Consider the following 66,104-nt stretch of genomic DNA (forward strand, 5'->3'; position numbering starts at 1 on the left):
AATTGCTACGGGCAGTGAGATGGGGAATCTCTGAGATGCATTAAGAAGTTTGCCATTTTAACAAAGCACTTTCTTCACAGCCATCATACAAAGTGCCCTCCAAACAGGGTAGAAGTCCAGGTATTCTGGTCTGTGAGTCACAAAGGGCAGGATTTCTTATCTCTTTTCTCTTAGAAGGCCCTTCCCTTCCCTACCTATACCTTAATGCTCAGATCTGTTAGTGGCTCTTAAATGAAGCCTTTTTTTCTGCCTCTCCTCTCTCCTTCCTCCTCTCAGCCCACCATCCCCCATACACTTAAATGCATGGGAACTTTCTAAACCAGAAATAGAAGCCAGGTCTGACACAGGACATTTATTTTGCAAAGCCTGTTAAAACATCTACTTTCTTTTCTGGACAACAGGACTGTCCTGGTAAAGCCATTAAGTGTGCTCAGCTGAGAGTACTGTACCTCACTGGCTTCGTGTTAGCCGTAAGCTGCCTTGTGATCTGGCTTCGGAGGCCCTGGGTTTGAATTCTGGCTTTGCATCTCAGGAGCTGTGTGGAGTGACTTCATTTTTGAGCCCCAACTTCCTCATCTGCAAAATGAGAGGGCAGACTTCCAAAACAGGGTAGATGACCTCTCAAGTCTAGCCCTACCATCCTATGATTGATGATCTCTTGGCCTATTGCCACTGTTACCTAACCCTTTAATCTAAACTTTAAACTTAACCCTTTAACTTTTCCTCTGAGTCCCTCATCTCCTTAACCTGACCAAACTCTCTCACCAACCGGTGTCCCTGGAATTACCCAAGAAAGGGTCTGGCAGTAAAGCGCTCAGTAGGTGTCTAGTCATGAACGGACGTGAAAGACAAGGAAGGGGATGGTTGGACCTGATGTTCTCACGCATCTCTTATAACGAAGGCACAGAATTGGAAAATATTTACTGTTAGATGGAGGAGACCCAAGGGAAGAGTTAATTTTTTTTTTTTTTTTACAGAAAATGAACCTGAAGCTCAGAGGGGAAAAAACTAGTTCAAGGTCATGTGATGAATGCATGAATAAAGCATTTATTAAGCACTTGCTATATGCAAAGCTAAGTACTGGAGATACAAATAGAAAAGGAAGATAAGCCCTGCCCTCAAGGAGCTTACACTCTAATGGAGGAGACAACACATAACACAAGTCAGATGGAAAAGTCCTGTGCTCCTCAGGATGCAGCCCCAAAGCAGAGGTTAATGCCTCTTCCTTGATGTCATTTCCACTGGGCAGCACCAAGGACTTTGGTGACAAGAGTTTTCTTTTCTGGGTCTTGTAGCACCTGAAGGAACGCTTCGTTGCTAAGCTGCACTTTCCCGTGATGATCCACACGGATGCTGCCCTGGAAGTATTGTGATTCCCAAGGCTGAGTTCGAGGTCCTAGGCAGTCTTCCTCAAGGTCTGAGAGAGATGGGGCGGGGGGGGGGGGGGGGGGGGGTAGGGCATGGTATGGGTGGACTGCAGTGCTGCCACTCTCAGGGTTCTTTGTCTATATGTCTATCAGTGGCAGTGAGGAAGATGGGCCTTTTTTCCAGTTTCTTCCCTCAATGGTGGCTGGGGGGCTGGGCTGGAAGAAAGTCTGGTAGGTCAGGGCCAGGCATTTCCAAACGTTCATAGTCTTGGGCTGTTGTCTCCATAGGGGTATAGAAGATGACTGAATTAGAATCCTGCCTCAAACAGTTACGTAGTGAGTGACAGCATCAGGATTAGAACTCAAGTCTCAAAACATTTGGGGCCCAGCACTCTTCCCTTTCCCCACAGTTTAACCTAATCAACGAATCAGTGTGTGACCACCTTTGGAAGTTGTTTGATGTTTGGAAGACAACTGCCTCTATTGCTGTTACAAATGATTAAGTGAAAATTACAGTCAAACCCAGTTATGGCAAATTACTGTTATAAAATGTCGTACTAACAGGTTAAGCCATGCCCATTTTGTTCTGTGGTTCATAGGGCAGGTACCTTTGACTGTAGAAGGAAAAGCCTATAGCACAGGACTATTCCTGCCTTCCAACATTGTCGGGTCAGAAGACTCGGGTTCAAGTCCCGATTCTGCTACTTAATGGCAGTGTGGTCTGGACAGCCCCTCTCTGAGCCCATTTTCTCATCTGTAAAATGAGAGCCTGAGATTACAGCTCTGAGATTCTCTAGCTTCCAGTTCACTCCTATGTGTGGGAAGCACAAGGAACAGGGAGTAAGAATTTGCCCTTCTGAAAACTTTATCAAAGGCACTGTTGGTTTGAAGGTCAGTAGGTCAGTGAGAGTTCACAGATGGAGGCAGCAAATTCTCCAGATCACACACGCTTGCCACCTCTGAGCAGGTGGCATCCTCTTTAACAAGAAGAATCTGTTCCCTTGCAAAAGTACCATCCACACCGCATCAGGAGATGGGCCACTCTCTACCACAGTAGCCAACATCTGTCACTGACTGTTCATAGTTCATGGGTTCTCAGGCTGGACAGAACCTTTGCACCATTTAGTCCAGCCCCCTCATTCTAGAGAGGCATTAATGGAGACCCGGAGAGTGAATGTTAAGTGACTTTTCCAGGGTCACAAAGGAAATACTCTAACTTAGCCCCAGTTCCTTTGACTACAATTCCAACATTCCTTCCTCCCAGCTTGGCAAGGGCTCAGCTGGGGTTATCCTCCCAAACCTGCTCACATACACCCCACTCCTTCCAGTTACATTGAGAGGCCAGACCCACCTGAATCTTCGCTTCAAAGAACACTCCATCAGATGCTAGGCTGCCATTTGTAATATTTTTAATGAGTTGCTACGTCTTACACTCATAATTATAAAAGAATAAGAATCCACAAAAATATTTTCTTTTCATAATACGCACTTAAAATACTCGGGCAAAGTAGATGTGGTTCGTTTACTTTTCTTTAACGCCCCTGGCGGAACTCTTGGCTGGGAAGGAAGATGGGGAAGGGAAGGGATTACCCTGAGGTGGGATGGTTCTACTTCCCAACCCCGGACGCGTGATTCACGTGAGCTGGGTGAACAGAGATGCATTGCAGGAGAGATGGCAAGGGATAACAGTCACTGACCTGCAGAGAACTGAAGCACAGCAAATATTTCAGTGCATGCCTGAAAGCTCAGGGAACGGTGGGGAAGGGGGAGAGGGGGGAGGCTGATGGAGAAGAACCAGAGAGGAAACAGGACAAGAAACATAAATACTCATTTCATCTCATCTAGGAAAAAAATCCTGGATGACACTCCTGCAGCCCCTGGATGGATGACTCATCCAGAGGCCAAGATACCTGCTGGCCCTGTTCTGCCCATTCTGGGGAACAGGAGAAGATCGTGTGCTCTGAGCCATACCAACAGTCCCAAGCAGTTGGGCTGCCCCCCTCAAACAGCCCTAGATAAATCTCTCAGGCTGCCCAATCATATGTGAAAGCTCCAATCATAAAGAAAACAAAGTATGGAGGAGCGAAAGACCATGTGCCTAGGTCCCAGACATCTGCTCCTATGCTCATTTCTTTCAGGGAACCAGAAGCTGGTGGCCAGTCTGGAAGCCACAGCCTCCTGGCTTAAGGCAGCTTTCCTAATTCGCTCATCTCGGCTCTGGGTGCTCCTCCCCAATCCCCACCTAACCAGGACAAACTCTAGCCACTTCAGGGCCCTTTATCCCATTCTCCAACAGAGAGCCATAAAATAGGTAGGAGGAAGTTGCAGAAAGACAGCCTTGGTGGAGACTGGCCACTGTCTTTCAGTCCTGGGATCAAAGAAGTGGGAGTCGAAATAGAGGGACGTTAAAAAAAATGACAAGCATCAGCTGGCAATGGAGAGCAATTCCACAGGGGTGAGTCAAGGGAGGAGGCACCATTCCAAGCATCCTTGGCCCCTTCCCCATGCTCAGGCCAGGCGATGGGGAGCCAGGAGGTGGGCCGTTGGCCATTTGTGCTCTGGATAAGAAGGCTATTAGGGGTCAGAGGTGAGCTGTCAGTGTTCCATGGGTCTGGCCAAGACCGTGTGCTCAGAGGTATTCTTGTAGAAAGTGCAGCAGTGTGATTTCGTAGTGCTCTCCTGACTCGGGGCAGCGAATACTGTGTCTCTCATTGGGGTAGATCTGTGTGGGAGACAGAAGGAGCTCATTACTATACTCGCTTGTATCTGTCTCCTGGCACCAACCTGACATAGGGATGGATGGAAAGGGAACTCTTAGCACCAAGACAAAGAACAGAGCTCTCTGATTACATCAGCCTTGCCCTCTACCCCTGTGAAGCACAAAGTCCAGGACATACCATCCCAAGTTCTTCAGGACCCTCCTTCTTCCAGTGACATCCCCCTCCAGTCTCCTAGCCCCAAGGGCCCAGATTTCTCCAGTCCCCCACCCTCCCCACGAGTACAATCTGCTTTTGAGTATCACTGAGGGTGAGAAGGGAAGCTGATAAGTAAATCCACACTAAAGAGTAAATGACTGTTTTAAGGAAAAGTTTCCCTAAAACTCAGCTCCCAAGGAGAATGAACTGCCTCAGGAGGAAAGGGATTCTCCTAATGCAATCGATCCTCAAGCAAAACCTGGATGACTGTTCGTTGAGTGCTGTAGGAGAAAACTGTTCAGCTACGCATTTGGAGGTGAGTGGCCACTGAGGTTCTTCCCAACGCTGAGATTCTGTGACTAATAAATGCTTCCTGTGGCTATCTAGCTTAAGAAATGAACCTCAGAAATGGTCAAAGGATAGGAACAGGCAATTTTCAGAGGAAGAAATTAAAGATATCTACAGTCATATGAAAAAATGCTCTAAATCACCATTTATTAGAGAAATGCAAATCAAAACAATTCTTAGGTACCACATCTCTCCTGTCAGATTGGCCAACATGACAAAACAGGACAATCATAAATGCTGGAGAGGATGTGGGAAAATTGGAACATTGTTATTTTGTTGGTGGAGCTGTGAGCTGATCCAGCCATTCTGGAGAGCAATTTGGAACTGTGGCCAAAGGACTATAAAATTGTGCATACCCTTTGATCCAGCAATACCACTTATAGGGCTGTATCCCAAAGAGATCATACAAGTGGGAAATGGACCCATATGTACAAAAATATTTATAGCAGATCTTTTTGTGTTGGCAAAGAATTGGAAAACAAGGAGAGGACCATCAATTGGGGAATGGCTAAACAAACTGTGGTATATGAATGTAATGGAATACTATTGTGCTATAAGAAATGAGGAGCAGACGGACTTCCTTGTAACTTGGAAAGACTTATATGAACTGATGCTGAGTGAGGGGAGCAGAACCAGGACATCATTGTACACAATGACAGACACACAGTATCTGTAAGGACTAACTTTGATAGACTTGACTCCTCTCATCAACGCAAGGTTCAAAGACAGCTCCAAAAGACTCATGATGGAAAAAGCTATGCCCAGCCAGAGAAAGAATTATGAAGTCTGAATGCGGATTGAGGCAAATGATTTGCTCTCTTTTTTTTTCCTTCTTTTTTGGTTTTGTTTCTTCTTTCTCATGATTCATTCCGTTGGTTATAATTCTTCTTTACAACTGGACTACTATGTAAATAAGTTCAATGTGAAGGTATATGTAGGACCTACATTGGATTACATGCCATCTTGGGGGGGAAGGGGAGAGGAGAGGAGAGGAGAGGAAGGGAAAATTTGGAATCCAAAACTTGTGGAACTGAGTGTTGTAAACTAAAAATAAAAAATAAATTTATGAAAAAAAAGAAATGAATCTCAGATGGTAGAATTTCAGGCTACTGACATATACTTTGTAAGGAGTGAGGAGGAATTCTTGGGCAGGGCTGTCATCCTGGCACACCTCAAGTCACATTACGAGCAATAGTGAGGTGCAAGGGTCAGAGAACCTGCGCTCACTACTTACCGGCAGTGTGATCTTGGCCAAGTCCCCTGACCTATCTAAACTTCTGGAATAAGTGACTAGCTCCCTTGGGTTCTTGTGAGGATCAAATGAAAGAATGAGCAACGGAAGAGCTTCATAACTAAGAAAGCCCAACAGAGATGTGAATGATCAATCCCTCAACTCTGCCTGGGCTGCCTCCAGGGCATCCTCAGTCATGCTAATGGAGATGCCAGCAGGTGAGTGTAAAGTGACTGGTTATCCCCACTCAGCCCAAAGGACCCAGGAGGCATACTGTGCCTTCATTTACTAAAAAAAGCTTATTTTTTTTAATTAAAAAAATTAAATTTTAAAGATTTACTCTATAAACCTTAAAGCATCCTATCAATGAGAACTATTGTGATTCTTCACGCTGTGAGGTGGTGGGGGCTCTTCTTCAAGAATAGGGTGAGTAATGCCAACTGCCTGGGCACAACTCCTGTGAGGGAATGGCTCTAACATAAGAGGCCTGGTGGAGCCTGGAGGGGGACAGGATCTGGGAAGGAAAGGGAAGGTAACCAGGAGAAGAGGAAGGAAGTAGAAGAGAGGGACAGACTACTTCTTCTCCACAGACTTCTCTCTATGGGGCAGGTGACCCCCTAACCACAAAATATTATTAGAAACACCCTGCCCCATTCTGTCACCAAAGGCTTGCCCATCCTCAAGTCTCCATTTAAAGTGCAAATGCAGTAACCCCATGGCCATTTGCTGTGGGGAAGGAGCACAGCTCGGAGACAAAGTGAATCCTCCACTCAGTATGTGACCCTCCCCAGGATTTTTTTTAGTTAAGTCCCTTGAGCCCCTTTAACAGTTCCTACAAAACACTGGTTCCACCATTCCCTACCTCTCTGGCCACTTGACCTCTCTCAGCCTTAGCTTTCTCATAGGTAAAATGGGGGAAGTATTCCCTCCTCAGAATTAAGCTGAAAGCCCTACAGAAATGGCAGCAGTCTGCCCTGACGCAAACCCTCTCCTACCCACTCTGCTTGTCCTTGCCTAGTCCCAGGGTCAGAGGATTTAGAGTTGGAAGGCCCTTGAGAAATGACCTCATCTTGACTTACTGGGGGATGGCTCCCAACTGGATTCCCCCCCCCGCCCCCCGAGCCTCCTGGCAGTGGAAAGGGCACTGCATGTGAACTGAAGACCCAAGTCCCCATCTCAGCTCTGCCCTTGGGCACATCTCTATAGCTCTATAGGCCACACAGGGTTCTCACCTATGAAATATAAGGCCTGGCACAAGGCCCTTCCAATTCTAACATTCTATGATATACTGAGTGAGCTGTGGCCCTTAGGCTCCCCAGCCCTACCCAGGAGCCTCCCAGAATGAAGGTGGTAATGCTCATCAGCCCACACCCACCTGCAGCTGGTAGGGTTTTCCAGCTCGGATTAGCTGGGAAACGAGGAAGTTTGTGTGGAAAAAGTGCACATTTTCATCCAGGAAACCGTGGAGGATCAACAAGCGATTTGGCCTGGAAAAGAAGATGTGGATGAGAACCTCTGGACAGGGGGACAGAACAATGCCCTCACCTTGGAGCTAAAATCCAAGTACTTCTCCCAACTAGCACCCAAGGAATTTTTATTGATCAAAATAAAGAAACCTCAAACTTAATTAACTAAAGCTTGCTTTTAAAATACACACTTTAACAAAGAGACACAAAATATCAAACTTTTTTTTTTAAAGAAATTAGGGTACACACTCAGGCACCAACTGGCACAGCCTGTCCTGGACACATGTTCGTGCCCAGAAGCTAAGGGTTTCTCTCTCTAGTACCACCAGGAACGGAGCCCTTAGCATGCCCAGTCTTTGGGGGCACCAGTGTTGATGGTCAAGAAGTGTTTACCGTTCAAGCAAAGAGAGGAGGATGAGGAAGAAGTAGAGGATAAGTGACCATCACATAAGTGACCAAACACTTATTTGGGAGGAAGGAGGTTCTGATGGAAAGAAACACGTGAGAATATAACGGGAACCTAACACGCCGTCCCCTTAATCAGCAACAGCTGAGTCTGGCAGAGGAGCCAGGAGAGCCCCGAGATCCTATCCCAATTCTGACACTTACTGTGTGACTCAGTGAAGGGCAGATCACCTGGCCTTCCTGTGCCCGAGATTCCTCATCTGCAAAATGGAGGGTGAGGCAGGCAGAGTGTCAAAGCGAGAGCCGGGCTCTGACCTGCCTCTGACACAGACCACCTGGGTGGCCTCGAGCAATGCTCCAAGACCCTGTGTTACAGGCAAGCTGCCCATCCTCAACGACACAGGGAATTTCCATCCCAGGGGTTCTCCATGTCAATCTACAGGTCCAGCTCCCCTCAAAATGGAGGTGCTGCTACCTCTCTGACCACCACACAGGGCAGTTATGAGGAAGTCACCAAATAACTCCAGGACAACTTAAGAGTTCTAATTATTAACAAGTACTTACTGGGCATCTGCTTACTACGTACAATGCCCCACAATGGTCTAGTCTAATGGCCTCATTTTACAGATGAGGAAACTGAGGCCCAAAGGATGGGGGGGTTGGGAGGAGGGGAACAAAGGGGAGATGAGGAAATGCCACATGAGGGGTCAAGACATTGGGAACTCTGGGACAGTGGAAGACTGGGATAGCGAGAATCAGGAAAGGCTTCACAGAGAAACAGGCCATTCTGAACTGGGTTGTACAGCACATCTTGATAGGTGCTGCTTAGGTGGAAGGGGACAGGGAGAGCAAGGGTGACCATACTAGCCAAGGAGACCAGCATGATTAAAAGCCCATAGTTATTTTGAAAGGACAGCAACCCAACCAGAATGGCTGAAGCAGAGAGTCTGTGCGGACCTGGAGCTCTTCACCCAAGGCTTAGGAACCTGCTTTGCAAGCATTCTGCTAAGTGCGTTTCCATGTAACTGGTATTCTTTGTAATGCTATGCATTTTATTTTCTGCATTTAAAAACATGATTCTGAGAGGTACCCAGGCTTCACTAGACTGCCAGAGGGTCCATGACACCCCCCAAATTAAGGACTCTTCACTTAGAGGTACAGGGGAGGAAAGGCAGGGCAAGTTGTGGTGGTGTCCGATTGTTAAGCCTTCTAGAGGGGTGTTCTAACCCACTTACTCATTAGGCAGTTTCTCCACATGCAAGGCCACAGAGCCTGCCTCATAACCCTGCTGGTTGTTCTCTGGGACATCCATGTACCGCTCGGTATATCCAGTATCATAGGCCATCCACACCGTGACTGGGGCACCCGCAATGGCGACCTGGCAAACAAGAGATGGGCAAGGACACAAGAAGCTAAGGTCATCCAAACCCAACACACCAAACGATCTGCTGGCCCTCACTCTAAACTCAAGAGACCCAAAGGAACAGAGTTTTCATAAAGCTTGACTACTGGGTCCTTGGCGCACTTCAGTGGGCTGGTGGGGAGGAAGATGGGGGCCCTTAGACGGTTGGCTTTTGAGGCCCTCCCAGCAGCCAAATCCCCACTATTTGTTTGCCGTATTCTCATCCCCCAACCCCAGCCACCTCCACAGGCCTAATGACCCCTCACCCAACTCCTCTCCACACCATTCCCCACCTCTGCCCATCTGAGGCCGGAGTCCCGGGTTCAGCCTTAAACACAAAGTTGCTGATGGGTTTTGTGAAGCCGGATGCGGTTCGTGGATCAGCAGTGGAGGGCAATGAGGAAAGAGGGCTCCTTCCCCATAATACTGCTGCAGGGAGAAACAGCCAAGTAGCACGACCACCTCGCTGGCACGGGAGCTGCCCACGTTCCGTCCCCAGCACACTGAGTTCACGCACAGCAGCACGGAAGGGCAGGGCAGGGCCCAGAACCAGCCTGGGGGGCACTCACCTTGAACACATGGGGCTTGTGAATCAGCCCCATGAGGGACAGGAAACCCCCATAAGACCAGCCGTGGATGGCGACTCGATTAAGGTCGATGAACCCATACTTCTCAGCCACGAAATGTAAACCTTCCACCTGGTCCTCTATTTCTACCTGACCCTGGGGAGCAGAGAAAGAAGAGTGAGGAGACCTTATTCAGCCAGCCAGCCAAGGCCACTGGGTATGGACACGGACCCTTGGAACCATTTGGACAGACTGCCAAAGACCCAGGGGAACCTGGATTCCCTGATGCCAGGCCTGTGCAGGCGAGGTCCAACCCTTCTCCAGAAGCCTTCCTTCACAATTCAGTGCAGTAGGAATGATGCTGGACTCAGACTAGTGGACTCTTTGTTCAAGTGCTGACTCTGCGGCTTACTAGCCGTGTGGCCTTCTGCTTAATGTTGCCTGATCTCTAGAATGGGTAGATGGGACACTTGCAAGGCTGAACTCCCAGGATAGTTTTCAGGTTCAAAGAAGACATGCTCTGTAAACCAAGAAGTACTACCCAGCATTGTAGAGCCAAGAGGACATTAGAAAGCATCTAGCTCAACATCCCCATTGGACAGAGGAGGAGACTGAGACCAAGAAGGCAGAGCTTATGTGCCCAGGACCACTTAGCAGCTGTGAGGTGGTAAAGCCAAGATTCTCATGGAGGTCTTAACTCCCAACCCCGACCCTAGGAATGTTAACGGTTTTCATCTTTGCCTTTCTTCCTGACCACCTTGAGCTCTTAATGGCCACATTAGTCTTCTGGGTCCCGGTCTTAGCCTGTTAATGTTTTCATATTTTAATTGTCTCTCTTCAATTAGAATGTGAGCTCAGAGCAGGGACTGTAGGTTCACATTCTCCAACGGTATCTGGCACAGCACAGCTGTTCATTAAATGCTTATTGATTAAGTGATAGGTTTTGTTGTTCCACCTTCTGCTAGAAGCCTTTCCCAGGCTCCCTTAATATTAGTGCCTTCCCTCTGAGATTACTTTGATGTTAACATCCAGATGCATTCATCCAGCTACACACAGTTTGTACACTGGTCTGTCTGCATACTGTCTCCACCCTTAGAATGGGAACTCTTTAATGGCAGATTCTATTTTTGCCTTTCTTTGCATCCTCAGTGCCTGACACACAGTAAGCCCTTAATGAATACTTATTGACTTCTTAAATTAAGAAATGCCATAAGGAGTCCAGGCAGTCCTGTAGGCAGCTTCTCACAATGGGAAAGTGTGGTTAGAAAGACAAAGTTATCCTCCCAGGAGAGTGTTCCCAAAGAAACCCATCATGGGCCTATCACCCAGGAATAGATTTGGAAAAAACATTTACCATTTGGTTTTTAAGAGCCCCTTCAAATTGGAGTCCTCGCTGACAAGAGCCTCGGCCATCGATCACCACCACAGCGTAGCCAAGAGATGCTAATGTGTTGAGCCTCAAATATTTAATGCCTTTGAAAGAGTTGTTAACTAGTTGTACCTACAGTGGGGCAGAGAAAGAATACAATTAAATAGACCATTATGGCATGTTTTAGGATGTTGTTGGAGAACTTTGGGAAGTCACAAAAACCAGTGGAGATTCCTTTCCCTTCCTAATGGAGTCCTAGTACATTCTAAACCACGATGGTCGCATCTCTGACTGTGACCCATCTCCCACTACTCTCCAGCGTGTATCCCTCATTCCATCAAGGATCGCTCCATGTCCCACAAACACAGCCTGAGCACTCCTGTCACCTCTGGGTCTTGCCCTATGCCACTGCTCTCTGACCCCAACCCATCCCCCAATCTCCTTGAGTGTCATTTAGTCTCTGAATCCCTCATTCAGTTCAGAGAGGCCAAGTGTTCTGGCCAAGATGCCACAACCAGTAAATGGTAGAGCCAGGGCCCAAATCCAGGCCTCCTGACTGGAAACCCTCTGTGCTCCCCCGTATCATGAAACCTCCACCAAAGCCTAAGGAGATGGAGCTCTACCTCCCCTGTGAATATTTCTGGACCCAAGCCAGCCTTTAGCTATTACTCTACCCTTCTGTCCTGCCGTTTTGACTTTCATCATAGCCCTTCATCTGTTCATTATCTTTCTGTCTGTGTTCTTCCTGGCCAGGGAGCGTGCCTGACACACCTGGGCTCTGCTGGCAGATGCTACATCAACACAAAAGTCAGTGAGCCTAAACATTATCCAAGGGCGCTCCCGACCCCGATTCCAATACCCATGCCTTGCTCCCCAGGCCTTCAGCTTCATCAGTTACTGTGACCAAACAAACAAAACTCCCACCACCAATATTTTGTCCTCAGGAGCCTCTGCACTGAGCTCAGCCTGCCTCGGAGCACAAAGCCATCACCGGGTCTGTACTCAAGTTCTTCAGCTCATTAGAGCTTACGGATTACATTCATTTACTGAATGATTTACTAAAATTGTCATTCCTCGCACCTCATAGGGCCAGGACTCTGCTCCTCTAATACATTTAGGATCTATTATGGTTATTTGTGTACATGCCATATCCTACCAGCCCTGCCCCCTTGAGAAGGCAGACCATGAAGATGAGGACCATATGTTATTAACTGCTGCCTCCCCTTTCCCCAGAGTCAAATACTGGGCTCTGAATGAACATAGATGCCAATAAAAGCTGCATCAGCATTTGTAGAATTAAAATTCTCAGTGCCCACCTTACTCAGTCTTCCTGGGAGGCCAGTGCTGCCACATGGCTCAAGTCCCAAGTGCAAGGAGAGGAAAGTCAAGGAGAAAAGGGCCGGGGGTCTGGCTGTGCACTGACCTGAGGTCCTCCGTATACAAAGAGCACCGTCGGATGCTTTTTTCCGGGCTGGACATTGTGGGGTTTGTAGATCATGCCGTACAGCTCCACATCAGACTGCGTATGGAAGTGAAAGATTTCAGGAGGCACATAATCTGGGGGACAGCCTGGAAAGCACAGAGCCGGCAGCTCAGTGGTTACATTCGGCCTTTGGAAATCACTGCCCAGAGCTCCAAAGACCAAAGCTAGGTAGCCTGCCCGGCGTCACCCCTGGGTCATGCTAACTCCAAACCATTCACTTTCGTACACGCAGAACTGCGAGTGGCCTTAGGACACAGAGCATGGAATATCAGGGCAGGAAGGACTCTCAGAATATAGAATTTCAGAGCTAAATGGGACATTAGAGGACACAGAACCTAGAACATACAGAGTCAAAAGGACCCACTGAGATCAGCCAGTGTGACACTCTCATTCACAGAGGAAAAACACGAAGAGACCAGAGAGGGAAGAGAGAGATGTCAGTGGCAGGGCTGGGACTCAAACCCAGGTCACCCAACTTTCAGCCCAGTGCTCTTGTCTATACTCACAGTCTCCCTCTAGCAATCTAGATCCCAGGGGTTATGAGAACGTCAGAGTTGGGAGGGGCCTCAAAGGTCATCTGGGCTACTTCCCTTCCTTTGTGGTAGAAAGGACGAACATGAGGCCCCATTTGGTCAAGTTCACATGGTCAGGACAGAGAGGGACAAAAGCTAGGAAGCCTAGTGCTTAGCACAGTGCCTGGCACAGAGTAGGCTCTTACTGAATGTTTACTGATTGACTGCCTGAGAAGCCCAGATTTCTGGGCCAGGGTTCTTTCTACTGCTCTGGGGTGCCTCTGACAGAGGGCAGAGAACAACAACTCACTCACGCAGCTGTGGAAGGGGCACAACCCTCCCTCCCCACACCCTCAGGAGACTGGAAGGGAGCCGTAATCTGAAGTAGCAAAGGCGAAAAGGACCAGATGAACCCCTGATCCCTTACCCCTAGTTGTAGAGACCCTTGCTACTCTGTTTGACTTGCTGACCTGGGGGACTGGGTATCTGGGGGCCATTTCAGGGTGGGGGGGTGCAGCGGGTCTCCCCTGCATGAGGCCAGCCTCAGTGTTATCACAGCTGGAGTGGGAGCCTTCCGGTACTCACTGGCTGCCTCCATCATGCTGGCCCAGAACTTGGGCTGTCTGTGGAGTGGGTCGTCATCAGAACCGCTGAGCTTGTAGACATGCACGCAGGGCGGGGTGCTGACGTTGCTGTAGTGGCTGATGAACATGTCGAAGTTCTACAGATCAGAAAGAGAACAAAGACACGTTAAGGAGGCTGGCTTAGTACTTCTCCCTGGAGGGCTCAAAGGCCCCTTCTAGAGGTAATGAGGTCTGCGTGGTCCAGCTCTGGAGGAACTTGGATCCACTCTTTCCCCTCCCTCAGTAACTCAGTTTCCTCCTCTACAAAACGAGGAGCTTGGACTAATCTCAGGACATCCTCTAGCTCTCAATCTGATCTGCACCCACCACCTGTCTTCAAATGACAACTGCCACCTTATTATTATCAATCACAGTAATAACAAAGGCTGCTGTCCCTAGAGCACTTTAAAGTCCACACGGTGCAGTCCTCAAATTTACCCTGTGAGTACAGGGGGTATGACTACTGCTGTCTATATTCCAGAAACAGGAAGGCCAAAGCTCAGCTGATGACCTGCCCGAGGTCACATAGCTAGCAAGGATTCAGTCAATAAGCATTTATTAAACAGTTACTAAGTGCTTCAAAATGCAAAGGCAAAAACTTCTACACGATACACAGTGTAAATGGGAGGGCATCTCTGAGGGAATGTGCTGTAAGTGGAGGGCACAGGGAACGGACGCTAGGAGGGCCAGAGGGCAGAGGTGAGGAGGATGAACATACCAGGCCTGGAGCACAGCCAGGGCCCAGTGTCCCTAGATGGTAAACTAGGTGGTGAGAGTATTTGATATTTGGGCCCAGAGATAATGTAGACTTCATTTAGTAGAGTGCGGAATGTGGTGAGATCTGCACTTGGGCACCCAGTCAAGGATGCACTGGAACAGGAAGAGACTTGAGGAAGGAAGGCCAACCAGACAGACTGACTCAGAGGGCAGGTGGGAGGGGAGGAGGGCCTTGCCCACAGAGGCGGGGTAGCATCTTGTGATGCTATGAACAAGGCCTGGCAACACACTGGATACAGGGAGTGAGTGTCAGGAGGGAGGGAGGAGGACTCTGAGCCTGCAAACCTGAGGGACTGAGAGGCAGCAGCAGGAGAGTTTAGGAGAGAGGAGGATTTGGGGGGAAAAGATGAAGTCTGTTTTGCACATGTTGAGTTTGAGGTGGCTGTGGGAAGTCTGGATAAAAACACCCCAAAGGAAGCTGGTGATGGGAGACTGGAGCTCAGGAGAGATGCTAGGGCTGCATACACCAATCTGGGAACCATCTACACAGAGATAACAATTAAACCCACAGGATCAGATGAGATCAGGGAGAAGAGGAGGACAGAGACTTGGGGACACTGACAGTGGGAATGATTTGGATGAAGATCCAGCAAAGGAGACTGAGGAAAGTACAGAACCACAGGAGCAGAATGAGAGAGCAGGGTCAAGAAACCGCAGAGAGAAAAGGATATCAAGGAAAAGGTGGCAATCAAAAGCTGCAGGAAGTCAAGGATGAGGACTGAGAAAGGGCCATGCCCTGGAGTCAGGAGGATCTGAGTTCAAATTCAGCCTCAGACACTTGACACTCTTACTAGCTGTATGACCTTGGGCAAGTCACTTAACCCAATTGCCCTGCCTTCCACCACCACCCCCAACCGCCCCCCCCAAGAAAAAGAGTTTCTTGGTAGTTCTGAAGAGAACCGCTGAGGGAGGACCCAAGTCTCCTGACTCTTGGGTCTCACACTGCTTCCACCTCAGCCAGGTGATGGTTCCAATCACCCCAAGGGTTGAACACTCAGTCAAAGGCTATAGTAGAAACAGGCAAGTCTTGGAGGGATCCTGAGTTCCACTGAGAGCCTAATAATGCTGAACACAGCCTCCCAGGGTCTGGTAGGAGTGTGAGACTTGCTCCTCAAAACACCACGAACCTCTCTCCAGGAGGGCAATGGCACGTGGTTCAAAGAGCACAGTAGTTCGCAGGAGGAGCCCTGGGGTTTTATCCTGGCTCTGTCATTAATTTGCTGTAAGACCCCAGACAAATTATTTATTTCCTAGGGCCTCACTACCTTCTTCATCATAAAATGTGGATAATGATCCCTGCCTTTATTATCCCACAGGGTTACTGTCAAGAATAACAAAGATAACATGTAAAACACCACATTATATAATCTATAATTAAATATCCTAATGAACTTTTAAAAGGAACACCTCAAATAGAACTCCGTCCCCTAGGAACACCTAAAATAGAATTCAGTACCCCTTTATTCTTTCCAACTCCTCACAAAAAAATCCCAATAAAATCAATCTTTTCACAATTACCAATATGAGTCTTTCCAGTCTTTTCCTGCTTGTCAATGGATGGTGAGCTCTTGGGGTTAAAGGGCACTAAAGTCAAGGCCTTGGGTTCAGTTCTCCCTAAGACCCTCCCAAAGTTAAGAACTCAAAATATAACCATGCCAGAGAGTCAGCACAGGAGAGTGAAGACCGATCTGGAGTCAAAAGACCTGGGTTTGAATTCAGCTCTGCTGGGTATGGACTGTCTGTGGGACCTCAGAAAAATCCCTCTCCACTCTGGGCCTCACTTTCCTCCTGTGTAAAATGAGGTAAGGATTAGATCACCTTCAAGGCCCCTTCCAGCTCTAGGCCCTACAACCTCACACAGATATGTGCCATTGGTCCTAAAGGTGATGGTGAGAAAACCATGGATGGGACCTAACAGAAGTGCTCCTGCTGCTCCAAAAACAGGCCCAAACATTTACCTGACTCTTGTGTGTGGGTGCCAACAGACACCATGCTTCAGGTTATCTTACAAAATGCTAGCTAGCCCTGAGACAGTAGTGGCCACCTCATGTGTGCGTGCCCAGTGTATGCGCTGTGTGCTGGGGCTGGGGCGCTAAGTGACAGGGGTCAGACTGGTTGGCTTGAGCAGGCTGACCTGGCTCATGGAGCAGCTGTGTGAGAAGCCCGGCGTGGTAAGTCTCACAATCTCACCCGAAGACTCGTAACTGACCACGTAGAGATGGTGCTCCAGGGGGGTGTCCTTGGTGGCCTGGAAATACACCAGCTTTGTCTCCTCATTCACCCAGATCTGCAATTAGAAAATGAATACCATTACCTCAGGAAAAGAGCAGCCCAGTTCCTGGCCCATGAACTCGCTTTACCACCTGGTAAATTTCTCTCTCTTGCAAAGGCTACATTGGCAAGAGCTAGTACGTATTAGAACAGAATGGGCAATTCAACTCAGCAACCACTTATGAAGCTCCTATTGTGTGTGGAGCACCGTGCTGGGTGTTGAGGAGAGATTTAAAGTTTCAATAAAAAAAAAAAAAGAGTTCCTGCTCAGCACAAACAAAATGAATGCATCTAGGTTAAGAAAGAAAGTTGACAAATGGGAAAAATCTTTGTATCAAATTTCTCAGATGAGTTTTATATTTAAGATATGGACAACGAACAGATATAGATATGTAGATATCTATCTATCTATATCTATCTATGTGACCAAAAGCCATTCCTTAATAGATAAATGGACAAAGGATAAAAGGATATGAACAAATGTTTCCTTCTCAAAAGAAGAATTGCAAACTATTAACAACCATATGAAAGAATTCTCCAATCGCCAATAACAAAAGAAATACAAATCAAAACAACCTTGAAGTTTTAGCTCACACCCAGAAAACTGGCAAAGATGACAACTGATGGGAATGGTCAAGACAGACACGCTAGAGTATTGCTGGTGGAGGTATATATGAATTAGTACAACCATTTTGCAAAACAATTTGGAATTACATAAAAAAGTGACTGAAATAGACAGACTCTTAGAGGCGAAGATTTCACTGCTATGCATATGTGACCCAAGGAGAGGTCATTAATTTAAAAAAAAAGTCCCCAAGTATACCAAGACATATACTGCAGCATTTTTTGCTGTAGCAAAGAACTAGAAACTAAGGAGATGCCCATCCACTGGGGAATGGTTAAGCACATTGTGGCAAAGCAATGTAAACAAGATATGACCATGCTATAAAGTATGAGTTAGCAAGCGGACGCACACTCTTGTAACCTCGGGCTAGCAGGCAGGGAAGGGCATGAGTGGAGGGAAGCCAGAACACTGGCCTAGCATTTTTCAAAGGACGCCTACCACAGGAACTCTGAGATCCCTTCTAACTGAGAGTCTAGATGGACAGCAGGTCTGTTTACAGATACACTTCTGCCCATGGCCAAAGTCTAGCACCAAGGGTGATACCAAGAGAGATTCCTAGGCAGGAAAGACTATGGAAAAAGCCCCAGTCAGAGGACATGCTTATGTGAGTTCTGGGTCTGGTGCCTTGACATTTTCTAGTTGTGTGACCGTAGGGAAGTCACATAACCTTCTTGATTCTTAATTTCCCCATCTGTAAAAGAAGGATGATACTTTCACTGCCTACCCCAGAGAGCTGTTGAGAGGAAAGCATTTTGTAAACCTTAAAGCGCTATAGAAATGGGAGCTGTTGTTAAGGGTTGGGTCAATGACAAATGGCCGGTTTCTAACGAAGAAACTGTGATGGCTATTGAAGAAGCAGGACAGCAGATTCTCAGAAGGGAAATTCAAAGGGTCGGCCAAATGACAACAAAATAGAACTCAAGGTCCAAGATGGGATGTTCTCGAGAGAATTCACTCTGGAAGTGAGCTGTTAGCTGTCTCTGACTGAAAATCCCCCAGATGGATGAGCAACCTGGGATGGGTTACTATGGGAAAGTGAGATGTTTTAAAGCATATCTCTGATCTTTGAGGCTGGTGTGTAGGAACAGCAGTTATACACTCCTGTAAGAATCTGAGAGGCAAACACCCTCAACTGGAAGAAACAGTGATATGACCTTGGCAAACCAAGCTGGCTGTATTCAGAAAAACAGCATCACCTTGAGAAACCCTGAAGGATGTCCACAGCTTCCTTTCCATCTTGTGAAAAAAACAGACTCTATCAAGTTGGTTATAAAATGGAAAGGGCTGGTCCCATTATTTTAGAATGGAGAATGACAAGATGGGTGGTGGCCCTAGGAAAATAGCCAGGATGGGGATGGGATTGGAAATCAGGCCATGTGACTGATGGTTAAATAAAGCCTAGAAAAGAGTTGACTTAAGGAGTACATGGCAACCATATCTGAAGACCTGGCATGAAGAAGACTTGTTCTGCTTGACCGGAGAATGAAACTAGGAGCAACATGAGGGGACATTACAAAAAGGCAGATAGATACCCGCTCATGAAAAATCAAGCAAGCTTCCCAACAATTAAAGAAGTGTCTAAAAGTGAAATGGGCGGCTTCCTAATGCAGTGATTGGAATTTAAGTGCAAAGTGGATGTCTAGTCATAGCAAGAAGTGGCAGAAGGGATTTCTGCTGGGGGGAGGTGGGACCGAGATCCCTTCCCATTCTGACTTTCTGTGGCTTTAGGTCTGATTCAGTGTGTTGATGCAGATGCTCCAAATAAAGTGGATAAAGGCATAGGCTGCATGTTCATCAAATCTGCAGCTGTCAAAAAGCTGGGAGGGATGATGGCTAATACTAATACAGTGAGGATCCAAAGAACTCTGGGCCAAAACTAAGATGAAGGAACCATAGCTAGGCAGCAGCTGGAAAAAGAGTCTGGGAGGCTTTAGTGGAAAAATTAAGCTCTGTAAGAGTCAACAGTGTGACGCAGCAGCACAAAAGGCAAACATATTCTTGGGCTGCATTCAAAGAAGTAGGCCATCCAGGGAACATGGGGAAGCAACAGATGGCTCTTTCCTAGCTGGACCACATCTGGATGGGTGCACACAGTTCAGGGAGGATGTTGATAAGCTTTCAGGGGAAGGAAACTAGGATGATGATGGGCTCTGAGTCCATGCTATACGGCAACTGATTAAAGGAACCAATACCTGCAACCTACAAAACCTACAACACTCTTCTGACACTGCCACCACTCTGGTGTAGGCCTCATCCCTTCACAACCGAATTACTGCAACAGCTGGCAGGGGCGGGGGCGGGGGTGGTGTTTGGTCTGCCCAAGCCTCTCCCTACTCCACTCAGCTGTTAAACCAATTTTCCTCAAATACAGGTCTAACCGTATCATTTCTGCACTCAATAAACTTCAGTGCCTTCCTATCACCTACTTGACCAAATATAAAATGTTCTGGCATTTAAAGTCCTTCATAACCTTTCTAATCTTCTCACACTTTGCTTCCCCTCCCCCATATTCTGTGATCCAGTGGCACTGGCCTCCTCGATATTCCTCCATCATCCGACTCCATGCCTTCTTTCTTCCTGGCCATCCCCTCTGCCTGGAATCCTGCCGGTCCCCCTCCCCCCACTCTGCCATCTCAAGTCCCAACTAAAATCCCACTTTCACAGGAAGTCTTTCCCAAAGCCCCTTAATACTGGTGGCCTTTTCTCTGTCAATTATCTCTAATTTATCCTTAATCTGGCTTGTTTGTACATAGTTATTTGCATGCTGTCTCTCCCCCATTAGTTCCTGGAGAGCGGGGGACTAGCTTTTGCCTTTCTCTGTATCTCCAGTGTGTACAATGGTTCCTAGCCTATAGTAGGTGCTTAATAAATAATTGTTGACTGACTAAACCAGAGATGTTAAGCCTGAAGACGGGGGAGGGGCCAGGGAGGGGGGTAAACAACAGCCCTCTTTAAGTATTTGAATGGCTACCAAGTGGGAGAAGGATTAGCCTGGTTCTGCTGGGCCCCAGTGGCAGAAACAGGAGCAGTTAGGGGAAGATACCACGAGATCATAGGCTGGATGTATGACGAGCTTCCTAAAGAACTCCAATGGTCCCCAAGTAGAAGGGGCTGCCTCAGTAGCGGGGTCTGGAGGAACAGTTTGGTGTGGTGTAAGGGGCATTCTTTGGGGGCCTCTGTGGTCTCTTCTGCCTTTAAAAACTTCAGTGAAGCAATGGTCACAGATGATTCCGACTGATTTCCCACAAAGAAGACTACGTCACAGCAGCAGAGGACCCTTCCAAGGGCTGCGCCTCATCTACACTTCCAAACCAAGCCTGGATATGGCAGGTCTATCTTCTCACCTCAAGTAGGATGAATGGGATCAGTAGGGGCTGACTGTGGTGTCAAGTGGCATGGCTCATATAAGCAGACAATTCCTCCTCAGCCAGCAGGCTCTCCTTAGGCTGAGCACTAATGATGAAGAGGTATGCTTCTCCAGGTCACAGTACAAAGACCAAGGAGACAAGAGGTAGTCTGAGTTCCCAAAAGTGGTCTGTGGCAGAAAGGGAAGATGGAGGCCATACACAGAATGAACGGGGCAGGGAATCTACAGGAAAAAAAAGTGGTACCTTGGATCCGTGCCTTGCCAAAACCTCCCATTCACCACTGGTCAAGGCAATCTCTTCTTTGATGGGGCATTTAAAGTCATCTGGAAGACAGGAAAGAGACAAGTCAACGGGAGAACCCAGATCTATGGCAGCACTCTGAACACTGAATAAAATGTAAGAGTCATCAGCCGACGTTTGGGGATCTTTTTGGGGAAGCCAGCAAGGGTAGGAAGAGTAATGCAGAAGCAGGGAGCAGCTGTCTCTCCTGAGATACAACCAGCTTTTGTCTGTACCACTAATCCTCATCTGCCCCGAGAGGCAGTTTTCGTGTACAAGAAGCACTGCACTTGGACTAAGGAGACCTGGGTTGACCAGAGCAAGTTAGTTTACTTTGGTTTCGTCATCTATTGAACAAGGAGGACACTTGCCTCTTACCTACCTCTCAGGACTGTTGTGAGGAAAGTACTTCATAAACCTTAAAGCGCTTCAGAAACTACCCATCCTCTTCTTAACTAGAGTTCTGAAGGCTGGGATTTGGTCTTCTTTGGGTCTGTCCTTATAGCCCCCAGTGTCAAGTCAGGAAGGGTCATGGACATTATACGAATGCATAAAATATCTCTCACCTTCCCCAGAAATGAAAGGCTCGGTCCAGTCATAGCCATTTGGTTTTAGCACTGCTGTGACTTTGTACAGGTGGCAAAAGCCAGTTTTGCACTCATTGGCTCGAAGAAAACAGATCTCATCTCCCTCCGATTGGGGAAAAGGGTAGAAAATATCATGAACCTACCAAGGAAAAGAACAAAAAAAGAGCTTAGGAAAGACCAATGGCTCCAAGACCTGGGTGAAAGCCCTACTAAAGGGGGAACAAATGGAGAGAGCTGAAGCTGAAGGTCACCCCGGGAAATGAGGGAACTGCTCTGACCCGGGTGTGGGCCTATGCCCTCATCTCACTCCCAGAGCATAAATGCCTCCTCTCCTCAGACACGAATCAGGAGCTGGAACAAGAAGCGGGCTGGTACAAGTCTGTGTTCAGGCTGTTCGTCTGGGAGGAACAGGACAGGGCCCATGGGGAAAAGGCCTGGTGCAGCTGAGGGAGACAGCAGTGCACCCTCGGTCCTTACATTTATCCATACATCTGTAACCTCTTCATACACAACATATGGCTGGATGTTTTCAGGGACAGCTTTGGCAAATTCAAGGCGCTGCTCCTCACTCTCTGGGACAGGGATGAAGAGAGCTGGGGGCAGGAGAACCAGTTGGAGCCGCTGCTGAGGCCTGTCTAGGAACATGGCCCAGGCACTAGGAAGCAAAGGACAGACAAGTTTTTGGTAAGACTTAAAGAACACAAAAATACAGGCTGTCATTCTGGTTATCTGACTCCTATGAAGGTAGGGAGGTAGAGGGGCAACAGTATAGCTCTGGAAAGGGCACTGGATTTAGAACTGGAAACACAGAGTTCAAAGCCCAGCTTGCCTCTTCCTACTCATACAACCTCAGGCAAATCTCTTGCCCTCTAGACCTCAGGTTAGTCTTCTCAACTGTAAGATGATGGAGGTTGAACCAGTTGGCTCTAAGGTTCATTCTAGGTCTATGTCCTACAATCTTCTAATGGAAATCTGAATGTCCATTCTCTCCCCCAAAGAACAGTGCTTCATGGGATATGTACTAGCACGTCAGGACTTTCAACACCTTTCTCTACTTGGCATCACAAAAGACAAAAGTTCCTAAGAGTGTTACACACTATAAAGTCTTATTCAAACGTGAGGGATTGCTATAAAAATTCTACTCTGTGATCAGAATCCTGATTTCCAATCTCTCCTTTGTTTGTTTCAACTGTCACAAATCCAGCATCTGTCTCCCCATCCCTAACATACTGGTCCAAACAGAGGTCATCCTCGAATATAAGCCATACTCCAAAAATGAGATCTCATTAGAAGGATACAGGTAAAACACTTAAAAAAAATATTATCCCAAGTAATCATTAAAATGCGGTTTTGGTTTTTTACTGTGAAAGTTGGACAGTGAAGAAGGTAGCAAAGAGGATGGTAAAGAAAGGCCCCAGTAAGGAGGCAGGACCAGCAAATTCAGACCAGGATTCATTCTACTGGAGGAAAAAAAAAGCCAGTGGGGGCAGACTGTCGCAATTCCACACTTGATTCCCACTCATCACCTGAGGGAGAGATTGGGTGGACAAAGGCTATTTGGAGTTGGCTCGTAGGCCAGATTGGGGAAGAAGTAGGGCCTGTATCTGAGCCATCAGCTATCACCAACAAGGTTATCTGTCATGATTATGTACTTCTTTAGGGTTTGTACTGGGCCTTGTTTCTTCTGATGGACTTGAGCAAGAATCTGCGAGCCATCCTTGGCTCTGAGAGTTACACCTAGCCATGACTTGTACTATATAGGAAAGCAGACATCAGTCTAGGAGCCCTGGCTTTTTCAGCGTTGGTCCAAATCTTTACTACAACCTTTTAGATGCCGGGGGCTATGGGAAGAGTCGAGATGACTGAGGTCTACAGTCATATGACTCACAGCAAGTCAGCTAACTCCAGCTCCCTCAAATGGGACTAATGTTCAAAGTAAAACAAGATAACAGATATGGTCCAAATCTAAGAGGTAATGGGCAGTGAGGCTAAAGAAAAACCTATGTACTATTTGCCATCTCGTGTCCATCCGGCCCTGGCGATGTACTCTGCTGTGGGGAAGAGCGTGTTGAACGGCTGCACCAACTCCTTGTCCTGAGCACAAACCATCTAGACCAAAAGAAAACATCAGGTTACATACTGCTCAGCCAACCTTTTCCTAAGGAGCCTACAGATCATGGGTGCAGAGATGGAAAGGGTCTTGGAAGCCATTCAGTCTAACCCTTTATTTAAGTGAGGAGAAAACTGAGGCCCAGAGAGGCTGTATCACTTGGGCCCAGGTCAAGGAGGGAGGGGCAGAAGCAGGGTTTGAAGCCGGTGCTTTCCCCATTGTACAATGCTGCCCTTGCTAGGAGCACATCCACTACAACACAGGCTATAAGGCTTAAGGAAAGGTTTTATATTTTGGTTTTTCAGAATCTACTGCATAAGTCCAGGGAAAGGGATGGGTAGACAAGGTCCTCTAAAAATAATTAAGGGTGTGAGACAAGCGTGAGAGGATTCTGTTATTAACTAAGCTGTCCCATATCCTCTTGGTCAATTTTTCTAAGTCCAGTTCCATTTCCACTCTTTGGGCCTCTTATCGAAGAGTATCTAAAATATATATTGCAGGGTAAGTACTACGCAGAGCTCACACCTCAAGTCTTCTCGACCTGGGGCTGGGACAGAAGGATCTGAGTCATTTTAATCTCGTTACCATAATGAATTCTGGACCCAAACAAGATTCTATTAGTTGCCATTGTGGAGTGGTAAGAGCATTGGATTGGGAGTCAGAGGACCTCGGTTCAAATCTTGCCTGTGCAACTTAACACATGTGTGACTTTGGGCAAGTCACAACCTCGCTGGGCTTCAATTTTCTCATTTGTAAAACGATAGCACTGGATAGGAGAATTTCTAAGGTCCCTTCCAGCTTGGAATTCTACAATCCTATGTTCTAATGGATTTCCATCGTACTGAATGCCACTTGTCCTAAGTGGGTCTGTAAACCATGCCTGAGCTTTATGTTGAAATGGTATTTGACTTGAAAAACACTTTTTCTAGGGCTGCCCGTCTAAACATCCATCTGATGAAGTCTCTCCCCTTTCTGGTGGGCCTCTAGATTCCATAAAGCCTTCCCTGCCTCCTCCACCTACCTCAAATTTTTCACAGCACTTTGCCTGGACCTCTTAGCAATCAACTATGACACAAGAGAAACCAAGATACCTCTGTATTCTTCACCATTAGATTGTAAATTCTCTAATTGTTGTTGTTCAGGAGTGTCTGACACTTCGCGACCCCATTTGGGGTTTTCTTGGCAAAGATACTGGAACGGTTTGCCATTTCCTTCTTCAGCTCACTTTACAGATGAGGAAACCGAGGCAAAGAGGGTGAAGTGACTTGCCCAGTCACAGCTAGGAACTATTTGAGGCCAGATGTGAACTCAGGAAGATGAATCTTCCTGACTCCAGGCCTGGTGCTCCATCCACTGCACCATCTGGCTCGCCAAGCTCTTTGACAGTAGAGTCTATTTATCTTTGCATCCCCAAGGCCTTATTCAGGGATTTAATACATAATTGGCTTTTAATAAATGCTTGTTGAATTACATTGAAATACATTAGAGAATGGTACTGGGTTACATCCAAGGAATCACACTCTCTTTTGTAAGGAGAATGATCCCTGGAGAGCATGCCCACAGCCTTGGGAAGATAACTGGACTTGGCATCAGAAGACTTGGGGTGGAGTCCCAGCTCTGCCAGTCACAAGTTGTGTTACTTTGGGCATGTCACTGTCACTGCACTCCTTGGGCCTCAGTCTCTTCAGCTGCAGAATCGGGACAGTAACACCTGCACTGACTACCTCATGTGACAAAGCACTATTAGGCCTGCTTTCTATCGCAAGCACCCAGCTGCCACAAAGGGGAATGGGAGCTGTTACCAGAGACAGGGTGACCTTTCTCTCACCTCGGGCAATGCTCCCAACCAATCAACAAGTATAGTATTAGGCATCGGGCATGCATACAATGACGAGAAGCTCCCCTTCTAATGGGAGGAGACAACATGACATATTCCTATATTGGGGAGGCACGGAACACACACAGCAACCCTTATGTGAGGTGCCCCTGAGGGGAAGGCACCAGCATTTGGGTGGCCAAGAAATGCTGAAGGCGGCTAGCCCAGCCCAGCCAGGCCTACCTACCTGTGCTCCTTCCCCAGGGGTGTGTAAGTGTGTGTATGTGTGAGGCAGAATAAAGCCTTCTTACCTTTCCCTGATTGTCTGTCTGAAATTCAGCCAGTTTTAAAGCGATCTTGGGGTTCTTGCTGCCTGCGGAAAGCACAAGGGAGTGAGAAGCTACCAAATGCCAAGTATTCTGTGTACCTGCCCACAAGCCAATCTTTGGGTCAGTCCCTGGGGCAGAGCATGCAGGGGTGAGGGAGCAGGGTGCTCAGGTCAAGGTGACCCCCAAAAGGGCACTTTTTCAGAGGGAGCAAAGTACTAAGTATTCAAAGGTAGGTATGACGGGCTATCCTCGATGACTAAAAACAGCAGGTCCTTGAGCCACCCTCAGACTGAATAAGTAAGCCTCATAACATGTGCATTAAGCACCTACTCAGTGCGAGGTCCCCAAGTGAGGTACCATTAGGGATTAAAGGAAGTAGGAGATGTAGGATCCTGTCCCCAAGGAATATACAAAACTAGCTGGAGAGACAGGGGGAAAACATGGAAAGTACCAAGAAATCTGTGTTAAGCCTCACTCAAGCCCAAGGCATAGACCCTGAGCACTTCGGTAACTGAGAGGATGAGTAAGGCTGGGGCTACATCCTGAATGAGTAGAATAAGTAAGCAAGCAGAGAGTTGACCAGGCAGAGACTGTGTTTCTTCCTTAAAACCGCTCATCAGGCTGTAGCATGAGGAGATACTCATCCCACACTTATGAATGAGGGGAGCCTTTTGGGGTTTCACTGCAAAGTTTTAGTCATTTGTCCCCTAAATGGAAGGAGTACATCTGCTCTGAGAATCAAGCCAGAGTGGGAGAGACAACTCCCGCTTCCCTCTCAGTGCTGCTCACCTGTCCTGGGATACCGATAGGAATCAGTTTTTCTTTCTTCCAGAGCAGGAGAGGGAACATGAATGATCTCCACATCTGATTCATCTACTTCTTCATATAAGATTCGCAGGGTCTTACAACCTTCAGACCCTAAAACAAGAGGAAGACGTGGCTAAATCCATGAACTTGAGAAGGTCAAAGACAGAAAGAAAGGTCCCACATACAGCAACATAGTCATGGCGGCACTTTGTGACAGCAAAGAATATCTATAAAGTAGATGTCCATTGACTGGCAAACAGCTAAACAAACTCCGGTACTTGAAAGTAATGGGATATTACTGTGCTGTAAGAAACAAGGAACATAAAGAACTCAGAGAAGCACAGAAACAATGATATGAACTAATGCGAAGTGAAGCAAGTAAAGCTGGGAAAACAATACTGCTAAGAACACGACAATGCACGATGAAACAGAACACTGTGAAGTTGTAAGAGCCAAGCTGGGCCTCAGAGGAGAGAATGTACCTCCCACCCCTGACTCCAGAGGTAGAGATGTGCTGGTGGGTAACATGGCATACACTGCCAGGCTCTTTTTGGTGAAACGTTCCCCTCCTCCCTTTTTTCAATATTACGAGGGATAGCTTGCTAGATGGGGTTATGGAGTAGTGCATATTCCCCTCCTCCCTTTTTTTTTTAATATTACAAGGGATAGCTTGCAAGGTAGCACAATGGAGTAGTGAATATTCAGAAATAGAGGTGATGTAAAAATAAGAGATCAATAAAAAACATTTTTAAATGGCCGGCCACTAGGTAAAGACTGCATGGGGAGAACAGTGAGAAAAGAATAGGGTTGAAGGCCCAGGAGCCAAGGGACCAGAAATGATACTGAGGGCAAAAAAAAGCCCTGAGATCACTGGATTTATGAGAGTTGGAAGGAACCTTAGAGATCATCTAGGCCAAATCCCTCCTTTTACAGATGAAGAAACTAGGGCTTGGGAAGGGAAAAGTGACACTTGTTATATGGTGGCCAATGTCAATGAAAAGCAAGCGTGGGGCCTATTCCGAATTGAGGGCTATTTCCACTACCTAACCTCTATCTAAAACTACTTAAAGGAATGACAGGTGAAAAAAAAAGATCTCGGCCAAAGAAGGAAGCTTCAAAATTGAAAAAGTTCAAAATTGAAAAGTACGAATGTGGGACAGTTTGCCCCTCCGGGTGGCAGCTAACTTGGAACAGAGACGCCAAACAAGTGGAGGGATTCAAGGAACCATGAGGATAGAGTGACAAAAGGATCTTCAGCACAGAGAAGTCTCCAAGGATGGTGGCAGGGGCCAGGGGAAAGGGAAGACTAGGTCAAGCTCTGAGGCCCTTGGGGGCCGGGTAGGGTAGTGTCCTTGGAGGCCACCTATGCCAGAAACAGGATGGGGAGAGGAGGGTATGACTGGAGGGCATGAGGGTTACTGAGAGATAAGAGCAGAGCAAGAATCTGGAAGGGGCAGGGCAGCGTGACCCTGGTATGTGTCACTTCATCCATGAGGTCCCCTGAGATGGCAGGGAAAAGAAGTGGCTAGTGCTGGACCAGATCAACAGAGAAGGTCAGTGCTTGGGGAAAAGTGAGAGCTGTGATATCATCACGAGGCAGGGCAAGTGAGTATAAGAAGCAGCGTTTAAGGATGGAGGGAGTTGAATAATGGAAACGGAGTTCCAAAGGGTAAGATGAAAGGCAGGACTAGAAGGGGATGGGGATTATGACCAAAGCTTAGAGTAGGGACAGATGGAGTGTATGCTTAGGATGGAATGTCTAGAGGACTGGGATTGGGGGAAAGAGGCTTGTAAAAATGGGGAAATGGGAGCCCTGACTGGCAGAGATAGTTAGTGGAAACAAATAAAGAACCAAGAAGCTAAGGGTCATAAGGTGCTATTTAGAATGACAATCTGCAATGCCCTCCCCTCCCCTTCTGCCTGATGAGTATCTTAGAGCATATTTAGAGTCTAACTCAAATCAAAAGCCACCTCCTTCATTCATGCAAGCCTTCCCTGTTCTCCCAGTCACCAACAGCTTAGATCATGGTTCTTTACTTCACACCTCTCTGATCTGCTTCTTATCATATAACAGTCTGTATTAGGTCCCCCCCTTACAATGTTAAGCTTGATGAGGGCAAGCACCGTCTGCCCTTTGTGCCACACAAAGTAGGCATTTAATTAGTGACTACTGAATGACCTTAAGAAAGCTGGGGGTGAGGGGAGGCCCTAAGACTTATGTCACTACCAAAGAAGGGCTGTCGACCAAAAGTACCTGTCAGGTACAAAGCATGAGCAAGGCTGACCCCCGCTAACAAGCACCCAGGAAAAATCCTTCCAGAAAATCCTTTGTACTCAGTAGTTCAAACATTTTGTCCTTTATCACGAAGTCACATGGGGAGATGGGGAGATGATAAAGCAGAACTATTAAGGAAGAAATAAACATTTCTTAACAATCAGCTTTACAGAATTTTATTGAAGATCTTCTAGTCAATATTTCTCTTGAAAAACTGACCTAAGGCCTATGGAAAAATCAGTTAGCTACACAGGCTTCACAGTCTGCAGAGGTCCTGGCATAAGGGCAAACTGCTGCCAAGTCCATTACAGAACCATCTAAGTTTTAGCACTACCATGAAGAGCCCTGGCATGCAGACCTGGGCCATGTGGGACAGGCCCAGGACCCTCTCTGGTCCTCAGGCTCTAAGGTCTCTAGCATGGTAAGAAGGACACTGGACTTGGAATTCAGAAGATATGAAGATGTTTAGCCTGGAGAAGCCTGGGAGGGTGTGCACAGAGGAGAGGTGGGGAGGGACATGTGACAGCAGTACTTAAGTACTGGAAGGACTGATATAGGGAAGAAGAATTAGACGTCTTATGTTTGGCTGCAGAGGGCAGAACCAGGAGTGACATTTTAGGTTTGAATTCAGGAAAAACTTCCTCACAATTAGAGCTGTCAAAAGGTGGCAGGCACAGCTTCAGGAGGTGGTCCTTGGCCCTTCACTGGGGCTCTTTGGGCAGAGAAGGATGACTCCCTGTTGGCCATGTTCCAGTGGGATTCCTCTTCACTGCCAAGTCCCTTTCAATTCTAAGAGCCTGTGGTTCTGGGAATCTTGGCTTCAATCCCTGTGAGCAATGGGCCCTGGGTCAGTGATGCTGCCTCTCTACACCTCAGACTCCTCACAGATAGTGGGGTCAATTATGATTACACTAGCTACCTGGAAGTACTGTGGTAAGGAAAGTAATTAAAGCACCCACCAATATTTAAGTTCTCATTCCGGGATGCCAGTCTAGCTTTCATAGCCTAAGAAGATAGCTCTTTTCCCCACACTTCAAAAACAAGTCAGCACCAAGAACTGATGCTGATGATCAAGTGAGGGAAAGAAAGTACAGACTAAAAGTGCTCTTTCTTTAAAATCCTGAAAGGTCCCAGACCACCAAATAGGCATAAAGAAAGACACACCTTCCCAGGAAGCTGTTGGGCACCACCAGTAGCCTGTAAATCGATCAAATTCTTCCTGGATGACAAAGGTAGCTACTCCTGCTGACTTGGGGTCCTCCAGGACACTGGACAAACCTGCAGAGGGAGAGTAATCAATATGCTTTTAATGAAAACCTGCTCAACCTGGGCCCAGGCCACTAGTTGTAGCAAACAGACATTGAAGACATGTTCCCTGCTCTCCAGGAGCTCACAATCCAGATGGGGAGAAAAATCAGTGAGTACTGCACAAGAAGAGGTCACTAAGTGTGCCCTGAAGGAAGACCAGACTAGAGGAAAGGCTGACCAAACAGGACTGCAGCAGTCCAGAAAGGGAGTGGGGAGCCCACTATGGACTGGAAGAATCTGAAGCAGGCAGCGGTTTTTTTGGGGTAGGGGGGCACTCTGGTGCCTCAGGGTGGACTGGAAGAGGCAGCAAGTGGGGTGGGATAAGGCAGGGAGAGTGTGGATGCTGACAGCCACAGTCTACATCCCCTGAGAACAATTACCAAAGACAACAGCTAAAGCAGTAAGGGAGATAGAGTATTTTTGAGGAGCCCATCCCCAAAGGCCTGAGCTCACCTTTATGACAGTACGTCATCCGTCTCTCTTCTCCAGTCTCAATATTCGCCACCCACAAATCATTGTTATTTATGAATGAGAAGAAGCAAGGGTCAGCAGGGCAGATCTTGGGATCCATCCGAGGCCCAGAACACTGAGTTTTGATTTCTAGTGGCTTCATGGGAGACACCTGAGGAGATACAATACAGTTAACAGACACTTATTAAGTACCTTCTATGGGCAGGAGCACAGATAGGCTAGGGGCCAGAGTGACAAAGATAAGTTCACAGTGACTAGAAGGGAAGAGACAGGTATACAAATCTCTCTGGTGTCAAAGTCTCAGATGAGAAGTCTGAGAGGGGGCAGTCAGGAGGAAAGAGGGTGGAAAATCAAGGAAATCTTAAAGAACAAACTAGCTCTAAAGCTGAGTCCAACAGGCAATAACAAGGGGGAAGGGAAGAGCCCCTGAAAACCAGTATGGGCAAAGTCTCAGAGACAGGAGATAGCATTTGGCTGGAATCAAAAGATAAGGAAGGGATCTTTCTGCCTTATCACCTACACACCTATCCAGCCTAGCTCAGAAAACTCACCATGAAGCCATTCTTGCCCCCATCTCGGCAATGAAAGAGGCTATTACTGGCCTGGAAGAGGAAGAGGCCACTTTCACTGTGGAAGTCATAGGAGGTGATACCAAACACACCTAGACGCTTCCGCTCCCTCAAGAGCTCTTCTTCCCGAGAGTACATGCCATGGTGCGGGGTAGCCTGAACACACACAAATGGAACAAGGATCCAGTGAGGCCTCGGTTGAACAGTGTCTGAGGCTTGTGACTGCACTATTAGCCTCTATCCCTTAACAGAGGTGACCCTGAACTCATAATGCCACCATGACCAAAAACATTCTGACAAAAACTATTTTACTAACAAAGTCAGGACTCCCTCATGACCTGGGGCAAGCAAATCCATTCCCTGGGTAGTGCCCAACATAGTCTCCTTTCATCAGCCCCACCACTAATTTTAACTTAAGAGACAAAGACTGTTACAACAGAGGAGAGCATGATGATGATGATAACAACTAGAGTTTATAGACCACTTGAAGGTTCACAGAGCACTTTACATTTATCATCTCATTTGTTCCTGACAATAACCCTGGGAGATTGATGCTGTATTATCTCCATTTTACATTTGAAGAAACTGATGCAGAGAGCAGTGGAGCCTTGCCCAGGGTCACCCAAATAATCTTGTGTCTGAGGCTGCACCCCTGAAATCAGGTGCTCCTGGTCAGAGCTCAGGCCCAGCCTTCTTCACTGTGTCAGCATGGCCTGCAACAGCGGCTGGAGGCCTGGAGTTAGAGTTCAAAGACCTGTGTCTAGCTGTGTTTAGCTCTCTACTATAGCTGTGATGATAAGAAAGTTACTTAAGCTTCCTGGGCCTCAGTTTCTTTATCTGTCAAACAGGGATAATTATCACCGTTTTTCCCTCATGGGGTTGTTGGGAGGCTCGAATGAAAGCATGTACATCAGGGGATTTGCAAACTTTTAGAGTCCTATATCAATATTAGTTATTAACACAAAGAAAGCATTGTGTAAGGTTTAAGGGGGAAAGGAGCAATCAAGAATAGGTTTGCAGAACAGCTGGCCTTTGAGTCAGACTTGGGAAAGGATCAGGAATGCAACAAAGAAGGAAAAGGAGGAGATTTGGGGCCCAGGGAAGAGCATAAGCAAAGGCAAGGAAGAAAGCGAGTACCAGGGAGATGTGTGGACACAGAGCATAGCAGTGAGAGCAGCATGTGTGGAGGGGGTATTAGGAAAAGAAGCTGGAAGTCAGGGGGGAGGGGAGTCAGACTGTGGAGGGCCTTATATGTGAAGGTGGAGCTCATTTTAGTTGCCAGGCAAGAGGCAGCCACTGGAGATGTACCCTACAGGAGGCTGGCCCACTAGGTGGTCATAAGAAAAGGTTTCTGCAGCAGGCCACACTGCCTTTCTCACATTCCCTCATCCTTCCCCTGCCTCCTCCCATCCTGTCAAGGGCTGGAGAGGGAGGTTCTTCCTTGCACTAAAAATAAGAACCCAAGACCCTACCCCAAAACACTCTTCCTGTTTGGTAAAAGCAATGGCCTGTTCAAATTCAGAACTATCTCCCTCCCAGGAGACACAGGCTGCCAAGGCCATTAATTATTAGCCAGCCTCGATAAAAGGGCTTCAACACCACTTTCCCTCAACCCACTGGTATTGCATTTAAAAGGAGAAGTAGATGCTTCTGATTTTTTATCAAGAGCACACACTGTGACATATGGGCAGATTGGGGGGGGGGAGGGGAGTTTCACAATCATTCTCCACCTGGTTTATATTAACGATGGCAGAATCCCAGAATCTCACAATTAGAAGGGGCCTTGGGGCCATGTAGTCCAAACCATCACCCTAACAACTCCCACCATACCACCCAAGGAGGAGTCATCCAGCTCACGTCCCAGAAGCCCTCCACTGTGGAGCCCACTGAGGCCCTTCCTGAGGCAGTCCACTCTACTCTCATCTTAAGAAAGGTTTCCCTGACACCAAGCTTATATCAGCCTCTTTGCAACTTGTACTCAGTGTTCATTCTGCCCTCAGGAGCCAATCAGACTAAGTCTAGTCCCTCTTTCAGAGGGCAGACCTCCATGACCTCCCTAAGTCTTTCCTTCTCCAGGTTAAACAGCCCCGGTCCTTCAACCAATTCTCAGATGACAATAACCAGAGACCGTTTATCACCCTGCATGCCTTCCTCTGGACACTCTCCAGCTTATTAATGCCCTTCCCACAATGCAGTACCCAGACATAGATACAGTGCTCCAGATGTGATCTCATCAGAGCAGAGGATGGCAGGACTGTCATTAATTTCTTGAACCCTATGTCTCTTAATGCAGTCTAAGATGACATTAGCTTTTATCAGGCCATCTCAGAGTACCAATAAGGCATAGGACTGGAGTCTCCTAAGATCCCCAGGCTCTTTTTCAGTGGATATCCTTATTAAATTGGCTCTTTACCCAATCTGATCCAATGTTTTTCTCCCCCCCCCCCACTTAATAGTATTTTATTTTTTCCAATTACATGGAAAGATAGTTTTCAACACTCACTTTTATAAGATTGAATTATAATTTTTTTCTCCCTCCCCCCCCTCATTCCCTTACCCCTTCCCCCCTCCCCAAGATGGCAAGCAATCTGATATAGGCTCCACATGTACAAACATATTAAACCTAAATAGGAAAAATAATAAACAGGAAATCCACATTAGTTATGTTGTGAGAGAAGAATCAGAACAAAAGGGGAAAACCATGAGAAGGAAAAAAAAAAGAGAGAGCAAACAGTCTGCTTCGATCTGCATTCAGACTCCACAGTTCTTCCTCTGGCTGTAGACAGCATCTTCCCTTGTGAGTCTTCTGGAATTGTCTGATCCCTGCACTGCTGAGAAGAGTTAACTGACCCAACATTCTGAGCCAGATGGATCTTTGCAGGAACTGGCTGCCATCCAATGTGCCAGTTTTCCCTCCTGACTTGGTGTCTCCTGTGAACGCAATCAACATGCTCCCTATGCTTTTATCCATATCAGGGAGAAAAACAGGAAAATATCATAGATTTCTTCAGTGCTGCCCTGGAGACTTCCTTCTAAGGGGACATCAAACTGTATGAGATCTCACCATTCAACCAAATCCAAATTCGTTTATGATTGTACTCCTGCCTAGTCACCATCTCTCCATCTTGTCTACAGGAACAACACTACTTTTTGTGGCAGCAGAGAATTACAAACAAAGTCAAAGTCCGACGATTAGGCAATAGATAAGAAACTGGGGTGTATGGAGTAATGAAGTATTACTAAATCCTAAAAAATAACAAGAATGCAAAAAAACATGGGAAGAACCATATGAGCTGACTGAAAATAAGTTATGCAAAACCAGAAAAATATACAATAACACATACAGCAATGCAAATGGAAAAATCAAAAAACCAAAACTGAACGCCATGTAATTACAACGATCTAGCTTGTCCCCAAAGAGGAATCGAGACGCTGCATATCCTGCACAGGAGGGGGCCTACGGATGTGGAACATTACATACAATGTTAGACGCAGTTTATGTGCCGACTGATTTTACTGAACTGCTTCTCTTTCTTTTTTTAATGGCTGTTATAAGAGGCTGGAAAGACGGCTTTCTGGGTAGGGTAGTTAAGAGGAATATATTTAGAAATGAAAGTAACGTAAAAAAAATAAGATATCAATAAAAATAGCCTAAAAAAGAACACTGTGAGAGATGTTATTGCTAAAATCTAGGTATGATGTCTCTATGTCGTTCCCCTGATTCACCAGGTTAGTAAACCTGTCAAAAAGGAAATTAGACAGTTTTGTTTAAGTGCCTCTCAAGGGTGCCTGTGCATGTAAGTGTCATCTGACAAGACGACAGCCTGAAGTCCACCAAAATTCAGTCTTCCCCACAGATACAAGCATTCTTAAGAGTGCTAGCACCAGAAGGGCCCTTATGCAGAACCATAACACACTCTGTTATTAAATGCTAGGTACCACCAAGGCCATAACTCAACCCAACTCTATCCCTATCCAGTCAAGTTCAGTTCAAGCAGATGCCAAGCCGACTATCTTCCGTAAGCAGTCTGAGAGGAACACAGATGAACCTCCCTCTTCCAGCCAAACAGTCCCTCCCAGATGGCCTGGCAGATTATGCCTGGACCAGGTCTAGGGTGGCACAGGAAGCACTCCATCTCACCTGAAAATGATCCAGCATCTGTTTCCATGATAACAGCAGCAGGGCCTCTTTGCGTACCTTTTTGGGAATTTCTGAGTAAAGGAGAGAATTCTCACGGCTGCCATAAGGCATTCCTAGGGAAACAAAAAAGAAATCCATGGCACCAGGCCCTGGGAAAGGCAGCGACTGTTCAAACATACTGACCCAGAAATGGGAAGGTGTGGCTAGACAACAGTTCCTGCGAAAAAGATCTGGGGGACTTTAGTGGCTGCAAGTTTGACTTCAATCAGCAATGTAATGTGGCAGCCAAAATCACTAACACGGTCTTGGGCTACAGTGAGAGCTTCTCATTCAACAAGGAACACAACAGTATAGATGGAAAGAACAACCACAAAACAATGGTCTGAATGCAGACCAAGCTCGGCCCCCCTAAAGGAGATATGAGCTATCACTTTCCCCTTCTCTTTGCAAAGGTAGAGGACTACTGGGACGGAACGCTACACTATAATGTCAGGCTTCTTCTGATGTGTTGGCCAGTTTTAAGAAACTTGGTCTATCTCTGGAATTAAAGCTATCAGAGAAGCATTCAGCCCGGATGGTGAAGGGAGTATCACCAGGCCATCTGGGGACCAACTGAAAGAACTAAAGGGATTTAACTGGTGAGAGAGACTTATGGAAGACAAGGACAGTATATGAGGAATGGTGACAGAGAACATGCCTTATGCTTGTTCTGTTTGGCCCCACAGGAGGAAGTTTTAGATAGGTAGATTTGGGCTCCCTGTTAGGAAAAAACTTCCTCATCAATGAGAATGATGCTGCCTTGGGAAGCGCTCAATAATAGGTGACCAGGCAGCTACTTACTGGGATGCTGTCAAGGCAACTGCCTTCTGACAGATGCCCTCGGAGGTTCTAGCCAGGGACAAACACGAGGAAATGCTGACAGACGCAGTCTAATGCAACACACATCTATGGTTATCGACAGCCTGGCAGAGGAGGAGATTGCCGCCAGTGCAGCAAGATTCAGAGGCAGGAGATGTAGTGACCTGGGGGACTTTGGCCAGGGCCCCTCTCTCAGTAATCAGGCATGGAGCTCCAGCCTGCAGCCATAAATCCATCCCATGGTGGGCAAGTCTAGAGGACTCATGATGTGGCCACTAGTTGTCCAGTCTGAAATGCTAACAGCTGGAAGTAACCCCATTACCCAGGCTGCCTTTCCACCTAACAAAGGTGAGTATCCAGGGCTAGAGGGGTCCTTCTAAGTCATTTACCTCCCAGATAGGTTCCACTTTCCCCCACAGGCCCAAATGTTCTGGCTCTTCTGTATTAGGTTTCTAGGACTTGAGTAAGTGCCAGTATCTCCTCCACCACAGAATCCTTTCCTGGCTCTGCCGTGCCTAGACTATTTCAGTTTCATTCTCTCAGAGCTAGAAAGGACCTTAACAAGCTGTCAAGTCCAAGCCTCTCATTTTACAAATTAGGAATCTTAAGCCAAAGGGGTCAAGTGATCTGCCTAAGGTCACACAGGCAGCAAATAGCCAAGACAAGGCTTGAACCCAGGTCTTCTGGCTCCAAGCCCAGAGTGCTCTCCCACACAGAGAAACACATCTCATTACCAGGCCCAACCTCCACTGTGGTCCCCAGGGCCCTGGAGGAACACTGGGAGCTCTCTGAGCAAGTGAGACAGGCAACCTTTCCCCAGACTCTTCTTTTTTGTTTTTGTTTTTGCTAAGCATTTGGGGTTAAGCTGCTCAGGGTCACGCAGCTAGTTAAGTGTCTGAGACAGGATTTGAACTCAAATCCTCCTGACTCCAAGGCCGGTACTCTGTCTATTGTGCCACCTAGCTGACCCAGCCTCTTCTAAGGAACTTCTTCCAGGAACCATCAGGTTCTTGGCCTTGATCTAGGAAGGAGTAATGACTGCCCACCTGTCATGGCTCATCAGGGGATGATGACCCAACACCTTGACAAGAGAAGAACTGTGGTATCAAGGATAATATTCCTTCAAAGTCAAGGGAAGAGAAGTGGCCCAAAGGAAAGAAGCCTAGATCTAGAGTCAAAAAAACCTGAGATCTAGGCCTGGCTCTACTACAACTCTACCGAAATTCCCTATCTTGCTCTCTCAAACCCACTCTTCCTACCTCAAGGGGATTTTGTATGGGAAGTCCTTGGAAATCTGCAGTTGCCCTAGGAAGGTGAGCAATTAGTAAGAAGGCTATAGCCCTGGCCTCTAAGGACACAAAAAGGGGTGCTGTGAGGGTAAAGTGGAATCAGCTCTGGACTCATAAGGCCTGGGTTTTAGTCCCAGCTTTGTTGCTGACTCGCAGATCTTGGGCAAGTTCCTAAGCCTTGGGGACTCAAGTTTCCTCACCTATAAAAAAAAATTAATAAAAGGGTTGGACTAGGTAAACTCTAACTCCCCATCCCTTCCAGCTCTGACATTTTGTAATGTGTAATCTTGTGGGGAAGGGGAAAAATAAATCTGCAGAGCAGCAGACTGGGCAGTCTCCAGGAAGCCTCTTCTTTGGGAGAAGCAGGATATGCTTGGGCCCAAGGTCTGCTGTGACCAAAGTAATGACTCAGGGAGGTGGCTCCAGCCAACTAGTGATTTAAAAAAAAAAAAAGCCTCTCCCATACACACACTCAGCCCTACCTGACCTGACCATCATAAAAGCACACAGGGTCTACCCTACACTCTCTCCCCCTTCTTCTACACCCCCCACCAACAGATCGCAGGATGTTCCTAGGGCAACTTCTTTTCCCCTCTAAGGTTCCCAGGTTGTTTGCAGGTGACACCAGACTAGGCGGGATCAGGGCTTGCGTTCCCCTGACAGAGCCAGTGGTCATCTCCAAGTCATAATGAGGCACTGAGAGAAGTTTGCAGAGGAGGAATGCAGGGTATGAAAACAAGACTAGGGGTCCAATGATCTTAACGGGCTACAACAAGAAGCCGAATCTAACAAAATTAAATTTAATAGTCATGACTGTATTTGTGCAACTGATTTTACTGAACTAAAGTACAGGTGTTTACATTTCAATACTTCAAAGAAACTTGAAATGGAAAAACCTGGAACCTGGTTCAATGAAATCAGCCATAGAAATATAGGATGAGGGAGCCAGGGCCAGAGACAGTTAATGAGAAACGGACCTGGGGGTTTGAGTGGACTGTCAGCTTGATGTGAGTCAAGAGTGTGACAGAGCAGCTACAAAAGTTGATTTTCTGACATGAGACTGCATTAAAAGAAGCAGTGTCCAGAACTGGAAAGGTAAGAGCTCTATTGTGCTCTATGCTAAATAGGACATGCCTATGATGCTGTCATTCCTGAATCATGGCACTCCAAAAGGAATGCAAGGAGAGGATCTAGAGAAAGGTAAGCAGGATGGTGAAAGACCCTGTTAGTGAAGGAGCTGAGGATGTCTAGCTGAGAGAAGGGAAGAATTAGAGGGAGACGTGATTATTACGTTCACATCCTTGCAGACCTGCCAGGAAACAGAGGGTAGAATTCGGAACAAAGAGGGCAGACCCAGGTTTGACATAAGGAAAGACTTGCTAACAGCCAAAGTCGTCCAAAAGTGTGATGAGCTGCCTGGGGAGGTGATCAGGGCCCCATCACTGGAGGTCTTCAAGTGGAAACTAAATTAGCACTTTCTAGGAAGAATATGAAAGAGATTCCTGTTCAGGTATGAGTTGGACCAAATGACAATGAGGCCCCTTCTGGTTCTAGAAGTCTAATTCTAGGGTTATTTTAATCTGATTTCGCTTGGACAAAGTGTTGGGCTGGAGGCCAGACAGACTCATCTAGGAACTGTACCACTGGATTATACCACTACAGAGTCCATAACAGTTAACCTAACTCTAAGAAAAAAATTACTGCTACAGAGGGGGTTTTTCTGCTCCAACTAGCAAGAGTGATTGGACTTTTAAGAATCAGAGATTTAATAACCAGATTTACTTCTTGGCAACTCTTCACAGGAAATCGACTTGGTCAGATGCCGCCAAGCATATTGGTGATGGATAGGCGGCACGCAGGTATGGAGGCCATGTAGTGCTGACAGTGAACTGAATAGGACCTAGGCTGGGTCTCAGACTGTAACTTTAAGGAAGCTGATTCACTCATTTCTCCTCCTCCTCAGTAAAACAGGTACAATAATACTTGTACTACCTACCTCGCAGAGTCATTATGAGTAAAGTATTGTTACAGTTGTTTTGTTGTTGTTGTTAGGGACTGATAAGAGAAAGGGTGTGGAAGCCTGGCTTACCGAGGTAATAAAGGCGGTGAGAGTGAGGGCCTGACTCATCTGTCTTCTGGACAAATTGGAAGTCATGTGGGGCCTTGTTCACTATCATGCCTGAATACTTCCTGCTGCTGTGAATGATGTCCCGTAGCCCATCCCACGAGTGCTTCTCCACCTGGAAGGGCGAGGAGGGGTCCTCCATCTCCACCACATCAGGCCTCTCAGGCAGTACATCCACAGTGGTCATCCTTTCTTCCCCCTCAGAGATGAGTGAGAAACTACATGGAAGATGATAGGGGTGAAAAAAAAGGGGGGGAGATGAAAAGGGTGTTACAAGCAGAAGCGTGGTAACCCATAAGACCCCCTGAGGACTGAAGCCAGTCCTGACCAGTCAACCCAGTAGAAATCTTTACAAAGACTACCCCCAATGAAACTAAAAGTGATAGCATTTAGTAAATGGGAGAACCAACATACTCTCCAGCCCTTTACCAATTCCTGAACCACTATATTACTCATACCCACCGGTAGCTCCAGCATCTTGAAAGCCAGAAAAACAAAATCTCTATCTCCAGTTCAGTTTGACAAGAATTAATAAAATATGTACTATGTGGAAGGCCCTGTGTTTGGCACTGGAGATACAAATGTGAAAAATGACACTTTAAACTCCTTGAGGACAGGGTTAAATGGCAATTAACATGTACAAGTATCATCCAAGAAACAGAGAGGATAAAATCTATGTAGCCAAGAATAGATGGAATGCAGGAAATTGGGAAAAACCTGTCATAGATAATCTCTCAGACAGGATGTGACTGGGTTTGAATACTGCTCTGGCACAGGAAATGATGAGCTGGTCTACTTAAGAAAACATGGAAAGACTTGGGACCTATGAAAGAAGACGCCATCCACCTTCAGAAACATAGATAACAGGTGGGAATAAGCACAGGACGGTTTTACATACATATGTATGAGTGCATATATGTGCATGTTTATAGATATCTATGTATATATCTCTCCACATTTAACTGTAGCCTTCTTTAGGATGGGGGGGGAGGGGAAAAATCAAGTAAAAAGTACACAGCAGAGAACAAAAGAAAACCACCAAGAAAGCAAAGAAAAGCTAGGCAGCTTTGAAAACAAGGTGCCTTGTTAACCATCATACCTGAATATTTATTATATAGGCTTTTATTTAGTATTTATTATATAGGTTTTCTTGAAATGGAAATTTATTGTTTTATAGTAAATTCTTTCCTATGATCTGCTGTGTGCATGACAATGTTTTTTTTTCCTTTTCTCATTGTGGATTTAAGTTTAAAATTTTTAAAATTTATTTAAAAACAAAACAAAACAAAATAAAACAGTGAGACAGAGTAAAGGAAAGCCAGACAAAATTTGAAAAAATTTAAGGAGGATCATACTGGCAAAAATGAAAAAAAGGAAAACAACAACTATATAGGAACAACAGGCTATATAGGAAAACAGGCCCTCTAAAGCACTGTTGATGGACTTGTGAACTAGTTCAGCCATTATAGAAAGCAATCTGGAACTCTACCCTCAAAATCACTTAACTGCTCTATATCCTTCAGCCTGGAGATACCACTATCAGGCCTCAAAAACATCAAAGAAAAGGAGAAAAGGGCCCAGAAGTCCAAGAATATTTATAACAGCTCTTTTTGTTACAGTAAAGAACGGGGAACTAAGGGGGTGTCCGTCAATTGGGGAATGGCCAAACAAATCAATATTTCGATGTAAAAGGATATTACTGAATCATAACAAATGATGAAATGGTATCAAGCAAACCTGGGAAGACTAGTATGAACTAATTCAGAGTAAACTGAACAGAACCCAGACAACAATTTACACAATAACAACCACATTGTAAAGACAAACAACTCTGAGTAACTGAAGAACTCTGATCAATGCAACAGTCAGCCACGATTCTAAAGAATCAATGAAGAAGCATTGAACCCACCTCTTGACAAAGAAGTGATAGGTCAAGGTGCAGAATAAGAGATACATTTCTGGACATGCTCCACGCAAAGATTTATTTTGTTTGTCTATACAAATTTGTTAAAATGGGATGTTTTTTCTTTTTCAGTTGGGAGGGAGGTAGTGATAGGATTGTCCCCTTTACCCCCCATAAAAAGAGCATCAGTGAAGCATTTTTTAAAAATGCATAGAAGAGAACAGAAAGGAGGCCAAGAAGAAACAGACAGGCAGGACAACTTTGAAAGTTACATGTTGAATTTGTTATATACTTAGAGGGAAAAGCACGCTGGACAGGGTGATTTGCAATTTTCCATGCAATTCTTTCTCATCTCTTTTACATATGGAAATGCTTGTCTTGTTGGGGTTCAGAATTTATTTTAAATTAAATTTAAAAATAAAATTTAAGGAGGGAGAAATCAGTTTCAGCTGAGGTAGGAAGGGATGTGGGGGACAGAGGCTTCACTAAGAAAGCAGCATCTGAGCTGGGCCTCAAAAGAAAAGCCAGCAGCAGTGAGGAAGAAGCGTGATCCCAACTTGTGGACACAGGAGAAGGGAAGACAGTCATTCTGTTGGTTGAAATATAGAGCAGATGAAAGGAGGTTAATAAAATGATGCTGGAAAAAGAGGTTGGAACTAAACTTCAGAGAGTTTTAAAGTCAGACTAAGAATGGATTTTGTCCTCCTGGCAGTAGGGAGCCAATGAAGGTTTTTCGACAAGGGGAGGGGCATGGGTAGACCCCATGCATTGGCAAGGTTATTTTCACAGTCACAGAATCTTAGAGTGGAAAAGACCCTTGAGGGCATCTGGTCCAGCTGGTCCCTACAGTATGAATCACCTCTAGGCCGCCACCACCAAGTGGGCATCCAGCCTCTGCTTGAACATCTCCAAAAATGAATGGGAAATTCCCACCCCCACAAAGTAGCCTAGTCCATTTTCTAGGGGCCTTTCTTGTCCAAATAGTCCTCCTTATGCTGAACCAAAAACATACTCCTCTGTACTGCCCCTTCATTGCTCCTCGTTCTGGGTAAACTGGGTCATTCACAGCAGTGTTTGGACTGACTTTTAAACAAATATTTGTCTGCCCAGGGCAGCAGTGCACTGCTGACTGAGAAGGGTAAGAATGAAGAGAAGGAAGATGCTTTACTCTCCAAGGGGAGTGTCATGGCCAAAGCATGTGGTAGCAGCAGTGTGACAGCTAACCCCTGGGTACATGGAAGCTACAGCTGCTCCCCTAGGTGGGAGGAAGAGTGGGGTGTCCACTGAAGCAACAGCATGCTGAGTTACTGCCTCAGCCTGCTTTACTAGCTCTTACTGAACATTTTCCTGTAACCCTAAACACCTACAGAGAGCCACCAGGGCCACTTTTTAGAGGGCGAGGTGTCACCTGCAAGGTATTATGCCAATGTCAAAGGTATGGAGGTCATAGCTTGATTCTGAATTCTATGACTCCATTTACTACTAGGCAGAGCCCAGGAAGGTTCTGTGCAGTTCAGTGAGAGCACAGAGGGAGATGAAAATAATCTCACTGTCCCTCTTTCCTCTACCTGCTACTTGCTCAGAAAGCACACTTTGGATTTTTCAGTTCCTCTGGGAGAACAGCTTCTATTGCTGAAGTCAGTGTTCATTTGCAAGGAAGAACATTTGGAGCTAGGAAAGCATATACCACCTTGAACCTGTTGACCACTATTATATGCCCGGCAAGACAAGAGCAAAGGGTTTTTAAGATAAATAAGAAGCAGGGGCAGCTAGGTGGCGCAGTGAGTAAAGCACCAGCCCTGGAGTCGGGAGGACCTGAGTTCAAATCCAGCCTCAGACACTTGACACTTACTAGCTGTGTGACCTTGGGCAAGTCACTTAACCCCAATTGCCCTGCCTTCCCTCCCCCAAAAGCAAAAAAAAAAAAAAAAAAAGATAAATAAGAAGCAGACCTTTGTTGGTCACCACCACATTTAATTTTTGGAGCTTCCATTTGTAAGAGCTTTGACTTAAATATACAGCAAGGAAGTGTTTCCCATTTAAAGGGGAACTTGTCTGGACTGGAACTCTCACAATTACTCTCATTTGGCTGTGAGTTTCTCATCACCAGAGGGTAGACAACTGCTTGGCTACGTTTCCCAACCAACCAGTCAATAGCAAATTTTTACCAATATATACATCACCAAAAGTCCTTCCTTCTTCAAATGGCCTTTCTCCTGCTACCATGCTCATGTCATCCCCATCCTCTGCTATTCCAACATCCATGCTGTTCTAAGCTGTCACACCCAAGGTGTGGGGTATGATATGGTCTGGATTGGACAGGCAGGCGGCAAGTCGGACACTCTGGTCTACACTTGCTATTCTCACTTCCAAACTTCCCACTCACTTCTCAATTCCTTACAGTCTGGTTTCTGACCCCACCACTCACCTGAAAGGGTTTCCCTCAAGGTTCCCGAAGGTCTCAACTGCTAAATCCAGGGCTTTGCTCAGTCCTCTGCAGATTCTGACACTGTTGACCACCCTCTCCCTCCTAGATTCCATGACATTGCTCTCCAGGTGTCTCTGCCTACTGTCTGTCTGATCATCCAATCTCAGAGTTCCAGTGCAAAGTTATTCAGCACTTGCTCCCCATGCCTCATTGGCATGAGGGCTGCTCAGAGTTCTGCCCTGGGCATTCTTTTCTCACTCTACACCCTCGCTCTTACAGATTTCTTCAGCTCCCGTGGGTTCAAATAACTTCTTCATGCAGATGACTTCCAAATCTCTAGTCACAGACCTGTAGACACACCTCCTTCAGTCCATCACCAACGGCCTCCTTGATAAACTCTTTCAAGCTTGTCATCCCCTCCAACCCCCATCCAACCCACCCCTCCTCTAAACATCCCTCAGGCCTCAGCACACCATCATCCTTGCAGTCACCCAGGTCTGTGACCTAGATTCTCTCGTCCTAGACTCTCCCGTCCCTCACCTCCCATATCTGATCAGGTGCCAAATCTTACTGATTTTACTTCTATGACATCTTTCGCATCTGTTTCCTTCTCTCCATTCACCTAGCTACCACCCTAGCAGAACAGTAAAGAATAAGTGGACAGCATGCTAGTCCTGAAGTCAGGAAAACAGTGGTTCAAATCCCACTTCTGACTTCTGCTTCCATGACAACTCTAAGTCCCTCATCCTCTCTGGGCCTCAATTTGCTCATCTGGAAAGTGAGGCTGCCAGTTGTGGGACTCAAAGATAATGTACATCAAGTGTACACTTACAAACTAGAGTTGTAAATGTCAGATAGTATTATTAGCTCAGGCCTTCATCAACTCTGGCCTAGACTACGGTAACAACCCCACAATCGGCCTCCTTGCTTATAGTCTCTCCCTTCTTCAGTCAATTCTCCAAAAGCCCAAAATAATCTTCTTAAGGCACAGGTCTGACCATGTTCTTCCCTTTTCAAAACTCTTCAATGCCTCTCTACCTCCTAAGGCTAGCGGACCAATGCACTGGTCTGGCATTGAAAGCCTTTTCCCAACCTGCCTCCCACTAGCCTTCCAGCCATATTTCATACCCCTCTTCAGTCAAACTAGATGACTAGCTGTTTCTCAAAGTTGAAGCCCCATCTCCCACTTCCATGTATCTGCTCAAGACATTCCCCAAATTTGTCATGTATTCTCTATTTATCCCTATGTCTCAGAATGTCTTTGAGATTTCCTTCAGGTGCCACCTGAAAGCTCCATGAAGCCTTCTCTCACTCCCCACCCAGGTCCTTGATTCTGCTTGTCTGTGTACATCTACAGCTTCCTTTCCACTGCTGCCTCCCAAAAGAGTGAAAGCTCTTTAATGGCAAAGCATGCCCATTAGAGTGCTTTGAGAGTAGCCAGTGCTTAATGCCCATCAAGTTGAATTAAAAGGGATTGAACCTACTGCCTTGGGTTTAAAATCCTGTATTCTTTCCACTAAACCATACAGCACCCATTTCTTTCTGTGGGTCTTCGGATCACAGGATCATAGAGTCAGGGCTAGAAGGAAGTCTGGATGCCACTAAGTCCAACCCCTCATTTTATAGATGAGGAAACTGAGGTGACTGACCCAGACTCAGAGCTCATGAGCACCCAGCACTCGGGCTACTGTGCTGGCTCCATTCTGCAAGCAAGCCCCTCCACCCCTGACCCTGTGGCACAGCACTGCTCCGGGTCACTTCCCTGTCTATCATCACCTCTCGTCAGCTCCCATTTTCTAAAGAGGGATGGAGCAGGGGAGGAACACGGAGGCAGGGAAGGATTTCTCACAGACTTGGATATCCTAGTTTACTGATGAAGCACGTAAAAAGACCACATCACATTTGTACTGAGCAGTATGATCATGGAGCACTTTCACAAACGTTATCTCATTTGAGTTTCATGCCACCCTCGGAAGAGCCACAAAGCAGGAATTACTGTCGCTATTTTACAGAGGCAGAAACTCAGGCCAAAGCAGGGGAAGTCCAACCCAAGGCAACAAGCACTTATTAAGTGCCTACTATATACAAGGCACTGTACTTGGGCCTGGGGGTACAAATACAAAATAAAAAAGCTCCCAACCTCAAGGAGCTTACATTCCACTAGAAGCTATCCAATATAATCAGTCAACAAACATTTATTAAACACCTACTAGGTGCTAAGTGCTGGGGATACAAAGAAAGGCAAAAAATAGCCCCTGTCCTCAGAAGCTCTCAATCTAATGAGGGAAGTAACATGTACAAAGAAGCTCTAGACAGGATAAATAGGAAATAAGAGGAAAGCCACTAGCACTAAGGTGGAATGGAAAAGGCTCCCTGTAGAAGGTGAGATCTTAGCTGGGACTTGAAGGAAGCCAGAGAAGCCAGGAGGAGGAGATGAAGGTATAGCATATAAACAGATAAGCACATAAAACAATTTCAAGACAGTGATAACAAGGGGATGAGGAAAGGTTTTCTGAGGATGTCAGCATATAAGCTGAGCCTTGAAGGAAACTAAGGATTTTAAGAAGCAGAAGGACAGATGGAGTGAATTCTAGAACAAGGGGAAGAGGTCTGTGTAAAGCCCAGAAGTGAGAGATGGAACGCCATGTATGAAGAACAGCAAGAAGGCCAGTCCGGCTGGACCGAAGAATATGTGAGGTCATTTGTAAGGCTGGAAAGGTAGGCTGGTGTCAGGTTGTGAAGAGCTTTAAATGCCCAGAGAAATTTATATTTGATCCTAGAGGTAAGAACACATGGATGACCAAGGAGAGATGATGTCTTATCTGCCTCTACCACAGACATAGGATTAAAGCAAGAGGCAGGAAAGTCTCTGATCTTATTCCCACTTCTTATTCCCTTGTTTTGGCAAGAGCTTCAGAAAGAAGCAACACAGGAACACCGAACAGAAGCACCCTTAGGGATTGACTGGTCTAATTCTACAGGTGAGGAAACCAAGGCCCCCTAAAGTAAATGGTTTGCCTAAGGTCCCAATTAGGTAGTGAACAGCAGAACCAAGGCTGGAACTCATACCTCATATCGTGTTGCCCTGGCACATGTGTCAAGAAGTGCCCATCTGGCTACCCCGGGCTTACCCTCTACTTCTAGCTGGACTTCAGTACTCTCCAAGAATTAGCCCCTGACAGCCTCTCTAGCCCCAGTCTCAGTCACAAATATAGAAGAACAACATCAGCGACTCTCAAAAACCAAGCCTAGACTCCATCCTCTAGATACATTGACTAAAAAGCCACAAGCTCAAGCATAGGAGGCAAAAAGAGAGAAAATACTTTTGAGTCAGACGTCTGCAGATGGAACATGGAACGAAACCACAGTCAAGAAGACAACGGAGAATGTGATGAGACATCTGGCAAAACTTCCAGGAACCTTCAAAGATGATGCCAGATGTCCCAGCCAGCCAGCCCTGCTCTCCCATCCAGGCAAGAGTCGGTCTGGCAAAGCAACATATCCCTTGCCTTCCAAAACGCAAAAGACTTTTTTTTAAAGTCACCCACTACCTACTGGGAATACAGCAGGAAGTTGAGACAGGTAAGTGAACAACTGTACCTTTAAGAACAGGTCTATAATAGCTTCTCTCCACGCCCATCCCCATGAAGCCTACTTAGCTCACAATTTGGAGAGTTTGCACAGCTTGAGAAATTCAAGAAGACTGGGGCAAACTAATGTACAATTCCACCTACGCATTCTTTCTGCCAATCAGGGTAGCGCCTTCAAAGGTGGTGATGTCATCGAACAAACAACCACACACCACTCAAGAAAGTAATTTCCAAGGCTAGGTCAGATTTCAGTGCCCTCGGTCTATCTGGGTCCTTTGATAACTCAACTTTCGCCTATTTGAGCATCCACTCAACTTCCAGAGCTTCCTTTTAAAGAGCAAAGGTGACCCAGGTACGTGAGCTAAGAAGACATCTAGATGATTATCACTGGCTATAACCCACTGAACACTCAGTCCACAGCAGAGGAAGAAGGGAGGGAGATTGAAGTCCAGCAGGGCATTCATTATCTTCCTGGGTGTGCGAAGTATTATCCAGCCTCAGAATTCTAGAAAGGAGGGAGGAGGGTGTCTGGCAATGGAATTCCAAAAGGAGAGTCCCAGGAACAAAGGTCCATGGCTGCAGATTACACCAGGCCCAAGATGGGCTCAGCATCCCTAGGGAAATCTTTCCTTTATCTCTACCAACAAAAGCTGTTCCTCTGCTCCTTCCACCTAATTTAGTCCTCAGAAATGGTTTTTAGCCTATAATGATAATGATACATAAAAATGATACATATTTAAATTAAGACGAGACCAATCAACATCTCCAGCTATCACAATCCTGCAAAAGTATCTATACCAGGAACCCATCTAGTCTTTGCATCGACCAACGAGATAATCCTTTTCATTTTTTAAGGACCAGGATTGTGACTGGTCTTTTTGGGAAGAAGGAACTCCAAGTGATGAAACTCCTTCTCTCAATGCAGATTTATAGCTCCTCTGCAAGTAAGTCTTAGAAAATTGCCTGGGACACTACCAGAAGGGGGGGTTGCAGGAGAGCGAGACGAGAACCCAGGTCTTCTTGCCTTTGTGACCCGTCCTTTTATCTATTCAGCAGCGATGCCTCTAAGCATTTTTCCCCCAAAACCATTTCCTCCAGCTCCAGCACTGGCAGAGGCTGGGAAAGGACTCCCCATACATCACAAACCAAGTCTCTCCCTCCTCCCCTCCTTCCCAATGAATCTGCAGATGGGCTTCAATGAAATAGGAAGCAGCCAGATTCTCACAGATCTCAATCAAGAGCTGAGCAGTACTAACAGAAAGCACAAAAGGGTGTGGAGTCAGAAGACTGGGCTTTGAACCCTGGTTCTGCCTGTGGGTAACTCAGTTTCCTCACCTGAAATATGAAGGGATTGGGCTAGATGCTCTCTAAGGTTCCTCCTAGCTCTCAGAGTTTGGATCCTATGACTGACTGGTACCAAATGCTTCAACAGGCTGATAATAGCAAACACTTTTGGGCACAAAGCAGAGCTCCATGGGGCAACATTCCCCCCAAAGCTCAGTGGGTTTGCTAAGCACTGGTGGGGTGAGGTTAAGAATTGGAATTGTGGAATGTTCCGCCACTCTGGCAGCCTCAGCACCCAGTATAAATGTACAAGATACTCCATACATAGTGTCTTATACACAACAGGTACATCGTAATTTTTTCCTGAACTGAATGCAATTTGCCATGAAAAGTTCTGGGCCAGTCTAATGGAGACAGCCAGTGAGGACCAATAACAAACTCCCCACCTAACCCCCCCACCCAGGTGTAATTCAACAGGCATTTTTTAAGGACCTCCTGGGTACCAGGGATGCAACCACAAAGTGTCACAGTCCTGACCTCTCAGAACTCACAAGCTACTTGGGCTGGGCCAGGTAAGAGGCACAGGAACACAGGCATACAGATTGAGGCCTGGCAGGACCTCAGGGGCCACCTAGTCCAAATCCCCTCATTTGAGGCAGAACGAGGCCAGTGGAGCAGCAAGGCAGGCCAAGCAGCAAAGATGGGGGTAACACAATGGGACCATGGGCATGCCCAGCTGGCCTCTTTCTCCCTTTTTACTCTGTTGTCTCCAATCCTCGGGTATATTTTGATATTTTCACCATCTGATCCAGCAAAAGGAGCCCTGTACTGGGAATCAGAAGACCCATGTTCTGACCCCAGGTCCACCACCCCCTAAAGCATATGACTATGAGCAATTTCCTTTTCTCTAGGGGTCTCTTCATCTGTACAATAGGGGGAGAGGAGTAAGAATGAGATGGTTCCCCAGATCCCTTCCAGCTTTGACCATCAGTGAAATTCACAGACAAAGAGCCAAGTTACCTTCTCCAACTTCCAGTGGTCTTGCTTTCCAGGCGCAACCTCTTTACCTTCCGCATTAACTACTCAGCAGGCTTCTGGCAGGATGGGAACCTAGAAAAGAAAGAGGCCAGATGTCAGGGGGATGACAATACCAGCAATGGCACCTAGAACTCCTCCATGTCTTTGTCTTCAGGCACTCATTTGGGTCTATTCAGGCCAATTTCTGAGGCAGTGCAACTCTGAAAGACTCTATGCCTGAAACACTATAAAACTCTGCCAAAACAAGTACGCCCCACAGAAGATAAGCATCTTTTCTCCGTGCAGTTTTCCCAGCCTCACATAACTCTGGGGTAGCAGTTAAGTGAGTAGCCCTTTCTTGGGATAAGGGAGAAACAAGGCTACCTGATATAGGCAGAATCAAAGCAAAGGACACATCCCATTGTCACAAAACCATTGCAGAGTTTAACATTTCTGGAGCCTAGAGAAGTCAAGAGTGAGGAAAACACCCCAGAATGCATCTCGTCCAACCTGTACCACCTTTGCAACAGTTTCCAAAGAGGCAGTTCAGCCTCTGGAGAGCTCCAGGGAGGAAGAAACCTGTGTCCCCTGAGGCAGCCCAGCTCATTTTGGAGCAGTTTTCTTTGTTACGAAGTTTTCTCTTATGCAAGTCAACACTATCTTCTCTGTAACTTGCCCTCACTGGTCCCAGTGGCAGAATTCCAAGGGGACAAACCTAAGATCAGAGCATAGTCTCAGCCATGGTACCTACCACCTATATGTTCAGGAAGAGAAAGCACAAGAAGCACAAGGGAAGGAATAAACAAGGTTGCTCCTTTAAAATGCTGCTTTCATATAAAAACTCTTCTGAGGCAAAGGAATTAGAGTGGTGGACACAGCAATGGATCTGGAGTCAGAGTCCTTAGGAGTTTGAATCCTGGCTGTGTTGTTTATGATGGGTCGACAGAATGCCAGGCCTAAAATCAGGAAGACTCCTCTTCCTGAGTTCAAATCTGGCCTCAGACACTTACCATCTGTGTGACCCTGGGCAAGTCACTTAACCCTGTCTGCCTCAGTTCCTCAAAAGCTGGAGAAAGAGAAAATCCCAAATAGGGTCACCAAGAATCAGACATGACTGAAAATGCCTGAACACTACAATCTGCTGCTTCCTAAATGAACAAATCACAACCTTTCTGGGCCTCAATTTAAAAAAAATGAACTCTATAACATTCTCTTTCAATTCAAGACGATGAAAGTACTTATTAAGTACTTATGTGCAAGGTTCTGGGGATACGATGACAGAATAAAGAGCATGTCTTCATGGAGCTTACAACAATAACTTTATGTAACACTTTTAGATTTGCAAAGCACTTTACATACACTATCTCATGACACAGATAAGTACACAAGTGATTATCTGGGAAGTAAACAGAGACTTCCAGTTTTAAATCCTATGAACCATTCCAAATCACCCAAAGAAGCCATGGAGGCAGAGAGTGCATATGCAAACTTCCCTTGCTATTGAGTGCCCAAATAATTCCAACACCACTGATCTTCTAAAGCATCTAAATATCTTCCATTCCAACTACAACCAGGGGCCCCAGACGTGATTCAATAAATCTGTCAATAACTGGGCAGACTTGACAGCAGAGATGAGCTATCTGATCTCCTCCCTGGGGAATTCTCTGTATTCCTGGAGCTTTATGTGTTATTTCCCACCTGAAAAACTCTTCCAACTCTGAGTAGTACTTGTGGCTCACTGCCCTTCCCTCCAGTTCAACTTGGAGATGACAGTCTTGATTTACCCAGAAGTCACTCCAGGGATTTGGCAAACTTCTCCAAACTCACTACAGAATGAAAGACTTGTGATATTTAAACTTTAGCCTCGGCTCCTAAAAAGTCTTTGTAATGGGTGACTATGCCACAGTCCAAGTAAGATGTCAATGAGCGGCTGGCAGAGGGCTGGCTAGGACCAGCAAAGCCACCAAAGAGATGCTGGGGGATAGGAAAGATGAAAATCCTACAGCAACTAAGAATAGAAAAGTGACCCTCCCATCTAGAACTTGAAGGTGCAGTTTCTTTATAAAATAAAGAGATTAGATGATCTCTAAAACCCTTCTAAGCTCTAAGTTGTAACATCATAATAGGATCATAGATCTAGAGCTGGAAGGGAACCCAGAAGCTATCCAGTCCAACCCCCTCATTATACAAATGAGAAATTTTGAGGTCCAGATAGGTTAAGCTCAAGGTCATATATGAAGTAAGAATCCAAGGCAGGATATGAATTCAGATATTTGACTTCAAGGGAAGCTAGGTGGCACCATGAGTAGAGTTCTGGGCCTGGAGTGAGGAAGACTCATCATCCTGAGTTCAAATCCAGCCTCAGAAACCTACTAGCTGTGTGACCCTAGCCAAGTCACTTAACCTGGTTTGCCTCAGCTCATCTGGAGAAGGGAACCAAAACCACTCCAGTATCTTTCCCAAGAAAACCTGAAGAGTTAGACATGACTGAAGAACTACTTTGACTTCAGAGTAGGTGCTTTTTCCACTATATCACACTGCCTAGGGGCAGACAGATAGTACAGTGGTTAGAGTGCTGTGCCTGGAGTCAGGAAGACTCATCTTCCTGTGTGCAAATCTAGCCTCAGACACATAGCTGTGTGACCCTGGGCAAGTCATTTAACTGTTTGCCTCAGTTTCCTCATCTGGAAAATGAGCTGGAGAACAAAACAGCAAACTGCTCCAGTATCTTTACCAAGAAAATCCACGACTGAGCAACAACTTCACTTTTTCCATTATACCACATTCCCCCTCCCCCAAATCTTTTTAACTATGGAAGAGAGACAGGGAAAGATGAAGGCTTCGCGTGTGTTTTAGAAGGTTAAGAGGGAACCTGCTGTAAGGTCATCCCTGGAAGGGCTAGAGAGAGCACTGAAGAAAAGAGAAACTGAAAGGAAGACCCAGCCCCACAACATTAAACAGCCAGAGGGAGGAAGGCAAGAAGGCTTCCTAGCGCTGTAGTGGTCTGAGAAGGCGGCGGAGGCGGCGCATCGGTGTCTAAGCAGGGAGGCTCAACAACGGTGATGATGGTGGTGATAACAGCTGCCATTCAGAGAGCTCTTGATCTCAACTGGTCTTTACAACAATCCTGGGAGGCAAGGGCTCTTACGGTCCCCGTTCTAAGGAGGAGGAAACAAGAGCCCGGAGGGTTTAAGGGATTTTGCCCAGAGTCCCACGGCCAGATGGAGCCGGGAGGCAGGGGCAGGCCCTGGAAAAAAGAATGGGGACAAGAAGAAGAAAGGTGTGAAGGAGACAGGGAGGGAGGAGGAAGGTATCTGAGGGAAAGGATACTGGGAGGGTCAGAGAGGAGAGCTGTCATCCACGGGGAAGGGGGGCAAATTCACCGGTGGGATCTAGGGAGACTGCTACGGAGAGGTCAGACATTCACGCGGGGCGGGGGGGAGGGGAGACACATGGGAGCGTGACACATACGGAGATAGAGACACACACACACACAGGGAGGGGTCGTCCATCCCGGGGTGACTCAGAGGGAGAGGATCACCCACAGTCAGGGAAGGGCCTTACATAGAGGGGCGGGGGGGGGGGGCTCATATACCGAGGGGACACGCACACGGGCGGGGGGCGCCTTACACCCTGGAGGCCCACTGTGGGGGAGGGAGGGGGACACAGACAAGCCAGGTCCGGTCCAGGAAGGAAGGGGAGGCAGACACTCCCCGAGGGGAGGCCGGACCGGGCCGGCCCAGGCGGGAAGGGGAAGGGGAGGGGAAGGGTGCGGAAGGGAGGGGAGGTGGGGCCGGTCAGCTCCTCACCGCGGCGGGGCGGGGTCGGGGTCTCGGGCTCCAAATCGGGCTCCGGTTGGGGCTGGGGGGGGCGGCCTGGCGGCTCGTCACTCACACCCGCGGCTTCATGGCCCCGGCGAGCGGCCCCGGAAACGGCCGCGGAGGGCGGAGAGGGGAAGGTGGCGGACACGGGGAAACCCGGCGGCTCCAGACCTTTCACCCGGAAGTAGATCCTTCGAAGCGAGGGCATGGACCCCGGAGGGAGGGAAGACGGCACAGCCGCCCGGATGTGACTCGTGTAGTCCAGGGGGAGGAGCGAGAAGGAAAAAGAAGGAGCCAATTGGGTGATTCTCGGCAAGAGACAGAAGGGCATTAGCCACAGAGCCGCTGACTCGAGGACTACGGGGCGGGACGTCTTGTGGAATGCTGATGGGGGATTGGTTATCTTGGCTGTCTTACGAGCCTGCGGGCGGTTCGATCCCCAGCTGAGGCACGCCTTTTCCTTCTTATCTCAAATAAAATAGTGAGCAGTGGAATCCGTGACCCTCTTGTTAATTTATTAGAGTAATGTTATTGTAACAAAAAAGTTTTTGAAAGCATATTTTAGATATCAGCTCAACGCTCTACTTGCCCCCTCCCCCAAAACAAAGTGTTTCCGCCCGGGATCGAACCGAGGACCTTTCGCGTGTGAGGCGAACGTGATAACCGCTACACTACGGAAACCGATGCTTGAATGCTTTTCAGAAAATCCTAGAGATGGGGAGTGCGCCCCCGCAGGATTGGCCAATGCTTCTGAAGGAGTTTGCCCCTCCCTTTGTCCCTCTCCGTGTTCCAATCAGAGGACACCTGTGCACCTAGCCCCTCCCCCAGCAGTGCACACACGCGGAGTGAGGAGCCGGGAGACCTGTGTGCCAAACCTTGGTACACACACACACACGCGCGCGCACACACACACACTCTCTCTCTCTCTCTCTCTCTCTCTCTCTCTCTCTCTCTCTCTCTCTCTCTCTCTCTCTCTCTCTCTCCCTCTCCCTCTCCCTCTCCCCCTCCCCCTCCCCCTCCCCCTCCCTCCCTCCCTCTCTCTCTCTCTCTCTCTCTCTCTCTCTCTCTCTCTCTCTCTCTCTCTCTCTCTCTCTCTCTCTCTCCCTCTCTCCCTCTCTCTCTCCCTCATATGAAATGGGGAACCATGGACTGTGTGCCTGTAATACAAGGAAAATTAGGAACCCCTGAGTAACCTCTAGTTACTGACAAGCACCCCCAGAAAGAATGGACTCAGATATCTTTGGCGTTTAGCAAACCCCCTGGGACTCCATGACTCCACCAAGGAATCTCAATAGATAGGACCATCCCACTGAAGGATAACCTGGCAGACCCTTTCTAGCAGATATCCCTGGGGCTCCGTGGCTCCACCAAGGAATGTAAATGAGATTATCCCACTGGTACGATAACCTGACTGAATCTTTTGATCAGCCAGGACCTTTGTTCCTGTTTCCCTGCCCTGTACCCCCACATATCCTATATAAGCCAAGCCATCACCCCAAAACATGGCCATCGATTTGTGGTGCCGTACCCCAATGGCCACTGGCTAATAAATTCTCCACTTAAAACTTGTACTCTGTGGTGTGTCTCGCTCACTTCTGGTACAACATTTTGGAGGCCCCAGCGAGATGAGGCGGTATTTCATGTTACCACCCTGGAGACACACAAAGAATTCCAGACCTCAACAGGGAGTCTCTGCCCCCATCCACCTTCTCTCACTTCAGAGGGCCGGCCCCTGGGGATTTCTTTTCCTAGGACTCTGATGTGGAGTGATGGTCTTGGAGAATGGGCTCTTTGCTGACCTGTCCCTTTTCAGCCTACAGAGAATTCTGGTTTTCAGACCTCTAGAGGTAAGGTTTTTCTGGTTTGGTTTCTGGTTTGGGGCTAGCCATTTGGGTCTTTGTTGTCATGATAAACCCTGACGAGGCTGTGGTAGGGGGGCTGGAACGCCACCCTCCCTATTGGGGTGTGGGAAGATTGGGGTGTTTTCCTTGAAGAGGAAACCTGTTTTATTTTCTTTCCTCTGAGGGGACCTGCTTAGCCCCAGTTAACTCATGCCATTGGTTATCTGTTTTGTGTTGGGTGTGGGAAGATTGGGGTGTTTTCCTTGAAGAGGAAACCTGGTTTATTTTCTTTCCTCTGAGGGGACCTGCTTAGCCCCAGTTAACTCATGCTATTGGTTATCTGTTTTGTGTTAGGGTGTGGGAAGATTGGGGTGTTTTCCTTGAAGAGGGAACTTGGTTTATTTTCTTTCCTCTGAGGGGACCTGTTTAGCCTCCAGTTAACTCATGCTAATGGTTCTCTGTTTTGTGTTGAGGTGTGAGAGAGGTTGGGGGTCGTATCTTTGAGGAGGAAATCTTTCCTCTGAGGGGACCTGTTTAGCCTCCAATTTGATCCACGCCGTGTTTTTTGTTACGTTTTGAGTTTGTCTCTGTTTGTGTGTCTATGTCAAAATTGTGAAATGTCTATGTTTTGTTAAAAATCTGAAATGCAGGCAGCCAGAGATTTCAGGCTGCAACTAGGGAAACAAAGACTCTTTCCCCTTGTGGTTCTATGTATGGTTGACCTGGAATCACAACGGAAAAAGGGTTAAAATTTTGGCAAATTCTGGGTTTTAAATTGTTAGAAAGTTTGGAAATTGGTTAGTTGAATTTGGGAAGAAAGAACTCCTGAAATTGTAAATCCATTCCAGGAGCTCACACTTGCTGAAAACACCTCCTCCCAACGAATGCCTTCTGGCTAAAACCTCCATTAAAGTCTTCAGTGGGACTCTTGCATTTGTCTTAGTCCCGGATTACCTTAGATTCAAGTACAAAAGAGGTTTTTGGGAGTGAGCAAGGGGTGAAGTTTTACTTGAATTACAATCATTGAGATCTTTTCACTGGGGCTGCAGTAAAAGTTAGAGCAGTTAAATCAAACTCCTCTCCTCCCAGATCAGATTAGAAGAGAATGCAGGAGAACTGTAGGGAAAAACTTAAATCGCCCTCCCCACCGGGCAAAAGGAGGAGAGGGACAGAAATTCACAGACTGACAGTCAGTCCTGTGCCCCTGAGTACCTTTGTAGCCCCTCCTTGTGGTAAAGTTTAAAGGTAAAATTTGTGAAAGAGAGAGATAGAAAACCTGTATAAGGAATTTAGGGGGGTTGTAGAATAGCAGCTTGAGATTACCTGTCTAGTCAGGAGTCCATGTGCTCCTCTTGGCTGCCATGTGCTCCTGGCCTCACGCTTCCCCCACCCTCCCCCCCACCCTCCACATTGAAAGGTTATCAGAGCTGAAGCTAAAAGGAAACTTGTAAAGAAATAGGGCTGGTTAGTTAGTGCTTGGAAGGGTAGGCTCCTTGCCCTCAAGGGGCTGCCAGGCCCCACCTAGGGAGGGGCCCTTAGAAAACTAAAAGGGATTTTTTCCTGCTCTTAAGGACTTTATCTTCCTTGGGAGTCCGGAAAAAAAAAATCCTTTAGGCATTTTTGTATAAGATGAAGCTTGGAAAAAGTGGGTGCAAAAATTAAGTTTCTCTTTCATAAGTTCATTCATGGCCAGGCAAAAGTTCCTAATACCTGGGCCAGAGGTAGTGGTGCTGAAGAATATACAGCTAAATAAAGTGTATTTAAGATGTTAATGTATTAATATATGTGGTACACGTATTTATATATTAATGCATTAATATATAATATCAGAAGTAATAAGACCAACAATTCCTATATTGTATCTGGAAATGCAATTGATGTCATCTGAAATTTATTGTTTCTGTATTTCTAAAATTATACTGTATTTTAATTTGAGTTTGATATATGTGAATTGGATGCTTTTAAAGGATGTGATGAAAAGTTGGTAATTTTAAACTATCATATTTGGTTTAGAAACGTATCTACCTAGCCTGAAATGAGTGGTTCAAATTTTACATACATAATAATGTTTAGGGCATCGTTACATTTCTATAATATAAATTATTTTGTTAGAGTTGCATTAGGTTAAGAAGTTGGACAATTGCTGTAACCTAAGAATTTATTACCTCCAAGTTTTGTCTGGAAGTTCAGTTGAAATTGTTCTTGTTATAAATCAACTATTTTGTTAAAATGTGCTTTTATAAAGAGTAACCTTTTCTTTTTCAATGCAGAGAGTGTTGGGCCTTAGAAATTAAAATGTTACCACTAGTGGTTGTGAATCAGATTTGATTTGCTTATCCAACTCAGTTATGATCACTAGATCGGTAATTAATTGGAATCTGTTTCAAGTTTTAAATACATGATAATTGCTTGTGGTGTACTTATTTCTAAATTTGTTATTATATACAAATTGGTTAACATCGCATTACCTGTGCTGTTAGAGAATAATTTCTCTTATGATCTGGATGTTGTTAGATTAAGAATTGTACTTGATTAAGAAATTGAGGTTGTTAACTGAACCAAGGACATTTAGATATTCAATCTTGTGAAAGTTTTCAGGGTAGAGGGATTCCTATAGACAAAGCTTTTAAAAGTCCTGGTAAACTTTGTTATTGTAATAAAAGCTAATTTAATTGGGTCCATTACAACATCTTTTTGACTAAAGGATTTTGTGATATCTAGAAAATCTGTAATAACAAAGAATTGAGTTGTTAAAAAATATAGGGGTACCTTGAAAAATATAGGGGTATGATTTTCAAGCTTGTATCATCTAAAGATGTATTTATGTATGTTAATCTGGAGGTTTATGGACTAATTTGTGAATGAATCCAAATGTTTAAAGGTTATTTTGCTTTAAGAAGAGAAAATACTTTTGAAAAATGTTCTGTAAAATCTTTTTGTATAATTTTAGAAGGCCTGCTGAATTTCCACCTGTAAGCCAATTGGTTGCAGTTCAAACCTATTGTGAGTTCTCGGAGTTTCTGGGTAAGAACCTTATTACAATTATTAGAATCTATAGAAGCCTTGGGAGGGAGGTTGAAGGCCATTCAATGTCTCATTCAAGGTTCTTTTTTGAGTAAGGAGGTTTGAAACGACAGTCTGAATTCCTTACTCCTCCCCACCCTTAGTTTAGATAACAAGAAAAGAATTTCACCTTAGCCCACCTGTCAGAAGGGAAGGAAAGGGGAGGGGCAGCAATAAGAGGACAGTAGGGGTCAAGAAGCCTCCAACCTGACTTTTTAAAAAAAAAATGGATAAGATTAGACTAAGACTTGAGATGGGTTTGGCCTGGTAGTTTAATTAGTGAAGTCTGCCATCTGATGGAGAAGAACCCACCCTCAGGGGGAGACGAGATGGCAGATCTTTTTAATAAGTGTTCCCTTTTTTAGAATGAGTTATCACAAAAAACAAATCCCTTTTTTTTGTGTCTTTGTGTGTTTAAGAAGCTGGAATGGGATTCCAGTATACACAGTTATGACGATGAAAGTACTAACTTATGAGTTGTTTTGTCTTATGGTTGAAATGTAAAGAAGACTGAGTAATGGGTTTGAAAGATTTGGAAAGGTAAATTAAGGTTGAGGGAAAATAGGAAAGGCAGATAAGAAAGTTTGGGGACAAATGGGAGTTAGCTAAGCCTCTCCTGTCCCGAGAATGATAGTTTGAGATGGTCAAAGTAAGTTGGAGATGAGTGTGAGGAAGTATTTAGAAGATGGAAAAGTTATGTAGCTTGATTTGATAATTATTAGCTCAATAAAATTTGGGCAGTCTTATCTGAAGGATATTTATTTGCTATTTAAGATTTTTTGGGACTACAATTTAATATTGTCTTAAGCTCTGATTGCAGGACTAGGTCACATGAAGCCAGTAATGGCATGGCAGGCATTGCAAGCTGAGAACTTGAAAGGTCTGTGCCTGGGAAAAGTCTTGAAGACGACCTTGGACATAGCCTAGGTAGGATCTTCCTGCCTTTATTTCCCAACTCTGCTATTTCCTTTCTGAAAAGGAAAGTCCCCACCTGGTTACACCTAAGTTCTGCTTTCAGCACCTGGTGACTATAAGACTGACTATCAGATATGACTCATGCCTGGAATCAAACAGAGCTAAGGAAGTTCTTTCCTTCTGTCAAAATATATGACATAGTCCCTTGTTTCTTTCATAGCAAATTTAAATTATCAAGAAGTTTTGTAAGCACTATGCTAAATCTGTTAGGTAATAGATAGATGAATATTGAAATATCTCTGAGTTATTATAATAGGATACAGGTATGAATAGCTTACAATTTTAACCTATGTTCGTGACCAAATAAAACATTGAAATAATATAGGGATAACATCCTCCAAAAAGGGAAAATGATTAGGCAAAGCAAATAAGGCAAAGATGTAATGTGATCAATGTCTAATAAAAGGAAGGGATAGCGAATTTTGAAAAAGGCAATAGGATCAGATTGATTCCCCTAAGAATTATGTACAGATGTGTATGATTGGCTCTAAAAATTTATCAATTCTGAAAATTCGAGCTGATAAGTGTGTTTTGGTAATAAGATCTTAAATTTGGATGCTAGCACAAGAAAATTGTATAATTGTACAAGTGAAAATATATCCCCTTTGTAAAGTATCTGTAAGTTGTAGTAAGTTAAAATTGTCTGAGAATTTCTAGATCTGAACCAGAGAGGCAGAACTCTCTTTTACTATCAAGGGACCAGATAACTACTATCAGGCATCTGGGATTTTTAAAATACTGCTTTAAATGAACATTATGACTGTAATTTAAAGTTACTTTGTATACAAAATGTGCAATTAATTGCTGGAATTGAATCAGAAACATTTTTTTAGCTTTGTTAAGAATGGTTTGTGGATTATTTGTGAATGCCATCAAACAGACATGGCATGGCTAAAAGTTTATGATGTTATATATGATTGTTAATAATGATTGCATTACTTTGTATGGTTCAGGTTTAAGTTTTCTTGTTATCCAATTTATGAATGTAAAACATGTGACATGCAAATCTCCCCCTCTATTGTGAGTCATCTAAGTAATTGGTCTGTACCTGACCCAATGTAATTGTGCAGTTTGTGAATTATGGGAAAAACTTTATTGTAATTGTTTGGACTCAGCCCTGTGTGGCTGGGATGCTGAACTACTTCTTGTATCTGTTTGAACTTAGCCCTGCATGGCTGGGACCTATGTTGTGTTTCTTTTCTTAATCATCAAATTACACGTGTTCTGGGAACCCCGTGTGAGGAGTGGACATCTGGGCCTATAGGAGACCTCTCCCTGCGGTTCCAAGAGCCTGAGAGGGACAGCACCGGATGCGGATGGCTTTCTCACGGGATCCGGAACCAGAACCTGAGCAAAGACCTGCTTTTTCCCCTTCTGAGTCCTTGTGTTCTCAAGACTGTTTTCCTGAATTTTTATTATGTTCCCTCTGCTTACTTACAATTAGTTTACAATTTCTGCCCATCCCTGGGGATGTCCAAATACAGAAAAGGGAAAACCTGACTCCACCTAGATAGGGATTTTAGAACTTCACCCCTGTGGAAGATAGAGTTTTTTCCATACCTTTAATTGGTCTTTAGGCGAAACTTTCAGTTTGCCTTTGACCAAAAAGGGGGAAATGTGGAATGTTTTATACCATTTTTTTAAATTTCTGGAGTGCAGTACCCGGGGAGGCTCCTTGGACTCTCCTTGAGTCTTCCAACTGGGTCTGGCCTTCCCCTGGGGCCAACAACCTAGCGTTCCTTTTATTGTCACCTCTGTTTAGCGTTTTGGTTGGCCTCCTAATTTTATTGCTATGCCCCATCAGGTCGTTCCTTTTTTCAAGGATTTGAAACCCCCCATGAAAAAAAGTGGGGAATATAATACAAGGAAAATTAGGAACCCCTGAGTAACCCCTAGCTACTGACAAGCACCCCCAGAAAGAATGGACTCAGATATCTTTGGCGTTTAGCAAACCCCCTGGGACTCCATGACTCCACCAAGGAATCTCAATAGATAGGACCATCCCACTGAAGGATAACCTGGCAGACCCTTTCTAGCAGATATCCCTGGGGCTCCATGACTCCACCAAGGAATGTAAATGAGATTATCCCACTAGTACGATAACCTGACTGAATCTTTTGATCAGCCAGGACCTTTGTTCCTGTTTCCCTGCCCTGTACCCCCACATATCCTATATAAGCCAAGCCATCACCCCAACACATGGCCATTGATTTGTGGTGCAGTACCCCAATGGCCGCCGGCTAATAAATTCTCCACTTAAAACTTATACTCTGTGGTGTGTCTCGCTCGCTTCTGGTACAACATGCCAAATCCTGGTGCACACACACAAGATACACAAACACCTACTCACAGAATGAGGAGCTGTGGATTGTGTACCAAACCCTGGGACCCCAAGACCCCGACAAACACAAAGACACACAAAGAAGAACTATGAATTGTGTGCCAAACTATTAAGCCTCCAAGAGGGGTGGAACTTGACTTTGAAGAAGAAAAGGAGAGCAGTGAAGATTGCCATTCAAAGAAATGAGTGTTTTAGTGGTGAAATAAAAGTTGAGTTCCGTTGGACTGGAAATAAAGAATCCTGGGTTCTCAAATCCACTGAGTCACCCTGGTCCTCAGTCCCTTAATCTGTAACGATGGGGATAATCATCCTTGAACTATCCACCTCCGGGAGCCACGCTGAGAAAAGTGCTTCATTCATTCAGTCAGTCAGTCAACAAGCACCTACTAGGTGCCAGGCACTGTGCTAAGCTCTGGGGATACAAAGAAAGTGGAAGACAGTCCCTTTTCTCAAGGAGTTTATAATCTACTGGAGACACAACATGTAAATACTTAAGCACACAGAAGATGTATAAAGAATAGGTGAGAGGGTTAGCACCTGGGACGTCCAGGAAAGGCATCCTGAAGGATTGATCTATTCCGGGCTAACCTCTCTCCTGACCTCCAGATTCACCAACTGCCTTCTGAATATCTGGAGCTGGTTGATCCATAAGAATCTCAAAAGTAGCATGCCCAAAACAGATTTCATCTCCCCCCCCACCCCATCCTCCCCTGTTCTCAGTGTAGGACACAACTACCTTCCCTATCACCCAGGTTTCAATCTCACCGGCATCCTTCACTCCTCACACTCGCCCCACATATCTAATCTGTTGCTGCTGAGATTTGAGCTGAGCCTTGAAGGAAGCCAGGAAAGCCATGAAGCCAGGGGAGACAGCTGGAGGTAAAGCCAGTGCAAAGCCAGAGTTGGGAAACCAAGTATCCTGTGTAAGAACAGGATGTAAGAAAGTGTAGCTGGACTCTAGAGTGTGTGGAGGGGTAGAAAGTATAAGAAGACTTGGAAAGACAGGAAGGGACCAGGTTACAAAGGGTTTTAAAAGCCAAAAAGAGGAGTTTCTAATTTGACCCTGGGGGTAATAGGGAGCCATTGGAATTTAGAGAGCAGAAGAGTGGGGGCAGTAAGGCTGGTACGGGGACATCACCACTTTAGGAAAATCATCTTAGAAGCTAAATGGAGTGTGGAAAGGAATGGGGAGAGACTAGAGGCAGGGAGAACAATTAGAAGGCTATTTCCATAATTCAGTTGAGAGATGCTCGAGGGTGATCTGGGTGACTAGAGAGAAAGAAAAACTATTGTGAAGGTAAAAAGGACAAGACTTGGCAACAGATTGGATATGTGGGGTGAGTGTGACGAGTAAAGAGTGAAGGATACCACTGAGATTGTAAGCCTTGGTGACTGAGAAGATAGTGGTGTCCTTCACTGAGAAGAGGGGAGGATGGGGGGTGGGGAAATGAGTTCTGTTTTGGACATGCTACTTTTGAGATTCTTATGGGACAACCAGCTCTAGATATTCAGGAAGCAGTTGGTGAATCTGGAGGTCAGGAGAGAGGTTAGTTAGCCCCAATAGATAAATCTGGAAATCATTTGCATAGAGATTCCCAGATTCAACCCTTGGGAACTGACGAGATCACCAAGTGAGATAGTAGAGAAACCCAGGACCGAGGTTAGGGGACTCTCAAAGTTAGTAGCTGGGACATGGCTAAAGATCCACCACCATTACCACCATCATTGCCACCACCACTAACAACAAGGAGAGAACAGTAGCAAAACAACCTAGAATGGAGGAAATATCTGGTGGTCTGATTCATTGGTCCTCAAGCCTCCAGTCTCTCCTCTCTCCAATCCATCCTCTGCACAGCTGCCAAACTGATATTCTTAAAACATAGATCTAAATATAGTACTTGTGCCCTTCTTCTTCAAAGATCTTCAGTGGCTTCCTTTTATCTTTAGGAGAAAATACAAACTTCTTAGCTGGGCATTTAAAATTCTCCATGATCTGACTTCTCCCTACATTTCCTTTTATTTCATATGACTCATTAAATCAAGTATGATTAAATTCTATTCAACATGCATTTATTAAGCACCTACTATATGTCTGGTATAGTGCCAGTCCTGAGGTTTACTCACTCTCCATTCCATGCAAACAACTATTCCCTATACATGGCAATCATCTCTGGTCTCCATGCTTTTGTACAGATGGTCTCCCATGTTTGGGATACATTCATTCCCTTCTCTTTTTGGAATGCATTCATTCCCTTTTGAGAAGAAACCACTTTCCAATAATTCTTACTATTATCCCCAAATGTCACATGGCAAAAGGGAAAAGTGAGGACAGGAAGGTAGGACACCCACCTACACCCCCTAAATACTTTTAAGCTCTCTCTCTCTCTCTCTCTCCCTCTCTCTCTCTCTCTCTCTCTCTCTCTCTCTCCCCACCCCACCCCACCTTCTCTTCCCCTTTGTACTCTTTTGTATTTACTTATCTGTATATATGTATCTACTCCTCCAAGACAGATACTGTTTCTGTTTTTTGTTTCTTGGGTTGGTTTTGGTTTGCTTTTTTTATTTATTTTTTGTTCTCTATACCCCCAGGATCAGCAACCAGGCGCATAGCATGCGCTTAATAAATGTTGAATCAAATTGAATTGCTCTTGATGTAATGAATCTAATGGCCTCTGGGCTCCACGTCCTGGGTCTGGAAAATGTCTCCACCTTCTCACTTCCACTAGGTGGGAGTAGAAGAGCAGCTTTGGAAAGTAGATCGCTCCATTGGCCCCACCCCCTTTCCTGACTTTTCTCTGGACCCCTCTCTTCCCACCCCAGCCCTACAGCCTAGTCCCTATCAAGATCTCCCCTTTCCTCCCCAGGGGCCTCTTCTGCTTCCTTTTTCTTCTAGCCTCTCCACCCCCGCCCCCCCACTCCATAACTAGTACCCTAACTTTTAACTGATCTCCTGGATGGTCCATTTAAGGAATGGAGGGGGCAGGGCAAAATAGAAGCCCAGTTAGTATTAAAAATTTACATAAAACTGGAAGGGAGTTTAAGAGATCACCTAATCCAGGGAGACTTAACCTGAATAGATTTCAGGGGGTCCCTGAATTTGGATGGAGGAAAATGACATCTTTATTTTCACTACCCTATAAATGAAATTTAACATTTCCCTGAATTATTTCAAAACATTATTTGGAGAAGGGGTGCATAGGCTTCATCAGATTGCCTAAGGGGTCACAAAAGTTGGATGAGAACTCAGGGAAGGAGCTAGGAAACCAGTGAGGATCTCAGCTGGGGGACAGGAGCTAAATGGAGTGAGGACTCAGTAAGAGGAATGGGAATTCAGCTGGAAGATAGGAGCATAGAGGGAGGAAGGAGGGTTCAGTGATGAGAGAGGGGTACGGAAGTGATGGAAGTACAGTAAGGGAACAGAGCCTCAGTAAGAGGATAGAGTCTTCTTGAGGAAATCTGGGAGTATAATGAGGGGAATGATGGTTCATTAAGAAGGACAGGGATCAGTGATGTGGTGGAAAGCTCACTGTAAGTATGGTGGAACAATGAGTGCAGGGGATGCGTTTTGATGGTGTGATAGGGGACTCATTGAGTACATGGGGGTTCAGTGAAAAGAATAGATTAGTGATGGAGATGACTGAGATTGGGATACAAGTTAAGTCAGTGGGACTGGGTGTTAGTAAGAATATAGGAGCACGGTGAGTTTGATAGAGGCCCCATGGTCACATGGGGACTTAGTGAAAGGGAAGGAGATCCATTGAGTAAATAATGGTTCAGTGAGGGTATTTGTCAGTGAGGGGATGGGGCATTGTGAGGGCATCCAGGCTCAGGGAGGGGAATGTAAACTCAGTTTACATTCAGGGGGAATCAGGGAAGTGAGTGGGTATCCAGCAATAGGGAATCAGAGTTCAATATAGAGGCAAGAGACCCAGGGGTAGGAATAGAGACTCAGTTGAAGGACGCCGTGAAAGACTAAAATCCAGTGAGGGGAATAAGGGCTGGCCACTTAGTGAACAAGATGAGATCTGGTAGAGCATAGAGGCTGAATGAGGAGGGTGAAGAATCAGAGAAACGAGGGAGCAGTGGGAGATGTCAGATCAGAGGAGAGAATATGGCAACAACGGGGAGAATGAAGGCAGATTAAATAGG

General features: G+C 46.0%; 1 protein-coding gene and 1 non-coding gene across 5 annotated transcripts; both read right to left on the reverse strand.

Annotated features, from left to right (window-relative positions):
• Positions 1–1,457: 1,457 nt before the first annotated feature.
• Positions 1,458–53,935, reverse strand: DPP9 (dipeptidyl peptidase 9). 4 transcript variants are annotated; one of them, XR_005010248.1, is made up of 22 exons: positions 53,724–53,916; positions 49,918–50,007; positions 39,657–39,910; positions 35,421–35,533; positions 31,262–31,435; positions 30,693–30,861; positions 30,096–30,209; positions 26,639–26,767; positions 25,832–25,893; positions 23,603–23,703; positions 22,072–22,249; positions 21,574–21,733; positions 20,972–21,051; positions 16,599–16,751; positions 13,650–13,785; positions 12,493–12,638; positions 11,055–11,201; positions 9,704–9,856; positions 9,428–9,563; positions 8,968–9,110; positions 7,237–7,348; positions 1,458–4,089 (listed from the first exon to the last, which is right to left on the reverse strand). XR_005010248.1 is itself a non-coding variant. In XM_036757079.1 (21 exons), the coding sequence occupies exons 2-21, from the start codon at positions 49,971–49,973 to the stop codon at positions 3,997–3,999; spliced, it is 2,673 nt and encodes an 890-aa protein (XP_036612974.1). In that variant the 5' UTR covers positions 49,974–50,007; positions 53,724–53,935; the 3' UTR covers positions 1,458–3,996. The 4 variants fall into 4 exon arrangements, 3 of the variants coding, with proteins under 3 accessions (XP_036612974.1, XP_036612980.1, XP_036612990.1); XM_036757079.1 differs by lacking the exon at positions 9,428–9,563 and having other exon boundaries at positions 53,724–53,935; XM_036757085.1 differs by lacking the exon at positions 9,428–9,563 and having other exon boundaries at positions 53,809–53,825.
• A 408-nt stretch (positions 53,936–54,343) lies between these two features.
• On the reverse strand, positions 54,344–54,416 carry TRNAV-CAC. Its single transcript has one exon. It is a non-coding gene; the product is annotated as a tRNA-Val (tRNA).
• Positions 54,417–66,104: the final 11,688 nt, after the last annotated feature.

This window comes from Trichosurus vulpecula, chromosome 1 (assembly GCF_011100635.1).
Source record: "Trichosurus vulpecula isolate mTriVul1 chromosome 1, mTriVul1.pri, whole genome shotgun sequence".
In the NCBI taxonomy this organism is placed as follows: Eukaryota; Metazoa; Chordata; class Mammalia; order Diprotodontia; family Phalangeridae; genus Trichosurus; species Trichosurus vulpecula.

Excerpts from the sequence above, each read along its gene's own strand:
- DPP9 (XM_036757079.1), bottom strand. The coding sequence starts at position 49,973 with ATGCGGAAGGTAAAGAGGTTGCGCCTGGAAAGCAAGACCACTGGAAGT. Across the intron at positions 30,210-30,692 it reads GATGACGTACTGTCATAAAG|GTTTGTCCAGTGTCCTGGAG; the intron begins GTGAGCTCAGGC and ends CTCCCTCTGCAG. Across the intron at positions 25,894-26,638 it reads CTATCGGTATCCCAGGACAG|GCAGCAAGAACCCCAAGATC; the intron begins GTGAGCAGCACT and ends TGCTTTCCGCAG.